Genomic DNA, 72,089 nt, shown 5'->3' with positions numbered 1-72,089 from the left:
TTCAGTCAGTTATCATTAATACTTTTGCATTGGACAATGCATTTCAGCCAGGTTCTCAAAGCATTTTATAAACTTTAATATAGTCACACAACAACTGCAGGAAGTAAGTACTATATCCCCATTTTTCACAAAAGAAACTAAAGCACGTATAAGTTAAATGACTTGCCCAAGGTATCACAAACAGTGAGTAGCAGTACCAAAAATAGATTGCAGACCTCTTGACTCCTGAGTGCCATGCTCAGACTACTAGACCCTGCTCCCTTGCTATTTTTCATCCTGCAGCCATTGACCAGCCTATTCTGTTTAAATTGCTGCTGCTCAGTTGGTGATCTAATCAGGATGGCAGTCAGTTCTGCTGAACTCATGGTTCCTGCAGGGCTCATCTCTGCAGGAGTTGCAACATAAGGCACACTTATAATGGATGCTTGAATGGAAAATAAAGGTAAGCTATTTGTTTGAAACGTACGTCTTATTTATTGCATGTTTATATGTTGGCATAAGAGGCCTCTTAAGTGGTTGCCAGAGATCCAAGACTCAGACCGATATATATGTTCATATGCTTAGCTAAGAAAGTTCTAACTGATGGCTATTAGTGTCTCTTATGTATTCCCTTAAAATGAGAGAACTACGAAGGAAAACTGAAAAGTTCAGATATTACATGCATACACAAAAGGGAGCACAATATAGTTATAATAAACAGAAGTGTTCCTGTTTGCATATGTAAACAATGATAAATCATGGGTATTTCAATCACATTTTTCAAATATTTGAGGGTTGAATTTTCTTTACCAGCTGTGTGCTTCAGATACACTTATCAAGATGATTTTAAAATGCATGCATGCGAAAAAAAGCAAGCTGCATGGTGACTGAATGTCCACACACTAACAAACACACTTCAATTTACAACTGAACATTAAAAAGCCATTTCCCAAACAGTCTGAGGAATTACACCACCATGTACAACTCATATTATGAGAAAAGGAGCAGGCACGTTTCACCTTTTATGTCTGTTTAAGTGGCCTACGAGAACTAAGTTTAGAAGTGTGAGCAACAAGGGTGATGTCGTGGTGAAAGTCTGCTATAGACCACCAGACCAGGGAGATGAGGTGGACGAGGCTTTCTTTCAGCAACTAACAGAAGTTACTAGATCACAGCCCCTGGTTCTCATGAGGGACTTCAATCACCCCGATATCTGCTGGGAGAGCAATACAGAAGTTCACAGACAATCCAGGAAGTTTTTGGAAAGTGTAGGGGACAATTTCCTGGTGTAAGTGCTGGAGGAATCAACTAGGGACAGAGCTCTTCTTGACCTGCTGCTCACAAACAGGGAAGAATTAGTAGGTGAAGCAAAAGTGGATTGGAACCTCGGAGGCAGTGACCATGAGATGGTCGAGTTCAGGATCCTGACACAAGGAAGGAGAGCAGCAGAATACGAACCCTGGATTTCAGAAAAGCAGACTTTGACTCCCTCAGGGAACTGATAGGCAGGATCCCCTGGGAGAATAACATCAGGGGGAAAGGAGTCCAGCAGAGTTGGCTGTATTTTAAAGAATCCTTATTGAGGTTGCAGGAACAAACCATCCCGACGTGTAGAAAGAATAGTAAATATGACAGGCAACCAGCTTGGCTTAACAGTGAAATCCTTGCTGATCTTAAACACAAAAAAGAAGCTTACAAGTGGAAGCTTGGACAAATGGAGTATAAAAATATGCTCAGGCATGCAAGAGTGAAATCAGGAAGGCCAAATCACACTTGAGTTGCAGCTAACAATGGATGTTAAGAGTAACAAAAAGGGTTTCTTCAGGTATGTTAGCAAAAAGGTGGTGGTCAAGGAGAGTGAGGGCCCCTTACTGTCCCCTGCTCCCTGTCCACTGATTGACCCCTGGGACCTCCTGCCCCTTATCCAACCCCCCGGCCCCGGCCCACTTACCATGCTGCTCAGAGCAGAATATCTGGCAGCTGCGCCGCCCGACTGGAGCCAGCCACTCCGCCCGTGCTGCCCTGCAGGAGTGCACAGCCCTGCCGGCCAGAGCGCTGGCGGTGTGGTGGCGTGGCTGCGGGAGAGGGGGGAACAGCAAGGAAGGGGCAGGGGGCTGGCATCCCCAGCCAGGAGCTCAGGGGGCAGGCAGAACGGTCCCACGAGCTATAGTTTGCCCGCTTCTGGAAAATAAGGTGGATAAGAAAGCTGGCTAGATCATCGGGCTCAATGGGTAGTGATAAATGGCTCCATGTCTAGTTGGTAGCCGGTATCAAGCGGAGTGCCCCAAGGGTTAGTCCTGTTCAATATCTTAATTCATGATCTGGAGGATGGCGTGGATTGCACCCTCAGCAAGTTTGCAAAGGACACTAAACTGGGAGGAGTGGTAGATATGCTGGAGGGTAGAGATAGGATACAGAGGGACTTAAACAAATTAGAGAATTGGGACAAAAGAAACCTGATGAGGTTCAACAAGGACAGGTGCAGAGTTCTGAACTTAGGATGGAAGAATCCCATGCACTGCTACAGACTAGGGGCCGAGTGGCTAGGCAGCAGTTCTGCAGAAAAGGACCTAGTGGTTACAGTGGACAAGAAGTTAGATATGAGTCAATAGTGTTCCCTTGTTGCCAAGAAGGCTAACGGCATTTTGGGCTGTATAAATAGAAACATTGCCAGCGGACCGAGGGATGTGATCATTCCTCTCTATTCGGCATTGTTGAGGCCCGTCTGGAATACTGTGTCCAGTTTTGGGCCCCTCACTACAAGAAGGATGTGGAAAAATTGGAAAGAGTCCAAAGGGAGCAACAAAAATAATTAGGGGGCTGAAGCACATGACTTATGAGGAGAGGCTGAGGGAACTGGGATTGTTTAGTCTGCAGAAGAGAAGAATGAGGGGGATTTGATAGCTGCTTTCAACTACCTGAAAGGAGGTTCCAAAGAGGATGGATCTAGACTGTTCTCAGTGGTACCAGATGACAGAACAAGGAGTAATGGTCTCAAGTTGCAGTGAGGGAGGTTTAGGTTGGACATTAGGAAAAACTTTTTCACTAGGAGGGTGGTGAAGCACTGGAATGGGCTACCTAAGGAGGTGGCAGAATCTCGTTCCTTAGAGGTTTTTAAGGTCAGGCTTGAAAAAGCCCTGGCTGGGATGATTTAGTTTGGGGATTGGTCCTGTTTTGAGCATGGGGTTGGACTAGATGACCTCCTGAGGTCCTTTCCAACCATGATATTCTATGATTCTATGAAAGGTTGAAAACATTGGGTTTGTTTAGTCTGGAGAAGAGAAGGCAGTGTGAAAAAGCTGAAAAAGAGGAGAGTGATAAATTGTTAATCACTGAGGACAGTGTAAGAAGTTACAGCAGGAGAGATTTAGGTTAGACATTAGGAAAAACTTCCTAACTGTAAGGGTAGTTAAGCACAGTAACAAGTTACCTTAGGAGGTTGTGGAATCGCTATCAATGGAAGTTTTTAAGAACAGGTTAGAGAAACACCTGTCAAGAATGGTCTAGAGTAGATAATACTTAACCCTGTGTTAGACCAGGACACTTGAATAGATGACCTTCCAGGCCTACATTTCTATGATTCTACTCTACAGACCACAGCGAGAAATATGAGCCCCTAACCAGCTAGCTTGATATCACGTGTAATTTGGATAAAATACTTGCTTTGAATAGGGTGACCACCAATGTTTCAAGAAAAAAAGAAACTATATTTAAAAAAAAATACAGGATGAAGCTTTTTAAACAGACACTATTCCACAGTCTTCTATATAGAGTACAGAACCCAAAGACACACATTTGTATCATGATGTTTGACCTTAAAGATGGATAAGTGAAAACATACTTTTTATCTGATCAAATGCTTCATAGTATCTCTTTATTGGATGCATATTGTGGGATATTGTGTGTCACATGAGCAAGGGGAAATGCTCATTAATGGATGCTGACGGTCAGCACAACTAATGCTTCAGCAAAACTATAGATCTTGGGTAGTTTCAGTGGTGTTGCTCCTATACTGCAAGGTACCTTCTCTCATTAGGACACTCCTGGTGGGGATGGAAGCTCCAATACATCTGGCTGCCACAAGGGGATCCCAAGTGAGTTGGAACAACTCTACTGCCTGAAGCCTATGTGCTGCAGGGACTCCTGATGGGGAAAAGGGAGCAGATACAGAGCAAAAAATACAAGCCTGTGAGGGGCTGTTGCAAATAAGACTCACAGAAACAGGACTTGGGGCTCCCTACACATAGTCTCAGCTGTAGTCACAGACCTTCCGTGTGGGGGGGGAGGGGGGCGTTTAGAGTGGGGAGAAGAGAAACAGGTCTATAGGTAGTGGGTAGAATAGGGTCTGAATTTTATTGCATTGGTTGGAATTTATGTATGTTTTGATTAGAGGTGGTTGGAAACTGGAATTTCTGTTTCATGAGAAATTCTATAATTTAAAAAATATATATAAATTGGAGTAAAATGTCAAATCACAACATTTCCCAAGAAATTAATTAATTAGTTTTTAATTGTTTGGATCAATCAAAATATTCTCTTTCAATTTAAACTTTTTTAATTTTCTATTTTGCATTTCATTTTAAATAAAATAGTGAAATTAAAATTGAAATAAAGTTATTCAGAAACAAAAAAATTGAAATGTTCTGATAATGTCATAATGGACCATTTAAAATAATCAAATGTTTGTTTCAAGATTATTTTTATTTTCTTAAACGAAATTTTGTTGAAACTGACACATTCCCATGGAATGTTTTGCTTTTAACCAATCGACTTTTCAGATAGAAAAATGTTGCATCACAAAACTTTTGACAAAGTCTAAATTTTGATAGTCTAAATATATTATTATTTTACTTATAAAAGGGCACAGAAATTATGCCAATATGCCATGGAGTGAGATGGTTGCCCTTAGTTTATGTTAGTGGACGCTGATTTGTTAACAAAATGGAAGCTCAGAGAAAAGAGAAAAGGAGCCACATTGATTCCCCATTTACAGATTCATAGTTTCCGAGGCCATAAAGGACCATTGTCATCATCTAGGCTGACCTCCTGTGTAGCACAGCCATAGAATTTACCACAAATAATTCCTAAAGCATAACTTTTAGAAAAAGATCCAGTTTTGATTTAAAAATTGGAGAATCCATCACAATCCTTGGTAAGATGTTCCAATGATTAATTACTCTTACCCATAAAATTTACACCTTATTTTCAGTCTGAATATGTCCAGCCATTGAATCATGTCAGACCTTTCCCTTCCAGATTGAAGAGCTCGTTATGAAATATTTGTTCCCCATGTGGCTACCTATAGAATGTTATCAATTCACCCCTCAGTCTTCTCTTTGTTAAGATAAATCAATTGTGCTCCTTGAGTCCATCACTATAAGACATGTTTTCTTATCCTTTAATCTTTCTCATTGCTCTTCTCTGAATCCTTTCCAATTTACCAACATCTTTCTTGGATTGTAGGCACCAGAACTGGACACAGTATTCCAGCAATGATTTCACCAGTGAGAAATACAGAGGTAAAACAACCTGTCTACTCCTCCACATCCCAGGATCACATTAGATCTTTATGCATCCCAGGATCACATTAGATCTTTTGGCCCAGCTGCACATGGGAAGTTCATGTTCAGCTGATTATCCACCATAACTCTCCAATCTTTTTCAGTCACTTTTTCCCAGGATAGAGTCCCCTAGCCTGTGTACACTCTATATTTAGACATGTTAAATACATATAATTTGCTTGTGCCCAATTTACCAAGCAATTTAGATTGTTCTGTATCAGTGACCTGTCCTGTTCATTATATACCACTCTCTCAATTTTTGTGTTATCTGCAAACTTCATCAGTGATGGTTTTATGTTTACTTCCAAGACACGGTTAAAGATGGTAAACAGCCTACGGTGAAGAATCTATCCCAATTGGAAACATACCCACTCAATGATGATTCCCCATTTACAGTTATATTTTGAAATCTATCAGATAGCCAAGTCAAATCACCTTATAGACTCTGTCCTAGTGACAAACACCACAGAAGTTGTCTCATATTTTGCTCTGGGTTCCACAGCTAAAGATTCTGTGGTACTGGACCAGTTGTGCTGATGGAGCACAGATGACATTGCAGGGAGACCCACCCAGACCAGCAGCACAGAGCTGATTTTGCAGCAAAGCTAGACCAGACCAGCGGCATCCTCACAGGGCTGTATTTGAAGCACCCCAGCCCACAAGAAGCAGAGCTGATAGAGAACTGCATCAGGTAGCCCCAGTGGGCTGGATCTCTGTGGACTGGAGCAGACCAATGGAAGAGAGTCATTCTCCTTGACACTACCTGACAACAACTATTTTGACTTCTGGCTGGCTTTTTAGGTGGGTGGGGGGAGGGAGGGAGGGATGCAGTGGGACTAAGTTCTGGATCTCCATAAGTTAGACCAGTGGTGGGCAGCCTGCAGCCCATCAGGCTCATGTGCTGGCAGCCCCCAAGACAGTTTGTTTACATTGACCATGTACAGCCCCCATTGGCTGCAGTTCACCGTTCCCAGCCAATGGGAGCTACAGGAAGCGGGGGCCAGCACATCCCTGTGCTCTGTACTGCTTCCCGCAGCTCCCATTTTCTGTGAATGGTGAACCGCGGCCACTGGGCAGCTGTGTCTGCGGATAGTCAATGTGAACAAAACAGTCTTGCGGCTTGCCAGCGGATTAGCTGATGGGCCGTGTACAGCCCGTGGGCCACAGGTTGCCCACCACTGAGTTAGACTACTATTTGTAACTGTGAGGTTGACTAAAAAGTCATGATGTAATGATTTTGGTTGCTCAATTTCTTGTGTGTAAATATATTGTTACCCCTTTTGAGTGGGTAACCAAAATTTTTGGGATCTTCCAGTTGTTCCACTTAGGAGGAGAAACAGATGAAGGAGTCAGGTATCTTTGATACAAACTTACTCAATTACAGAGAAACAAATACAAAGTCCTTGGTTCTTCAGTTTCCAATGGAAAAAAGTAAACAGAAGGGTCTCAGGCCATACAGGGAGGATGAGTGTCTAGGGTAGCTGGAAATGGTCACCCATTATAATAAGTTTAAAAGCTTTTTCTGCAGCTTTGTTTCTAAGATGACATCGTTTAGCATATGCAATTTTGTTGTAGCTCTGTTGGTCCTGGGATATTAGAGAAAAATGGTGAAGTAATATATTTTATTGGGCCAACTTCTGCTGGGGAGGAAGACAAGTTTTCATGGCTACACTGACCTGAAGAGGAATTCCATGTAAACTAAAAAGCTTGGCTCCCTCAACAGAAGAAACTGGTTGAATAAAACATATTAACTCATGCATAATACTTCAATGAAGATAATTATACTCAGTAACTTTAGCTCAGAGGAAATTTTTCTACACCAAAGATTTATAAACACTCAAGGAAACAAAGTGTTGCTCATGGATTCCAGAAGAAACAAAGAAACTAATGTATCTTATGAAGCTGAAATGCTGTATTAAGACTAGCCAACCTACCCTGAAGGAAACAAGTACCTGTTACAAGCACTGATGTAAACAGAGATGACACCAAAGGAGGGTGGAGGAGCCCTAGGTTTCAGTCAAGATATTTATGGTATTGCATCAACTGATTATACTTAATGACCAGAGAATTCCAACATAAGCAGACATGCTTATACATCCATTGTGTATATTGAGACTAAAATACAAACATTACCTCACACCAAGAACTAGCCATATCTGAGTTAAGTAAAGCAAAGAAAGGGTGGGGAGGGGTTATAGTGGACCACAAGCTAAATATGAGTCAGTAATGTGATGCTGTTTCCAAAAAAGCAAACATGATTTTGGGATGCATTAACAGGTGTGTTCTGAGCAAGACATGAGAAGTCATTCTTCCACTCTACTCTGTGCTGGTTAGGCCTCAACTGGAGTATTGTGTCCAGTTCTGGGCATTTCAAGAAAGATGTGGAGAAATTGGAGAGGGTCCAGAGAAGAGCAACAAGAATGATTAAAGGTCTTGAGAACATGACCTATGAAGGAAGGCTGAAAGAATTGGGTTTGTTTAGTTTGGAAAAGAAGACTGAGAGGCAACATGATAGCAGTTTTCAGGTATCTAAAAGGGTGTCATAAGGAGGAGGGAGACAACTTAGTCTCTAAGGGTAGAACAAGAAGCAATGGGCTTAAACTGCAGCAAGAGAGGTTTAGGTTGGACATTAGGAAAAAGTTCCTAACTGTCAGGGTGGTTAAACACTGGAATAAATTGCCTAGTGAGGTTGCGGAATCTCCATCTCTGGAGATATTTAAGAGTAGGTTAGATAAATGTCTATCCAGGATGGTCTAGACAGTATTTGGTCCTGCCATGAGGGCAGGGGGCTAGACTTGATGACCTCTCGAGGTCCCTTCCAGTCCTAGAATCTATGAATCTATGAAAACCCTTTCAGTTTAAGAGACTAAGATGACAACTGGTTATTTGCTAGAATGACTTGCCAACAATAGCCACCTGGGAAAATTGCTTGGTGTTCAGACTTATCTGTAGCCAAATAGTCTCATTTTACTGTTTTTATTAAATATGTTTAGCTTTGTGTTATACATTTTAGTCAGTTTTGAACAGATGGGATTAAATCCTGGCCCCATCTAAATCAAGGGAGTTTTGCCATTGACTTCAATCTCTCAGTTGAAATTCTTAAAGCTCATCACACTGGTTATCTGCCCAAGCCACCATCCAGCATCAGCATTTCTATTTCATTTTAAAAAATGTTTATTGTCTGCATCTACATATATGCATTTTCCATTTTTCCACATTTAGATGTCCATGTAACATTAGAGCTGTCACCAGAACGTTGAATCATTGCTTTGCTGCAGTAGTCATGTTATGTTACTATCTTCTAAAGTGCTATAGATGCAATTTTGATTTGTTGCTGTTCTGTGGTACTTGTTTAATAAGTGTCAGCCAGAATTACAGTGCCCAGAACACACAAAATTTAACTATCACTTACAATAAATCAGTATTCTGGTATTTCATTAAATCGTCATTTAACTAGAGCTGGGTTCAGTTCTTTGGACAACTAGTTTATTTGCTCAAAAATGCAGTTTTGGTCAACCAGAAACTATTCACAGATTTGATACAAATTTGCCAAATAGTTTTGGCCAAAAACTGTTTAGGGTCTTAGATGCCATTCACAAAATGGCATCAGCAGGTGGTCACCTTCTAATTTTTAACCCATTGATTGGGGCACTCAGTTGGGCGGTGGGAGACCCACTTTAATTCCCCCTTTGCCTTTTATAGAGAATGTACTTGCTCGTGTGTCTCCCCTGCTATAGACACACTCTCTGGCTCATTGATTCAATTGTGCTAGTTGCCTGTGAATTGCCCCTATGAACACAAGCATGAGAATGACTTTGATCAAGGGGTTAGGGCACTTACCTACAATGTAGGAGACCCAAGTTCAAGTCCCTGCTCCAATGATTAGTCAATTATGTATACAAAAGTTGAATAGCTTCAATAGGAAAGATTGAGAAAACCCAGTACCCAAATATTCTACAGCCCAGTGACTAGGGTTTTCTCCTGCAATGTGGGAGACAAGTTGAAATCACTTTTCCACGTCAGGCAGAAGTGGGAATAGAACCATATCCCACAACTTTTGAGAATATGCTAACCACTGGGACAAAAGTTACAATTGACCCCTCCCCAGTCATTTTGAAATGTAGAGTCCTTCTTTGCTTTTGTCAAAATGCCTGAAATCAAAATAAAATTTTCAAGTTGGTCACAATTGAATGTTTTTTTTCAATATTAAACATTTTGATTTTTTCCCATTTGCTTGACACAAGTTCATAAATAGTTTCAAGTTGATCAAAACTGCATTTTAAGTGAATAAATCATTCAACAGAAACTTTTTGACCAGATCTAGTCATGAGATTTCTACATATCCACTGAATTCAGTGGTCCAAATTCTGAAATACTTTTACTCAGGCAGTTTTCTCTGACTTAATCCATGCCTTATTACTGTGCTCAAAAGGAGGTGGTTCTGATCCTCCAAATTTTTAAAGCAGTTTATAAGTTTCTCCCTTTCATTTTGCACATATGGTTTAGTTGATGGCTGTGGTATATCTGTAGGTGATCAAAGGTACACCTATCTTTCACCTTCATTCTATCAACCATTAGCATGTATAAATGATCTAGGGGATAATAGCACATTTGATAGCTATGTTTGATAGGGCAAAGAAGAACCAATGCTTGAACGCCAATAGTCTTCCACAGAAATATCCAAAAATAAAACCATTCTTCTATCAGTAGCATTAATCTCATGTAATATTCTGCCACTGAGATAAAATGAACAAAGGCTTTCCAAGCACAGCACTGCTGCCTCTGAGATTCAGATACAGATGTAATCAACACCTGGAAAACAAATGCTGGAGGTGATAGTTCCTGCCTCTCAGAGCAACAACTGACATTTCCTTTATATGAAAAAAAAAAGGTGTCTAAGTATCTGTCATGTCTAAAAACCTGTGCATTCAGTCCCCGAGTTCCATTGAAAGAGAAAAAGAAAAGGGTAACACAGGTGTACTTTGTAACATTATTGTTAGTGATCCCTAGGAAAAATGCACAGAACATATTGCAAGAAAGAAACTGCCCTCAAACCAAATTCCATACTGTATGATACCTATTACAGGTAGAGTTCAAAGTCTGACCTCAGGAGGTTGAAACAAATGGCTACACACATGCTGTAACTAAAGGAGAGTACACTAAGCTTGTGTGTTGTTGGAGAGCAAGGATGTCCACACTAAACTTTTGCTCCTGTTTTAAGTTGGTCTAATATCACAATCATATTAGTTAAGGGCACTCTACTAATGTTTCTTCCAGAACATGGCCAAGTGATAGTGTAAACAATTAATACAGTATTTGTGCAGTGTCTAGACTAGCTTGCATTAGCTCCCTCAGGTTAAACAATTATCAATTACCTTGAGAGAAACAAGAGTAAAAACTCGAATATAGGCAAACTTGAGAGGGATTTAGTAAGCTATGCAATGGTGTAAAAGCCCTTTTTTAATAAAATGCACAGATCTTCATTAGCCCAAAATGTTTTCTATCTAAACCAAGAATAGTGTCCAAATCCCAATTCCTAAATGCAAGTTGCATTTCTTAGTTGTTTGTCTGAAGAGATGACTAGCCAGCTAAGGTGGTTGCTATCTAGCAACCCCCAGTTTCTAAAAACTTCTACAGCTTTACAACCATTTAAATACAATTATTGGGATCGCCTTATAAGATAACTCCTTGCCTCAAAACAGGTAGTCCATTTCATCACCTGAACAGCAAATAAAGTATATTCTGTTCTACCTTTTTTTGCCTCTTATTGAAACACATGCAGGTACTGTATATGAGTAGATCATCTGTACCCCACTAATGTGTCTTTTCTCTTGGCACAGGTCTTCTCTCACCACTTTGTTCTGGCTTCAGTGATGACAAAAAAAAAATCTTTAAAACTGTATCCTCCACCTGCCACTGAACCCACTCTTCAAGCACACAAGCTGGTTCTGATATACTTCAAACTGGGTGTGTCACTTTATTTTTCCAAGCAGCAAAGAATCCTGTGGCACCTTATAGACTAACAGACGTTTTGCAGCATGAGCTTTCGTGGGTGGATCCACTGCTTGCATCCGAAGAAGTGGGTATTCACCCACGAAAGCTCATGCTGCAAAACGTCTGTTAATCTATAAGGTGCCACAGGATTCTTTGCTGCTTCTACAGAACCAGACTAACACGGCTACCGCTCTGATACTTTATTTTTCCATTTGTTTAAGCCATACCTTTTCTTCATACTGCATTAATCCAGTACAGAAAACTAGCAACATTGCCATCATATTTTGCTGATCATTAAGAAGAGGTATTAAATTTCAGTCAGGGTTTTCCTATGTAAACAGCTAGGACAAAACCAGAAAGTGAAATTCTGAACTTTAGATGGTTTGTATAAAGTTCAACTTAGATGCAGAAATACATTTCATTTGTTTCATAAAATTAAAAATTTGACAGACTAGGTTTCTTAAACCTAGAACAGAGAAGGAAGCCATTTTCTTGTCCCATGAGAATTTGAAATTTTGGAATATTTCCTGTCCTGAATTCAGAAAAAGAAGCAGCAAAATCTTTGATTTACAAGATCCCAAAATTTTTGGCTTGTGAAAATCAAGTTTGAATTAATTTTGATTTTGAGACTTCTTTTCCTCCAAATATTTACTATAATGTGACAATTTCAAAAAAAAAAAATATTTCAACCTCCTCCTCAGAAAATATTGAAATGAGATGTTAATAATTCTGAAATTTTTCCATTTTTTGATATGACAGGTTTCTCAAAATCCACTCTTTCCTACAGTTTCAACAAATACGGTAGCATTTTCTTACTTTAAAAAAAAAAGTTTCATAAAAAAATTCCTGACTCCCAACTCTACTCAAAACTACCTCATTTTGCTGAAACCTTTTATTTTAACCAGTTTCCAAACTGGGATGGTTCAGATGACATGGAACCCACACCTGAAGAAACACCTCTGGTTTAGGTTTTGAAAAGCCAAAACCTGACAAAGGAAATGTTGCCAAACCAAAATAGATCCTCCTCAGTCAATCTGAATAAGCAAATGAAGACAATGGCTATCTTTTGAAGCCGCTAATTATCTAGGCTCATGCTGCCAATTCTCTACTAGAAATCCCATAAGAAGTGTCAGAAACAAACCTTTTAATTACTGATTAACTTCCATCAGGCAATTTTAGGCAAAACCTATGTAACAGGTATATGGAAGTATGAGTAGCAGCAATATTTCTTTACAGCAATAGACTACCTAAGTGATTTCCCTTCCTAATGGTGGGTTCGTCTCTCTCCCTTCCCAAGTATTTCCAGCTCCCCTGAAAATGAAACAACTGAAATGAAACATGCTGTAAAACTGCAGAATGCCATGTCCTGGCTTAATAGCTCTGTCGACACTACCAGTGATACCACCACAGTTTCTGTGACATTATAGTTAGCCCTCTTGAAGTTGCTGAAGCTCTGGAAAATCTTGGGCATTTCCCACCAAAAGCAGTTTTAGAAGCAATATTTATTTTCCTTAGTTGAGCCAGTTACTTTAAAAAAAAACATTCTTAACTGCTTGCTTAAGAAAGAACCTTTTAAAAATAAATTTTATTTTGGTGCACAGCGGAACCTGAAGATTTCATTATTAGTCCCAGCATTGTGGTAGCATCTAGCAGCCACAATCAATGAACACCCCACTGAGCTTAGCACTGTACACATAAAGAGTGAAAGTGCCATTCCTATTCTAAAGAACTTACAGTCTCTATAGAGAAGACAGACCAAGAATGAAAGAAAGGATGTATTAACCCCATTTTATAGATAAATAATGGATGCACAGAGATTTACTTGTCCAAGCTCACACAAGAAGCCTGTGGAAAAACTGGGACTGAGCCAAGTATCACAAGTTCCAGTCCACTGCCTTAACATAAGACCAGCCTTCATCTCAAGAATTTTGTAAAAAATTAATACACATTTAAGAATTATACTTAGACTATAAACACTATATTTTTTGGGTTTTGTACAGTGCCTAGCACAATGGGGCACTACTCCTGAGTAGGCCGTCTGGATGTCACTGCAGTCAAAGAATTAAAACTGAATAACACAAAGAAGAGTGCAGTGGGGGGGGGAGGCGGGAGAAGGGGCAGACTACCTGACTTAAAGTAACTTTTCCTCTTGCCTTCATGATTCAGTAACGTGATGAGGTTTGCCTCCATCTGAAAATGCTTGAAATTGTCAACTGCTCATATTTGAGAGCTATGTGTTAGTTCTCCTTCACAGACTGCTGCTATTGGATGCAATCCCTCTGCTATAAATTATTTTTCACTTCAGAATTACTTCTATGGCAAAAGCTGGTAGGTATTTTTAGTTCAATGCTACTTTATTTTTAAAATATCATTTCAAAATGGCAATGAGACAATCCATGGCTAAAATTAAGGTGGAATATTTGTGACTAATCCCACATTTGTTGTCAATTACTACATAACAATTCACATCCAGTTTGGTTTCATTGCTTAATTAAAGTGCTTTATGCTCTCAGCAAGCACAGAAATGGAGTAGAATTTTTCCTAATATACTTAATAGAGAGGTTTTTTTCAGAACCTAATGAATATTTCATTTCAAATTTCTTACCAAGTAAAGTTTCTAATGAATACTTTTCACTTCAGATTTAAATGGCTAGAGTCATAGGCCAGATGCTGCCACTCTCACTCATAGGAGTAGCAGCTTACTCCACATTTAGTACATTCATTTCAGTGGTGCTACTGATTGAGGAAGGTACTACTAAATGTGAGTGAAGGTGCAGAACATAGCACACAGATAGTGGTTACATCTATTGGTTATGTTGCCTTCTTAGTTTTATGAGGGTCTATATACCCCTGGAGACTTGTCTTGATAGCTATCTTTAAACACAGGCACCACCTGCCTTTGAAGGATCCTGTCATCATGCTGTAGGTCAGACTTAATTGTGACAGCCCGTGAGGGTGTGGAATTCACCATCTATCTGCCTCAGACTTTTTTTTTTTTTTTTTTCAAATGAGGAAGAAAACACAAAAAACATCTACTGGAGAAACTTCTTCAGCTGAGCTGTTTTAATCACTGTCAACTGTTCAATCTAATCCTGCTCTAATTGAACTCAATGAGACTTTTGCCATGGACTTCACTGAGGGCAGGATCAGACCCCTAACTATGATGATTATCTATCATTTGTATCATGCCAGTGCCTTGAACCCATATTGAGGATCAAATCCCCTTGTATTCGATAAAATACAAGCAAGTAAAAAGAGCTAGTACCTGCCCTAGAGAGTTCACAATTTAAGACTCTAAAAGGTGCAACACATAGAAGAAACAAAAGGGAAGGATTGGGCATACCGAATAACAGTAAAACAAGCAGGTACCACATAGTAATTTCTACCCTCAGTTTATCACCTGTTTAGCTATTGTGAGATGCCAGTGTTTTGTAGGCATTATGCCAGAGACAAGCCATGAGAATTGGAGGGATTTAAAAGGAAGTCAAGGTGTATATATTTCCATCCCCACATATATCCTAGTACTGATGTCAGTTTGTTATGGTCCTTCAGGTTCTCATTAGGTTTTCAGTGTTCATGTTATGCTCTGTTTTCATTAATATTCTTTATTATTTTATGTGCCAAGTGAGTTAGAAGAACTGTGTGAATTCTTGCCTTAGAAATAAAAGTCTTAGTTTTTTTAAGATAACACTTGAGTTTGGCCTTGCCATATTTTTCTCTATGACATGAAGTTGCTCCAGCCGAATAAGTGTAACCAAAATATGCTGAAAGCACATCATGAAAACATCAATGGAAAACTTTTAGTTAAAAGTAATTTATTACCTAAATACATCTCCAGTGTTACTTTGGAAACTCATACCAGAACTAAGTGTATATATAGGATGGCATATTGATTTGAAATCTTGCAGATAGCGAAAGTGGCCTAAAATGGCTCAAGTAATGATTTTGTGTTAAAAGGCTTACTGACATTAAAATACTTCTTGTGATATATAGGATAGATCACAATCCAACGTTTGAGCAGGATAAGGACAAAATCCTGCCCCTTACCAGCAAAAAACTAATTCAGGGGGATAAAATATGTGCCATACCTCATCCAAAATAATCATCTTCCTGCGGCAAGGCAGGATGACACAAGTTGGGTGGCTGCACCATGCAAGTGGGTGCATGCTACTGCTCCTTTGCATGCTAGCCATGCTGCAGATGGCAATATATACCCTTGGCAGCTGGGCGTTTGATCAGGCCCCTTTTGCTTTCAAATTTTCCCCCTGCCCCCACTGCCACCATGAATAGGACTATGATGCATTAACAAGCACACAAGCCAGTCCTTTTCCTCAGGGATCTCTTAGGGTACCAGATCAGCGGGCAGCAATCGATCCAACGGGGATTGATTTATCATGTCTGGTCTAGACGTGATAAATCAACCCCCGAGCACTCTCCCGTTGGCTCCTGTACTCCAGCGCCACGAGAGGTGCAGGCAGAGTCAATGGAGGAACGGCAGCAGTCGATCTAAGTACGTTGACTTCAGCTACGTTATTCATGTAGCTGAAGTTGTGTAACTTAGATACATTTCCCCCTCCCCCAGGGCTTAAGGACAAGGTTATAAGAATCTTGCACTCGCTGTTCCTGTGTGTTCTCTCACATACATACACATTCCCATCTACATCCACTCCCCCTCAAAGTGTACACATGAAATCCAAAAATATTCCAGAAATTGTGTCCTTCCAGAGACAGGTTGTTATCCTCTCTTCCTTGTAAACGAGGAGTGTGACCACCTTTTTGATCTTTCTTAGGATGGATAACAACCAGTACTTAGGCAACAACTATTCAGAAAGTTCCACATACCCAACCCTCAATGAGTCTCTGGTAGTTTCTGAGCTCATCTTGCCACAGAGAAGAAAATCTGATTTCCCACTTTATTTCCATTCCATATGGAAGCCAGTCAGCAGAAGTGATAGCATCATCATAATTTATTGGCACTGAAATACACTCCACATTATACAACACAAATACATACAAACCTCCCACGACCTTACCCCAGAAGCTCACAATCTAAATCAGTTCCTTTGAATTAAGTACATCTCACTGCTGCGATACCTAGTCTCAAAGGTTATACTTTGCTTCCCAATAACTTGGGTATTTCACTTAGAGTTGGACACAACAAACCTACATGCATTTAAACATGGCAACCACCATTCTGAAGTGGGAGAATCACACACTACATTCCTGAATTTCCTCACCGCTGAATTCAACCAGTTTTCACTGTGTTCATGCCTCTCCTCCTCCCAAGCAAGAAACTCATCACATCAAGCTACAAAGCCTGCCCTTTGAAATGGGCAGCTCTGTATATCTAATTTGGATTAGTCATGCATTCATTCCAAACTAAAAGCAATGTTTATGCTTTTTATTCATTATGCTTTGGCTCTTCAGCAAGTTCCATATTCATTAACACAAGTTGGCAGATAGGAATTAAGGCTGGTGTGGGATTTATTCAAGAAACAGACGCAGAATGGGCATGAGGGAAAATTTCTTTCTTATAAGTACCACGCACACCTTCTCATGTGGATTTGAGAGGCATTTTATTTGCATAAACAGCTGTCTTCTTACCTCATTTTTGCAGCAACAAACAACACCATGCAAGAAAGATGCCATAACAGATCCTACTCTTATTCTTCAGACCACTCCCCCTCTTCTCTTTGCAGCTGGCTCTCTCCACAACTTCATATAAAAACCCAAGGATTATGTTATTTTCCATTCTAATCAGCGTTGCAGGGATGAGATATTAGGACTTGACTGTCTAAAAATATTTGGAGGCGACTAGTTGCGGTTTAGTCATTTCAGTAAGGTTTGCTTTCGTTTCTGGCCAAACATTTTTCATCCAGAAATCAGGGAGGTTGCTAAGGAGGAGAAGAGTGAAAACAACTACCCAATTAAACCACCGAATTTTGAAAAGGTCAAAATAGTACAGGATACTACTGTAGTTCACAGAAGAAGTGAAGCATTTAAATGCCAGTACTCCAACCTGGTAACAAAACTGCAAAAGAGGAAAAAGAGAGGCATGATAGCTTCATGATGGTGAAAGACAATGATAATGGAGATTTAAAATTCTCTGTTTAAAAAATACCCAAAACAGTTTCACCCTTATTTTTGTGACTGTTTTCAGATGCTGCGTATAAAGAGTGCTATTAAACATAAATCATATACCATTGCATTTAGTTCTGTAATACTCCAAATATACTGCAGTGAGATAACTATTTATACCATATAGCAGTAAATGTATACCTTTCCAGTGCTGTCTACTCTATTATTTCTACATTTTAAAACAGCTTCCAGGTATTACATTTTGAATATGACTATATTAGTGCACTGTGAGACCAGCATTTAGAGAAATTCTTCCCCCTTTGTTGCCCTTCTCAGTCCACATCTTATCCCTGAGAACTGTAGTGAATTTCCTAGTTGGGAACAGTTTATTTTTCTCCCTAACATGCATCAGTGGAAATGTAGTCAGTCACTTTGTTCTCTCTTTTTAAAAATTGTTTCTCTGCGATGGTTACTATTTATCCTATAGCATGCTGTTTTACCAAATCAGAACCACCACGAGAAACTGGGTATCACATTGATAACTGATAGGAAGCATTGCCTCCTGGAGGGCTGACTCAGTGAAGATGGGGACACTCAGATTATCAAACAGTAATAAAAGGATTTTGAAAATCACTGGAAAGTATTTCAAGGTAGAGGGAGTGGGAAAAGGAAGAATGAAGTCACGAGAAGGCAGCACAGGATAAAAGAGGTAAAGAGAAGAGAGAAAATGAATGGAAGATTAAGAAGTGCATCTCCAACTTCTCCCCCTGCTTTCTCTTACCATCCCTTCCATATAGCACCCTCCTTCTCTATGTTTCACAGCGATTTGTCTTCTATTCTTTTCTCCCTCCCTCCCACCAGCCTCATGTATTTTACTCTAGCTGAGAAAGTGTGCCTCACCACTGTACATTTCCTTACATCACAGTAGCTAACAGAGTTAGCATTAATCTTCATCAAAAGTATTGCTACAAATCTCACTTTAATATAAAATTCTCAAATGTTCCAGTAAAATCCTTTTTCTTGCAGCAGGTCTCTCTCATAATCCCATATCAATGATGAGTGTAGGCAGTGACAAACAGCAAATTGTGTCTAACACTGCAGTCAATCTGAATCCCTCTCTCTATCTCTCTGGAATAAAAATGAGAGAATTCACTGCTGAGAACCCTATAAAATTTGCTTTGTCCCTTCAAATAAGAAACAGAACAAAAGCTTTCAAGGGGGGAAAAAAACCACCCAATCATACTTTGATCCAGAAGCCATGAGACAATAGTACTGTCAGCATAACATTAGCCTAACAGCCTTTAGTAGGAAGTCGGTAGCTAGAATTTTGAGAACACTAGTTCGCTATTTTCTTCCTTTTCATTTTGTGGGGAGGGGTTTCACTTGTTAGTCAATATCATATATTTTAGAAGACTCCCAGGATGTTTTGCATTTACCTTAAATTGTACACTAAGAGGTAAACTCTCAATAACCCCTGTTCTTTGCATGGGCAGAACCTGTCCGAGTAAGATATATGTTCTGTAAGGAATGTTCATATATGAACAGTTGCTAAGTAGCATTAGGACAAAACAGTTCATGTAACTATGGTCTCATGCTATTTATACTCTGTGCTTTAGTAACATCTGGAATGTTATTTTGTATAGTTAGTGTAGATGCCTTTTGTATTTTGAAAAATAGATATGAAACTAAGGAAAAGGGAGTATGATGTATTAAATCTTCTTGTTGTTGTAAACAAATACACTATAAATATAAATTGAATTAATTTTATACATTGGAACAGACAGAAAATGTAAGCTGCAATTGCTGCAGGGCTGTTACCTTTCCTTACTAATTTTCTCTTCACATTTGTTCAGAATTTACTCTCCTTTTTGGAGACAAATGCTTAAGATTAAATTGTAAAGTGTCTGAGTCCCATTGATTTTCAGTGCTTTTAAAAAGTTTAGCTTGAATCTTGTCTTAGGAGGCCACAAGGGGAATTGAATTTTATAGTCTCACTCAAATTCTCAACTATGCAGGTCACAAAAAATCACAATATAGTTTGAAGTGACTAGTCTTTGCTCAGGAGGGAACCAGGACTGGGATAGGCAGCAATGCTAAAGGTCCAACTGGAAATATATTTCATAGAATTGTAGTTTTGAAAGGACTCTCAAAGAGTCATCAAGTCCAGCCCCCAGTGCTGAGGCAGGACCAAGTAAACCTAGACCATCCCTAACAGACTTTTGTCCAATTTATTATTAAAAACCACCAATGATGGGGATTCCACAACCTCCCTGGGAAGCCTGTTCCAGAGTTTAGCTACATTTAAAGTTAGAAAGTTGTTCCTAATACGTAACCTAAATCTTCCTTGCTGCAGATTAGGCCAATTACTTCTTGTCCAGTGGACATGGAGAACAATTGAGCACAACTTCTTTATACCAGCCCTTAACATATTTGAAAACTATTATCAGGTCACACCTCAGTCTTCTGTTCTCAAGACTAAATAGACCTAGGGGTTTTTTGTTTGTTTGTTTGTTTTTAAATCCTTTCCTCATAGGTCAGGTTTTCTAAATCTTTTACCTTTTTTTTTTTTGGTGTTGCCCTTCTCTGGGCTCTCTCCAATCTGTCCCTATCTTTCCTAAAGTGTGGTGCCCGGAATTGGACACAGTGCTGCCGTTGAGTCTCACCAGTGCCAAGTAGAGTGAGACAATTACCTCCTATATATTATATATTGCATTCATGTTGACTACACCACAGGCTTATATTAGTCTTTTTCACAACTGCATCACACTGTTGACTCATATTCAATTGGAGCTCTACTATAACCCTCAGATCCTTTTTTAGCATTACTTCTCCCTAGCCCAGTGATGGGCACCCTGCAGCCCCTGTGGAAATCCACTATATACCTCCTCCAACCATAGATAACTGATCTCCAAGTACAGTCTTTCAACAAATTGTGCACCCATTTTACAGTAATTTCATGGAGAACACATTTCTCTAGTTTGCTTATGAGAATGTCAAATGGGACTATGTCAAAAGCCTTACTAAAAGTCAAGCTATACCATGTATAGTATTTCCCCCCTTCTACTAGACTACTAACACTGTCAAAGAAGCAAATTAGGTTAATTTCTTCTTGACAATTCTATGTTGGCTATTCCTCATTACCTTATTATCTTCTAGGTCAGTGGTTCCCAAACTTGTTCCGCTGCTTGTGCGGGGAAAGCCGAGCCGCCACTTCTAGCAGCTCCCATTGGCCCAGAGCAGCGAACCGCGGCCATTGGGAGCTGCAATCGGCCAAACCTGCAGATGCAGCAGGTACCCAAACCGGCCCGGCCCGCCAGGGGCTTTCCCTGCACAAGCAGCAGAACAAGTTTGAGAACCACTGCTCTAGGTGCTTACAAATTCATTGTTTAATAATTTGTTCCAGTGTCTTTTCAGGTATTAAAGTTATGCTGACTGTTCTATAATTCACAGGGTCCTCTTTGTTCCTCTTTTTAGAGATAGGTACTATGTTTGTCCTCACCTATCCTCTATGTATGCTCAAAGAGAACGGCTAATGGTTTTGAGATTTCTAGTTCCTCAGTAACCTAGGTTGAATTTCATCAGCGGCTGCTCACTTGAAAGCATCTAACTTATCTAAATACTTTTAACTTGTTGTTTCCCTACTTTAGCTTGCATTCTTTCCCTCTTAACATTAATTTTGTTAAGTACCTGATTACCATTAACCATTTTAGTGAACACTAAAGGGAAATAGGCATTAAACACCTCTGCCTTCTTGATATGGTCAGTTATTAGCTTTCCTTCCCCACTAAGTTGAGGACCTACATCTTCCTTTGTCTTTCACTTGGTCCTAAATTATTTAAAGAACCTCTTCTTATGGTCTTTTATGTTTCTTGCTAGGTGTAACTCATTTTGTGCCTTAGCCTTTTAATTTTGTCTCTACATGCTTGTGCTATTCTTTTGTACTCCTGCTTAACAATTCCTCCATGTTTCCATTTTTGAAGGATTATTTTTTGATTTTTCAGATCATGCAAGAGCTCCTGATGGAGCCATATTTCTGTTCTCCAAACTATTCCAATGTGAGGAAAGATAGGTTGTTGTGCATTTAATATTGTCTCCTTAAAACAAAACAAAAACAAAATCCTGCCAGCTCTTCTGAACATTTTTATAGATTTTCTTCCCATGGGAACTTACCTACTAGTTCTGTGAGTTTGCAGAACTGTGTCAAAGGGATTATACAGCACCTGTATTTTACACCTGAATCTAAGAAGAGCTTTCTTGTTCATCACTTTAATAACCACTAAACTCACACACTTCTTAAAACAAATACATATATCCCTATTAAGGATAATTTTTGTAAAGTCCTCTTCTGGGGAATGATACCTTAAGTGTCTACTTAAAAAAAAAAGTTATTTCTGAGAAGTAAGAGAACAAAGTATCTGAAATTGTATCTACCCTGAGGTTTGAAATTAATGACACTTTTGGTATGAAATAGTTTTTTTAAAAAACAGAACATCCCAGTTTGACCTGACCCTCTTCTCTCACATGCTCTCTTTCTCTCTCTAGGATCTACATTTCTTTCTAAAGAACTGAGGTTAAATAATACAACAGGGCCATAAACTCTCATCCATTTTTTTTGAAGTGGAGGGGAACAACTGTGTACAAATACTGGGCATACCTTCAGGCATTCAAAATACATCAGTCAGGTCCCAGAAATCATGGGATTTATTTTTTTTAAATCTCATGATTTTTAAATCCATAAATTTTGGATCCTTTTTCTTTGCTTTCTGGTATCTGAGTCTTTCGGTTGCTCTCTATGTTTTCAAGCTTTGCAACCATGATGGCTAAAAACTTATTTTTAAAGGAAAGCTGAGAATCTCATGTAATCTCTTGATTCCAGGGGCTGGGGTTTTAAGAAGTACACCTGGCATTGTGAGAAACTTGGAATTCCAGACTCCACTAGCATTTTCTACTTCCAGTCCCAATGTGGGAGCCTCAGGCTCAGCACATCTGGCAAACCATGCCCCCAAATCCTCACATTACTACAGATCAATGACTCCCTTGAGTGAAGTAGTTAAGATGGCCTAACCCACTGGTCCCCAACCTTTTCGTCTGGCGGGCGCCAGATGAAGGACCGTGGCGGCGGTGGAGCATCTGCCGAAATGCCGCCGAATTTCAGCGGCATTTCGGCGGCGACGCCAATCGCTGATGTCGCTTGTCGTCAGCAAGCGGCGTCATCGAGAGGCATCGCCAGCAAAATGCTGCAGAAATTTGGTGGCATTTCGGCGTATGCTCGACTGCCGGACAGGACGCGGGCACATTTAGATGCCCCCACAGGCACCATGGCGCCCGTGGGCACCGCGTTGGGGACCCCTGACCTAACCCATGATGTAGATGGTGCTCCATTGATGGAAGAATTCTTCTGTGGGCCTAGCTACTGCCTCCTGGAGAATGGATTAACTACAGCAATGGATCCCCTCCTGTCACTGTAGTGAGTAGCTACACTAAAGTGCTACAGCAGTGAGCTGCAGCTGTGTCATTGTAAGGGTTTAGGTGTAGACATAGCCTTACACTCAATTGTGCATTGTTTCAAACTAGATTATAAGCAGCTTGGGAAAGGGATATGCTTTCTTCTGTTCTTATAAAGCGCCTAGCACTAGGGTGCCCATTCCTGATTTGCACCTTTGGTCACACATCAATACAAGTTAATAAATTATTATACATCATGTGTTAGTGACAGAATAATGTTGTCCTTATTCTGTGAGTTTCCATATGTTTGCATTTTTGTTGCAGCCCAATATTAGATTAACAATTAATCACAGTTTTAATTACACTGTTGAACAATACCAATTGAAATTTAACAAACTATTTTTGGACATTCTTCTACATTTTCAAATATATTGATTTAAATCACTACACAGAATACAAAGCGTACAATGGTCACTTTATATTATTTTATTACAAATATTTTCACTGTAAAAGCGATAAACAAATTGTATTTTTCAATTCACCTCATACAAGTCCTGTATTGCAATCTCTTTATGGTGAAAGTGCAACTTACAAGTGTAGATTTTGTTTTGTTACATAACTGTACTCAAAAACAGAACAATGCAAAACTTTAGTGCCTACAAGTCCACTCAGTTCTACTTCTCGTTTAGCCAATCACTAAGAGAAACAAGTTTTTTTACATTTATGAGAAATAATGCAGCCCTCTTCTTATTTACAATGTGATCTGAAAGTGAGAACAGGTGTTCACCTGGCACTTTTGTAGCTGGCATTGCAAGGTATTTATATGCCAGATATGCTAAACATTCATACGCCTCTTCATGCTTCACCTACCATTCCAGAGGACATGTTGCTGATGATGCTCGTTAAAAAATAATGTGTTAATTAAATTTTGACTGAACTCCATTGGAGGAGAATAGTATGTCTCCTGCTCTGTTTTACCCGCATTCTGCCATATATCTCATATTATAGCAGTCTCGGATGATGATCCAGCACATGTTATTCATTTTATCAACACTTTCACTGCAGATCTGACAAAACACCAAGAAGGTACCAATGTGAGATTTCTAAAGATAGCTACAAGGTTTAAGTATCTGAAGTGACTTCCAAAATCTGAGAGGGATGGGGTGTGGAGCATGCTTTCAGAAATCTTAAAAGAGCAATACTCCGATGCAGAAACTACAGAACTCAAACCATCAAAAAAGAAAATCAACCTTCTGCTGGTGGTCTGTGACTCAGATAATGAAAATGCGTTGGTCTTCACTGCTTTGGATCATTATCAGGCAGAACCCATTATCACCATGGACACATGTTGCCTGGAATTGTAGTTGAAGATGAAGGGACATATGAATCTCCTGTCACATAAATATCTTGCAACGCGGGCTACAACAGTGCCATGCAAACATCTCTTCTCACTTTCAGGTGACATTGTAAACAAGAAATTGGCAGCATTATCTCTTGCAAATGTAAACAAGCTTGTTTGTCTTAGTGACTGGCTGAACAAGAAGTAGGACTGAGTGGACTTGTCAGCTCTAAAGTTTTACATTGTTTTGGTTTTGAATACATTGATTTTTTTGTACATAATTATACATTTGTAAGTTCAACTTTCATGATAAAGATTGCATTACAGTACTTGTATCAGGTGAATTGAAAAAATACTATTTCTTTTATTTTTACAGCATATTTGTAATAAAAAATATAAAGGGAGCACTGTACACTTTGTATTCCATGTTGCAATTGAAATCAATATATTTGAAAACAGAAAACATCCAAAAATATTTAAATGGTATTCTATTATTGTTTAACAGTGCAAATAATTGTGCAATTAATGATTAATTTTTAATCGCACAATTAATCATGATTATTTTTTTAATTGCTTGACAGCCTAGTTGTTTACTGTTTGTAGTAGTTCCTTTTTCCAGGTCTACTTCCTATAGCTATGACTCAGATTGGTTTGCTAAACTAATAATTCTATTTCTTTGTCCTGTTATTTCAGCGTATAGTTCCTTTCAATAACATTTTTACCCTTTCACAAAACTAAACCAATCAGAAAGCAAAAGTATCCTGGGCTGAGACACACTCTTGTACTGTTGTCTTGACAATAAGAATTTCATCTGTCAGATAGAAACCATTTGTAAGGCAAAGATATATTGTCACGAAATACAGAGAAAACCAAAAAATCAGTAAGAGAACCAAGGAAAAAAGGACTACAGTGTATCAGGTGGGTTTATATTATAATGATTTCTGAACTGTCATCCATAAACACAAAATCTATTTTTTCTTGGAAAAAGGAAATTGATATTAAGGGCTGATAAGAACAAAAGATTCAAGACTCCAGGGGAAGCTGCAGTCAGTCTGTTGTAAACACACACTATAAACTATTACATGCTGATCATCAAATAACAACAAATACAGGACTGGAAAGGTCCTCAAAAGGTCATCTAGTCCATCCCTCCACGCTGAGGGAGGACCTAGACAAACGTGTGTCTACCCTGTTCTGAAAAACCTCCAATGACAAAGATTCCACAGCCTCCCTTGGTTAACTTAATTTATTTTAATTTTTCTTAATATCTAAAATCAATCTCCATGACTGCAGATTAAGCAGATTACTTCTTATCCTACTGTGGTGGACTTGGAGAACAATTGATCACCATCCTTTTTATAACATCCTTTAATGTGGTTCACTCATTGCTGGGGTGCCTCCTTGTGGCCAGGTCTGGGGATTAGCTCTCATCCAGTCTGTCACCTCTTTCCATTGGTCATTTGTACTACAATCTCTTTTTTGTTCTGGGCTTGGGTTGCTCCCTCTTTGTGACTCAGCCCTTGGTCAAGTCACTATTTAGTCGTCCCTTCCCATGGTGTCAAAGTCCCACCAGACAAGCTGTCCCTATGTCATGTCAGGCAATCTTCCAGTCCATGTCCAAGTCCAGTGCCACTTCCCGAGTGGCTGAAAGGGGAACCCAAGTCCACCCACTACTCTGGGTTCTAGCTTAGTGAGCCTGTGCCTAGCAACCATAGTCTACTCTGTCTCGGACACTGTTCCTGTTACCTCTCTTCTCTATCTCCTGGTCCATCTCTGAGTTTACATGCCTGAGCTTCCTCTGATCCCCATGGCTACTTTCTCCCCCTTGGCTTCTTGCCAGACTCTGTAGTCCAAGGCAGGATCCTGGTGCACACTCTTCCCCCAAAGCTTTTCCTTATCCTTAGCTAACTTCCTTTCTCTCTGAGAAGTGACCACAGAACTCCTCCCAACACCCCTGCTCCACTCTCAACTTCTCACCTTTATACAAGCCCACCCTGCCCCTTTCTCAGCTGGGCTTCATCTTCAGTTAGGCTTTCCCAAAAAACAAAAAAACAAAATGAGCAACACATAGTAAAAGGTGACCCAGAATTGTGAAGCAATATTTTCTTACCTAAGGATCAGAGCCCTAGTCACCATTGCCTTGAATCTTATTTACACCAAATCAGAGAGTTTGTGTTTTACACCCATTTTGCACTGCTACAAGTGACTATACAAAATGCATGATAATAGTAAATTGGGTCCTCTATTATCAGGTATCAGAGACAAAGAGAGAGATAATTTCCCTGTCTGGCCAGAAATTATGTAAAATCTGTCTGTGGAATGGAGCTAAACAATTATTTCTAAAGGAAATCTAAATACATTATTTTCTGACACATACAGTTTTCCCTACTTTCAGTTTACCTCTTCATTTCCTATGTACCTATTTTAAGTGCACTCACTTTTATGGATTCTTTGTGCTGTCTATCACAGATTTAATAAAAACATCCATTATTGAAAGCATTTCACACTACATGATAAAGGCATACAGACATCTTCAGGAAGAAAAAAAAACCCAACAGATATTGCAGGGAATATTTTAAGACCCTTATGCTGCCAGCACCATGCATATGCTTAATGTTGAACACATGAATAGTCCTATTACAGTCACTCGGACTACTAAAAGCCTTCTCGAGAAGTATGTGTTCAGCATTTGCAGGATCAGGGCATATGTCCCTGAACATTCTTCCTTACTCTACACAACATTCAGTTTCCCTTTTAATAGTATGGGGAAACATTTTTAAGAACAAAGAAATGCTGGAAAACAATTAAAAAAATTCTCTCAGAAAAAGCTTGCCTCAGTTGGAGTTACTGCAAGAAACAGCTTGATTGTTTCTATGAAAAAAAAAAGTACCAATTCTGGGAGATAGGACTGGATTTCAGGGCTCTCGAGTTTATAATTGAAGAAAAGAAACCTTTAAAATTGTATTTAAAAACGTGCTTTATGAAGCCTAAAATAGTCAGTAAGGAAACAACTGAGCAACCAAGGATACACCAGTGAAAAATCTGAAACATTCCAGTTTAGAAAATGGGTGAAACGAGGGGAGTGGTATGGGGGGGGGGAATAATGAAAAAGGTTTGAGAGCAAGATCGTTAAATTGGAAGTCGCAGCACCTCAGCTCATGCCAACCAGAGCTCTCAGTAAGAACTGGGCCAAGGGAATACTGTAACTGGTTACTTATTAGAGACTGAAGTGGGAATAAAAGAGTTAGACAAAAAAAAAATAAAGTGAAGCAAATGGAGGGGGGAAAAAATACCTGACAAGTAGCCAAGCAAAGTCAGGGAAAGCAAGGCTGTACCAGGGGAGCTGATGTGGAACCAAGCATGAAACCCAAAAGGAGACACACACACAGACTTTAAAGAACAAGAAATCCAGCTTCATGGGAATACGTAGACCAGTAGAAATACCACATGACAAACTGCCTAAGGAGAAAGTGCACATACTTAAAGAGATGCTGATGCTTTTGGAGACAAAAGTTGGGGGTGGGGGAGGGAAGAGATAGAAAGTTCTGATTTTGAATCCCTGAAGGGAACATTAAGCTTAAAAATCTAGTCAGGCACAGTAAGGCAGAGCCTATTTGTACATTCTGTGGTTGGAACAAATATTCAGCACTGAAACAGATTACAACTGTTAATAGTTTTAAAGTTAATCCTTTATAGAAATCCTTTATAAGTAGATGGAATGAGCTAAGTTGTTACTTTTAGGATTCCCATACAGTATGAAATAAACTTTTCCCCAATGCTGTCCTGTCTCCCTGATGAAAGGACTGGCTAACCTAAAGCAACCTTCCCACAGTGCCACAATTTTACTTGCAGGATTTTTTTTTTAATTATTATTATTATAATATGTTTTCTGACTGTTGTGTTGGGAGCCTCTAGGTCTTCTGCAATTGCAGGTTCTTAGGTGACCTGCTTTTCTTCAGGTTACCTCAGAACACACAAATGGATGGTCCTCCCACCAAATGGAAAGAAAAGATGTGAGGTATCTCTGAAGTGGAGAGCCAGGAAAGGTCACTGTCTCTATGACTCCTGGTACTAGGTGTGTTCCCCTAGTGTGCTCTAAAACACACTTCCTCACCCATTACAAAAATCCATTCAGGGTCTACACATTACAGTGTACTTTTGTGCCCACCTCCCCAACCACTGCAATATCTGAATGCCTTACAATCCTAAACATTTATTCTCATGAGGTAGTGAAGTGCTATTATCCTAATTTTGTAGTTGTAGAACTGAGGCACAGAGAGAGAGCCTAGATGTCTTACCCAAAGTCATGGAAGAAGCCTGTGATAGAGCAAAGAACTGAACCTGGGTCTCCCACATCCTAAGGTACACCCTGACTACTGGACAATCCTTCCTCCCAGATTGCTAAATGAGGGTGAAGGGAGATGTCAAGTACAGTTTTTTTGTCTCTAACTCTGGAGATACATTTTAAAACAGGCACTTGTAGAGAAGAAAGTGTTGGGTAATCACTCATTGCCACAAATTATATCTGTTGCCTTTTAAAAAACAAAAACACCCAACCTAACCTAACACCACACATTGCCTGCACTCTACCTGATTGTGCAGCTCCGGGAAGCTTAGCACTACTTTGGACAGTTATGTAAAGCTCTTCACAGATTAAGTTAAAAATAGAGTTTCACCTCTTCCTTGGCTTCTCTTCCCCCCGTAAATGAGGTCTGGTTTCTTGTCTCTGGTTCAGGCCCGCTTTGTCATTATTCTGAAAGTCTGTTCAATTGAAGTAAAGGAGTAAAAGGTATTAAGAGTAAAACTAATAGAGCTTTCCAGGTTTGCTTTAGGCTATGGGTCATTCCAGACTTTGGAGTAGCCTGGGATCTAGAAAATAGAAGGGTGGCTAAAACCACCTTAACCCTACTCCTTTCAGCACCATCCAAGACATGCATAGAGAATATGGTCTTTGACTTCTAATCCCAGCTCTTCCAAAAGGGAGAGATTGCACAAGGCCAGTTACCTCATCCATAAAATGATGAGATTAATACTTAGCTATCTTCTAATATACAAGTATGAGGGCATGCTCAATAATAAGAGTTATGAAGTACACCACCAGTCAGTGAAAGAATTATTTCTTCCTTGCACCTTCCAGTGAACACTGTCCATAGCCAAAGGGCAAGTAGTACGATAAGTGGGACTGGAGAAAGAGGGTCAGGTTACAGGAGGAACCTAGTTTGCTGTGAGCTCAAGAACACAAGCAGGTGGCTAAGCTACTACCAAATACATGCCTCTCAGCATGAAATGCAAGCCTCTATTCCTACTTAATTATGATCTCTCTTCTCCCCGTCTGCTGCATCACTGATTGCTAAGGAAACAGTGGGGATGGGGGCAGCAGTGGCTGTTGCACCATTCTCCAGCCCTCCAGAATGCCTAAGACCGTGGTCTGCATGGCATGTAGGAAGCTCTGAGTGGCTGGAACATACTTTGTGTAAATGGAATGTTCAGAAATTTTAGCTGCATAATTAATAATCTCTATGTAATGTACCAATTGTGATTTTCAAAGTCTTACAATTCAAAGCCACTCTGGATGGATTTTGATGAGGACTGCAAAACACAAACTTTCTGACTTCAGGACTAACCCCTCTACCTTGTTTCAAATTTTTACTGCTAACTCTAAAGGCACTAAAGGGTTACAAAAAATTGCAAAAGCTATCTATTTTTCCCTAATTTATTTCTTATAAATGGTTCGAGCATTTTTGCTGAAACTCTGCCAAAACAGTTAAACTGAGATCGAAAGCAAGCATGGGAAAATTTGACCTGAAGGTTAAAATTTGGCAAAGTTATAAGCAACTGAAAACAGAGGCTGTTTAGCAAAAGTGTTTGTCAACCGTAAGTCTAAGCTTCACTATCAACTCTGCTTATAATGAGGAAGATTCAGACTTGAAAGACAAGATTGCACAAATACCCGTGACTGCCTCTCCTGACATTTACTTATTTCAGAATGTAAAAAAAAGAAAAAAAATTACAAGAAGCATTCAAACACACAATTTTATAAATAGAATTATTGTCTGATATTGTGAAGGGCCATTGTCTACAACTCCAAACCTATTCAAAAAATCACTCCCAACATGGATATAAACTTATCAGGTCTGGCTGTAGTGGTAAGGGCCTTTCACTATTCTAACTAGCATATTTTTTATTTTTTATTTTTAATTCTGAATCCATTTTTATTTATGTAACATCTCCCCAATATCTCACACACACAAAAAGGAAAAACATAATAGGGACTGAGCACCTTGAAGGGAGGCAGTAGCTGTATCCAGTTACCAAACAGTCACATTAGGGCTGCAGCTGCTTGGCTCTCTCTAATTTTTAACAGGCAGTGCCAGAAGGGGATGATGGGGAAAAAGTTGCTATAAAAGAGGGTGATCCTGCACTAAGGAGAATTAATAAGGCAAATGGAGAATTTCCCTCAGCAACACAATCTGTGTTTTTTTAACCCAACTTTTCTCATTAACTGTGCAAATGACAGAGGAAATTCTTTGTCTCTGCGAAGTTATCACATCACTGCAGGCCTCAATGATTGTTACTACCATAAGCAATAGTGTACTATCAAGAGAAATGTTCGGTTTTTTTGTGATTAGGATGTACTGACTCAGAACATGCTGGATACTGTTTATATACATCTGTCATGTTACCACTCTCTTGCTGGTGTTCTGTTTCTCTAGTGTTTGTCTATCATCATTCGTTATCACTTGAACAGTTTACACTTGGCTCCATTTTTCAAATTATCTCTGCAACCAGAAGGCCTGTAGGCGTCTTTATTTTTATTTATTTATTTTAATCATACACTTTAAAACTTGGTTTTAGTGCACAAGTTAGTACCCTTCACTGAACCAGCATAAATTCACCCTAGGAGGGCTAATAAAACTGACTTGTTTTCACAAATGGGCCAGTTCAGCACCCAGTGTTCAGCATTCTATACTCTATGTGCTCCATAGTGTTTATAAACATGTGCAATGAAAGCTCAGAGTTCTCAAAAGTTTAAGAAAAAAAAAAAGAGGCCCAACTTTTAAGTCTTCACTCAGCTTTTATTCTTCATTTTCTCAGCCAGCATCTGATTCAGACCTAGGGAACTTGGCCCTGAGTGAGGAAATCCACAACTAGCCACCTTAAATGACTTCATCCCACACCAGTATCACTAGCCCTGTGGTCTCTGAGCACAAGAGCTCTAATTGTGCCTGAATCATGTATAAATGTACAGGATGGAAGGGTGTGCAATGAACTATATTTTCCCTCATCCTTCTGCTGCAGGAGCTGGTCACACTCTCACTCTGGTTATATCTATAGTTGGAGCTAGGGGTGTGATTCCCAGCTTGCATAGCCATAAGCTGGCTCTCATTGGAGTTAGAATACAACAAACGCAAGGGTTGCATGGGTAGTGGCAAGGAAAGGCATGGGCTAGCCTCCCCAAGCAGAAACCTACCCACACCCTGTGGGTACATCTTAGGGGTGGCTAGCTCTTGCTGCTGCAGCTCCAATATGATTTTTAATTTGCTGGCTACTTGAGTTGAGTAAGTTTGACCTGTATAAGACAAGCCATAGACCTTCCCCAAAATATTCCTTTTTGAACTAGAATTGCCATTGTAGGTCCAAAATATGGGGGAGGCAATACAAGCAGTAGATACCCCTCCGTATATGTCCTGAATCGGATAATCAGAAAGGGATGTAGAAAGCCATATTCTGTTAAAGAAAAGAAAATTAAGAGTGCAGTATGTTTAAGTTGTAATATTTTGATTCCAAAATGTTTCTGTAAACTACATTCAATGTCTAGAAATTACTATAGGTATTAATTTACTTATTTAAATTTATTTTTTCCTGTTACTTTAATTCACTAAGAAAACTCCTTTTTAAACTTTATAGTAGTCAAAGCAATAAATCAGAGCAGCCATTTCTTTCCAAGTTTTTTTTGAGAGTCTGATTACCATAAGGATTTCTTCATGACCTCATTGGGATAGCAGCCAACAGGTAAAATGATCATTATATTTTGTGTAAGAGCAAACCCATTCAAGGGCAGGTAAATAATCTATTGTGTACTGAAGAGTTGATGCCACATTCCATCTTATTACTGTTTATTTTTGATTTAGCACCAGCAGCCTTGTGCCAGACAAAGATAAAGGCTGTTCCTGCCCCCAAAGAACTTGCAGTTCAAATTCCTGACCCTGCAAGTACATATTCACATGCTAAGCTTTAATAAGCACGTGAACAGTTCCACTGAAGTCAGTGGGACTCTCTCACACCCTTAAAGTTAAGTATGTGCATAAGTATAATGCAGGATTGGGGCCAAAAAGATGTAGAAAAGACAAGATAAACCAGGAAATCCAAAGGGGTGAAATAAAATAGCTATGCAAACAGTACCAAGAGATCTAGGAGTCAAAACTTATTTTTCCTTATGAAATGATCATATGTCGTCACTGAAAGACAAAGAAAAGCTGCTATTTCCAGTTCTTGGAATATTATTCAGAGATGCACAAAACTTTAAGTAGCGAGATCAATAAAGGGGAGCATCATGGTGACGTGCTTCTCCAGCACACCCGCTTGTGCTCTGTCACAGCCCTGCAGGCACTTTGGGCACAGTGCCCCTTTCACACTTTGCACAGAGTGCCCTGTTTCAGACGAGTAGATTAATTCATTCCCTCTTTTCATAATCTGATTTATTTACTCATATATTTAGCTGCTCAAGTTCACACTCACTCTGGGTCCATGTAAGAGTCCCAGTCAGTCTCCCGCCCTGTTCAGCAGGTCCCAATCTACCTCCCAGACCCCTGACAGTCCTTCTGTCTCTCTCCTTAAGAGAGGAGCCTCCTAGCTCTCCTCCAGGGGATCTGGAGTTGTACTTTAGGCCAGCTGTAGAACCTCAAGAAACTTCTCCTCCAGCTGGCCCTCCCCAAGTCAAGTCCTTCCACCTTGAAGCTGGGAGGGTTCAGCAGACAGATCTTCCCAGACTTCTGTTTTCTCCCTTCTTACTCCGGGCCTTGCAGAAGCCTTCTTACTCCCTGCAGCGTCTACAGGCATCTGCCTTGTTATGAAGGAGGAGTCTGCATTTATTCTGGCCCCTTCTCTCGACTCATTCCTGTTGGCTGGGTGAGAGGGGAGCTCTGCTCCACCTCTCTGCAAGGCTCCAGGTCCCAGGCTCTTAAAGATTCAGTGACAGGATTCATTCTGAGTGCCACTTAGTCCCAGAACCACTTTCCTCTCTCCCCATATCTGTGTATCTGTTCACCGCAAATTCTTAAAGGGCCACACCACATGACAGAGATGTGCTGGATGCTGGACACAACTACCCTTAAAGGGGCAGGTCACCCTGACACAGGGAGGCAGTCAGTAGTCAAACTCCCGACCCAATGCCTTGAATAAGTGAAGGCCCTTAGAGTAGGAATGGAAAAATGGAATGCTCGCACAAAATGAGACTTCTTAACCAGTACACCAGCCTCCAAGCATTAAGAGCTGTGGTTTCAATGCAGGTTCAGACCCTAACTGGCAAACACTTATGGTGCATGCTTAACTTGCCTTCCATAGACTCACTCACATGCTTGAGTTAAGCACATGTCAGTGTTTGTAGGATTGGGGCCGTAGTTTTCTTTTTTGGTTTTGTTTTACACACACTGTACAGTGGACTAGATGATTTGATTATACTTACAGAAAATGACAGGCTTTTTTTTTAAAATGGAGAACATTAGTTCTTTGGAAATGACACCGATCATACAATAACTCACATTACTGCTACTGCATTATGCCCTGTAAATTAGGTCAGGATTATGTTCACTACTGTGCCAAATCTGATCTTCATATTTAGAAGAGGATTTGAAAAATGAGAACCAAACTTATACCAGCATCTTCTATTTTGACAAATATACTTTTCAGTTCTTTTCCAACATTGCTAAGAAACTCAGGTAAACTGGACAGTGAAGGAATTTTCATTTTTTTATAGAAATGGGTCTGGATGAAAATATCAAAACACAGTGTGTTCAGATGTGGAGATTTCAAGCCTAGAACGACATACTAAGGCTGACATACCTTTATAAGGGACCATAGCAAACCCTAGATCCAAGTATCTTCAATCTTCAGGGAAGTTTGGAGCTAGATTCATATCCAAACATCATACCTGAAACCTATTTCTTATTATTGGAAATAGTCAGAAGCATGCTACTGGTTATCAAAATAAATGTTTACATTACAGTTTAAATTGGTTGGGGTGTGGAGGAGTCAAAGGAGAGGTTGCTGGAGGGTCAGATTTGATCTTAAGATTCACACTCCACTTTCACTTCTTAAGGAATCCCTTTGGATATCATCAAGAGTCTACAGGAATTTAAAGTTCTTGAAGCCAGGGGATTAAGTCTGGGTGCTCACAGTTTAACTGATATAAATTATATTTATCTGATTTAGTGGTAGTTATATGAGAAACTACTGAGCCTCCTCCTCTTTCTTAGTTATGACACATATTTTGGATCTACTTGCTCTGGTGAAGGATTTCATTATAAACACACCTACAACTCCTAACAAAGCAAATAGTTAAGATACTTACCCAGGAAAATTACAATAGCAAAAGAAATCCAGAAGTACATACACCTAAGAGATAAAACTGTGATAGCAAACTGATGAGAGAGTAAAGAAACCATTATTAGCATTGCTCAAACAGGAGTGTGGTGATGGGAGGAGGGAAAGAATGATAGGATATAGTATAACCACCTGTACACCTACTTATTGTTGCCAGTTGAAAATTCGCATTTCTGGAGGGCATAGTACTATACCCACCTTTGCCCCAAATTTCAGACCTAGCAATTTGATATTCATCAATGTTCATCATGATCTACTTTACGATTCTCATCTAATCCCAATGGCAAACGTGGTTACTTAACTAAGTACAGTATTTTTGCTTCTAATGTTTTTTTCTTGCCCCTCTCCATTCTCAAACCTGCTTCCAGAGCATACAGAAACATACCAGACACCTACATCATGTTTAATAATGAAAATCCTTTATAGCAGGCAGTAACTAACTTGTGCTGCTTCAAGAATACCTAAAAGCTTCTTTAAATTGTAACCAGATACAACAGGAGAGGCACAAAACTATAGATTGGTTTGCATCTATGCTAAAGACTATAACCAATGCCATGGTTCTCATTCGAGCTGGGAATGCAAACTATAAATGCAGCCCCTTTTCCTGTTTGTGAATTATCCCCAAAGAGCTTTAGTCTCTTGGAGTTGTGTGTGTTTGGGTTTTTTTTAATCATTCATAATTTCATAAACAGCTTGTGAGAACATAATTTTGCAATAAGTGAAATTCAGTCCCTGGCAGAAGACTAGCACACGACCTGACCCTGAAACCACAAAGAGGGCTTTAAGTGTCGAATAAACTCTGCAGTGGTCCTCACCCTCATGTTTGCTTCAAGTATCCATTAGTCACAATGTGATTGATCACTCAAGTTATATGACAATGTTTCTGTTACCTAACCAGATGACTCCCAAGCCTACACAGAGCTTTCAACCTGGACTTCCTGAAAGTGACGAGTGTGAATATATTTGCATCGTGAATACAAAGTTGCACAAGAAAACATGACATTCTTACAAACAGATTTGTCTGACTACTAGCAGATATCAAAGAAATAGGTCACAAAAAATATAAAGGAAATGCTGTTTTATTTGAATGCATTTTCAGAACATGCATTTTTGTAGTATTGGTTCTGCTCTACTCTGATAAAAAAAAACCATGAAAAAACTTCAAATAGACAGCATAATATGGCCCCTGGTTCAGCAAGGTACTTAAGCATGTTCCTATCTTTAAGCATGACTGGTTCAAGTGAAAATCAGTCATGCAGCATGATCAGCAAAGTCAATGGAACGTCTCATACTTAAGTTAGGCAATTGCAGAATTGGGGCCTAAATGAGCAGTTGGTAAATTACCTGACAAAAAATATTGTATGACTTGACTTTGGCTATAAATGCAGCTTTAGCTCTCAGTTATACCAAGTTAAATATGGACTAATTCTTATTTCAGTGGGTCTGCTGCAAATTTACACCAGTGTAACAGAGCAGAATGTGGCTTTATATTACTGGAGGTCAAGAGGTATGGTAAGAAATATGAAACGTGGCTGAAATAAGCTGATTTGAAAGCCTCTATAAATGTTACCCAACATTCTTGTGAGACACAGAAACCTAAATTACACCCTCAAAGTTGTTCAGCATCTGCAACTGAGTTTCTGCAGCATAAAGATGCTTGTAGAAATGGAATTTGAAAAGACCGGCAATATGGATTTCCCTATGCATTATATACAGATCAGTATATGAGGTACAAGTCTCCCTAAGAAAGATAATCATCTTATAATATTTAGTTGGTTAACTAAACCAACAGTTATTGTGTTTTTAAGTATCATGACTTATCAATAAGATCCCCAGTTTGATTAATTCTAGCCTGATCCTAGTGCTACCAAAAAGATTTTTTAAAATCAATTAAAACTAAAGAGCTTACCCAGATTGATGCATCTGTGGCCCCTGGAAGCTTAACCTTGAAGTTGTGTCCTATTCAATGAATGGTTGAAGAGTGTCTTTTATAATTAAATTTCCAGATAGTGACTTTAGTATTAACATAGTAAGTAGAAGACTAATTGAGGAGGTTTTATATATAGACAGGCTGACTTGCCTTGAGTTTTTAACTTTTACCAGGGAATTCATTCAGAATGCCATAGACTGCATTTCATACAGTATGTAACTGAGAATGAATATATACATTATATCCATTCCTTAGAAATATATTCAGTATCCATCACATGAGCATTGGACACCTTGCAATATTAAAAATAGAGCTTTACTTTCTCAAGGGGAGCTTGTACCTCACCTTCTTACCAGTAATGGCCCAAAGCTTTGTGCTCAATCCATGAATATCTTGGGCCTATCTTGCAGGTGGCTAAAAACAGCTCTGCAAAGCACACCCCAGTTATCAAAACTGAATTAAATTCAACCAGAGGAGATAGCGCATGTATTCCCTCCTGCTCTAGCACTGTTCTCTTGGAATATGACATACATCAGTTCAATATAATTTGCTTTTATCTGTGAAGTCATCGAAAAACACCTCATAAATCAATATAGTAATTTTGAGCCAAATCCTGGGACTTGAGACTGATCTCACACCAATTTTACACTGGTGTAATGCCATTGACTTCAATAGTGCTAGGCTGATTCTTACCCATGTGACAGAAGGAAGACTGCTGTTGATGGTACCCAATTCATCTATTCAGGAGAAATATACGGTTAGGCAAATAAGGAATTATCCTCCCCACAAGCTTTAGTTCAATACTTCTGTTGTGGGGTTAGCCCCTCTGCCATGAAGAAACTGTCACCACTTTCCCATAGAAAAATGGAATCTCTCCCAAAATTACTAAAATACTAACTAAAGATGCTACTTAAAAAATTACAACTAGAAACATACAGTCCCCAAGTTTCTAGATATCCAATATGAAATTAGTGATTGGGAAAAACAAACCATTAATTTATTGCAGTTTAAGATTCAGTTACATACTTCATAGACTTTACTTCTAGACTTCTATGGTCTAGAACTGGCTAAACTCACAGAAGATTATGTAGTTATTGTGGTATAGTAGATACAAGGCCAAGGGTCTTAATTAGGTAAATAGTGTGCTTGTCTCACAACAGCTGTAATGTTTGAAATATGTGATTTCTTTATGGAATGCTATTGTTTCAATAGAAGCAAGAGTAATAAGGCCAATAAGATCCTAAATATATTGTTCTTGTTCCATTTGTGTGGGATTAGATTTTTCTCTCACTCCTGCCTTATGTTCCACAGTTGTTTGCAGTGTTCTCTCATTTATCCTGGAACAAACATGGCTTCAAGGTGGGCGATTCTCATCCAGAGCACTAAATGCAGCACCACCAACTATATGGATGACATCAGACAATCACTACACTCTTGAATGAGCCCACACTGAAAACTGGTAAAAGACAAAAAATACCCTATTGCTGTGAGTAAACAATTTTTACAAAACTATCACTCTATATCTGACCTCTCAGTTCTCATCCTCAGGGAAACCTGCACATCACCTTCAAAAGATGACCCTGACAGTTTAAATTCATAAAAATTATGGTCTTAAGACACTGGATTTATGGCTTATTACAACAATCTGTAACCCACTAGCCTCCTGTTTTTGTCCTATGTCTGCAGGGGTGTCAACAAGCCACTTCCCCTTGAATAGTCCCTTAGTAGGTGTGTTGACTTCTTCTGCTAAACAATCTGTTCCACCTAGTATTTAGCTGTGACACTCCCAGACCTGAAAAGGAGCTGTGTGTAGCTTGAAAGCTTGTTTCTTTCACAAACAGAAACTGGTCCAGTAAAAGATATTATCTCACCCACCTTGTTGCTCTTATGTTCAATAGACCATACGTCATAACTTCCCCCAAACCAAACAGAATCAATAATATTTTCTCTTTGCGCTACTACATGCAGCTCTGAGAATGCTGAGAAATAAAATGGGAGTAATATACTCTGAAATATCTATGGAAGAAAACCAATAAGTATCATTATTCTAATTAGCTGGTGAAGTAGTTAGTTTTTCTCCTGCTATAATTTTCTGAAATGGGTATTCTCTCCTTAACAAATACACAGCTATTGATAGAGACATATGGAATACTAGCTCTACAAAAAAGGGTAGTGATTTATAATTAATTAAAACATACCATCAAAGGTATCTCTTATGGCACAAGAACATCTTTGCTGTATGGGAGCCAGAACTAGAGTTTTGTTTCAAAGTTCTCTCACAGGACTGTACTTTTATACCATCAGGGGTATCCCTGATGGTATGTATTAATTTATATTGGCAGCAAGCTTTGGAAGACAGCCATTAACCAGTTTTGCAAGTACAGAGTGTGCAGCTACAGATGTTGTAGCAGCAGGTCTGGAAAATCAGGAACCTGGGAGGGCGGAAAAAAAAAAAAGATATGGACTTGATCTTTTTAGTCTTTATCTATAAATTTCTAAAATACACCCATCACACTACTCCCTGGATGAATATATAGTCTTAAAACTATATGAATACAGATTATTGTTATTAAACATTAAACTAAATCACTCCATAAATTAAACGAAAATTGCATAGAACTAGAATGCTAAATCATTCCAGATTCTGGTATTTACAAACTTCATTGGTAACTTTGTTTCTTTATTTAAAAGAAAAAAAATAGCATGCAGAAAAATCCCAGCATTAAAATTATGAAATCAAGTACTCAGAAACAAGAAGCACAACTTGGCTTATTTAGTAAATCTCAATAAGAGAGACTGCCCTTGGGAAATGGCATTGTTTCATAATTACATTGTTGGTAATGGTACTAGGTTCCGTGTATGTTCTCTTCTGAATATATGTTGTAAAATAAGACACCTTGTTTAAATTTAAGAAAATGCTTCATTCTGCATACTTGTCCCAGATGTATTCTGTTTTTAGGCATATTAGCTGTGGTCCAGGCACATCACCTTTTTTGCCCCCCACTTTTTTTTTTGTTGTTGGTTGGAGAACGCAAAATAGAAGTATCTCTGAACATGCAGCAGAGCATCAGACAGGGCCATTGAAAAGATGTTGGGGATGAGGACCTAGGATTTCTTGAAGAGATATCCTAATAAATACATTTTTTACCTCTGGCACTTACTACCGAATGATACCAGGGGAGTCAGCATTACCATAATATTTTAATGCAAAGGTGAAAAATATGATGTATACAATGGCATGATCTGGAGTAAGAAAAAATGAATTAGAGTCAGGGATGGATACAAAACAAAAGAATGATGAAATGAAAACTCTACCAGACATAGATATAAGATTAAATGTTTATGGGATCCTACACTGAGGAGTGACCTTATTTAGGAATCTTGTGTAGGGGCCTCTCCCAGTTACTGACCAATTATCCATAAAATCCATCTGTTCCTGACCCGAATTAAAGTCAAAGATATAATTTAGACAAAAATAACTTGTTAGACTGAATAAACTGAGTCTTGATATCCCAAATTTGAAAATTAATTAATTTCAATTGTTCATACTCCACCCTAACCCAACTGAAACCAATTCCAATAAAAGCAGCAAAGAGTCCTGTGGCACCTTATAGACTAACAGATGGATTGGAGCATGAGCTTTCATGGGTGAATACCCACTTCGTCGGATGCAATTCCAATAAGAAATTATGTTAACTCATTATTATTAATGCATATCTTTAAATTAACCCACTGAATTACCAGTCACATACTTTACCTTTTGGCAACTGGACTGTGAGTTTCAATGGTAGGGGCCAAATGTGTTTTGGAGTTATTACCCCCATCAGGTAGTGGCACAGGAAATAATGTGACCTTGCAGTCTGGGAGTTATTAGTTTAAGTAGAGTAATTGCATCGATATGTACAGTGCCATGTGTAAGAAAAATGAAGCATAATGAAAATGAAGTCAAACAAGATAAAAATTTATTTTTGCAATCTTGCTCACGCAGACATAACTCTCAAAATATAATGGATTAACATTACCATTTTAAATGGAGTTTTGCATGTCATGCTTTTTATTACTCTGGCCAACTTTCCCTCCTCCTACTCCCACACAGGCAAAAGTTACAGAAGGTCTTTAGAAGTTTAAACCAATATTAAATTCATTATTAGTCTCAAATTTGGAAGCTTTAATGTTAGAATTAATAGCTATCAATCCCACGGAGAAACAGTTCCTTTTAAAAGACTGCCAGCTCCATTCAGGGAATACTTAAATTGTGTTCTAGCTAATAATTTAACAGTTCAAAACCAGAACTTTGAAATGAATTATGATTTTAGAGCACGCTAAGGACGTTTAAAAAGGTCTCCAAAGTACAAACAATATACTTAGTGGTTGTTTAACACATTTCAAGATCATGCAATTATAGATGGAAGCTTCAGGTGGTTTAATTCTTAAAAGGTGAACAATAAGCTTTTATTTAATCATAAAAAATTAAAGCAAGAAGAAGAACAACTAGTTTAGATCCCAACTCACTGAGGGAACATACATGTAAACTTACACTACAAACACATTTACATTTTAAAACAGAATGCTGTGGGGGCCAGACTACATCTGCAGGAATGCAAGATGGCTCAATGATCCACTGCTTGGGGCCAGGCACAACTGCTGCAACTACACTCCCTGATTGTTTGTCTAGCACTGTTGCCAGCACTAGAGTGTCCAAGTGGAAAAGCACCACTGTTCCTCCCCATTGAGCAAGGGAGCTGGGCCAGTGCAGAGGAGCACATATGCTGCACAATGTAAAAAGAGTGGTAGTGCACAAGTCCAGAACTTCTGGTGAAATTCTAGTAGAGTCAGCCAGAATGCCCTTGGGGAGGCTCACTGTTGTATGGCCTATGTGTCCCTAAAGAGGGTTGTGGCTTCAAAGCTCCATTTAGGCCTGTATTTCAAAATATGATCCTCTTTTGTTTGCTTGCCAAGTCCTGTGATCTCAGTTCTGTGTTTCTCCTACAACAGATGGTCATAGAATCATAGGAATTAAAGATGAAAAACGCCTATTTGGAAATTTTGTCCATCCTCTACCAGTGCCAGATTGTTTCCTACAACAGAGTCAGACTGGCTGGGTCACAGGCCAAAATAATACTCTACCAGGATAGACACCAATAGGCATGCAAGAGTGTAATCTGCAGAGTGCGTTTTAATGGGTTGTAATCCTGGTAGCACATGAGGTATCATGCCTTGAAAGGTGCACAGACCTTCTAGATCAGGCAAAAGACCAGAAAATTTACCAGAAAAGGAAGGATGCCTAGAGCATCCTAGGCTATGCCACATTTGCCCTACAAATGTAGCATTAGGGACTGGAAGCATTGTGGAAACTTGATGGATGAGCATGAGGAGTAGAGAAGGCTCAGTACACTATGAACTCATAGGAGTTTACACTATTGCCAACTCTTGCAATGTTATGTGTTTCCGAATAGTTGGTATTTTTCTTGAAGTCCCAATTCTTGGAATCATGTGATTACATGAGAATTTCCACTTCTTTTTTAAGTTTCCAACTCTCATGGTAGTGGAGACAAGCTGGAAAATGTTAACTGAGTGCGTGCTAAAGTCTCTAAAACCCAAAGGTCAGTAGACAGAATCCCCAAATGTATTAGATAAATAAATAGGTATCCATCACATAAGTTAAGCTGATTTCATGATTTCGGGTCCTGACTCATGAATTTTGAGTTGATAATACTACGCTTGGGTGAGCTGAGGTGTTTGAAACTGAGTGGGGCTGGAGTAGGCAAGGCAAGGGGAATCCTGTAGTCAGAGGCTGAGTGAGAAAGGAAGCTGGGGTGAGGAGATGGCATTGGGGCAGCTAAAAGTTGCCCTCCTAAGTCTTCAGTGTTTTTAGGACTGAAACTAGGAATTGGGATATTTGGGAAGTCAAGGCCTCCAGGTTCTAGGGAAAGATAAGGGAGATGCAGGTCCCCTCAGAAAGTTGCTTAAGCATTTAGCTGCCTGGTGTTAGCAATCCAAACCAGATATGACAGTGGGACCCTGCAGCACTAGATCCGATGTAAGTCTTTGAATCCACCCCCAGCCCCTCCAAAAATGTCAGGGGCATGTGGGGATGGATCAAGTTTTCTAGTGTTATTTGTGTGTGAGCATTCAATTTGGTTCACATAGGTGATCACATACCTATCACATATTTTTGTTGCCCATGGGGTTATTTTAAGAGGTAATTTATTTAGTTATTTTTGGTGGTTGTAGAACACTGGCTGAGAAGGGTTGGCAGGTGAAAGATTGAATTTCCCAGGGAAGGACTGCATCCCCACTCTTTGCTGGGTTTTGGTCAGAACACACTAATTGGATAAGTTTCAGAGTGAAACAGGGGAAAATGTAACATGCTAATTGAAAGCTAATTATGGTTAGCTAGCAGTTGGCCACTAGACATTCTGAGCCAGATAAAAGGAGAAAGTGGGTAAGCAATAAGAAGTGTTTTCCTCACAGGCTAATAGGAACTAAAGTTTTCAGACTATACTTAGGCTTGGCAGAATTTGATTCTTATCTTTATCATTCCAATGGATAAGGTTGATTGTTAAGCATTTTTTCCAATTTTTATGTATTTAAAGTTTCATAGTTGAGGTAAATTATGGGGGAGGGGAGTGTCAGACAATAACAATTAAGTGACAGATTCTGAGATTCATAATGTTAAAGCTTTATAAGTGTTAAAACAAACTGACAATATTACCTCAAAGTATATTAAGTAATGATCCTTAAAAATGTAATAAGTTCTCAAGCAGCTGTTTTCTTACTTTTCCTTTTGCATGCGTACAGTCAAATTGATGCTTGACATTTACCAATAAAAAAAATCAAATCCTAACAAGCCTAGATATACTGTAAAAACTGCAGATGAATGCACTCTGAATTTGTTTGGATTGGCTTATTTCACATGGGAAGTTTAGCTGTAGAATAGGGCAGTCGTTAATAAAGCAGAGTGAATGTGATGGGCTTTCTGCATTTCTTCTTACATTTAGTAAACCATACTGAACACTACCTTTGAAAATCATTTTTATCATCATCTCTCAGCATTTGCTAATGTGAGGTGCTACTCTTTCCTTCTCCCTTTCACTACATAGTCATCTGAACTAAAGAGCTGACACTTATCACCTGCCACCCATGGCAGCAAAAGACCATGCCTTATATTCATCTCTGCTATCTAGGGTATTGATAACTAGGTTCATTTTTGCTATCCCTATTGAACTGAGATATGGGTTTGTTTGTCAAACAACATTTTGTATTACTATGGGTACGCTGAGCACTGTGTTCTGGAAACTTAAAACCAGAATTGAGCAAATAAAGGAAAAAGTCTTCCATGAATATTTATTCATTTCTGTTTGACCATGCTTATAGCCTTTTTGTGTTTGTCCTCCTGCAAACAAACCCACCCCAATGCCAGTATGCTGGATTTAGGAGATAACCAAGCAAAGTGGGGAGTCCCCACCTTAATAAGAGAAGTGAAGAGCAGAATCCACTGTGTTCAGCACTTGCATGCTAGACAGGAGCAATAGAAAAGAGTAAGATACATTACTATAGCTACACAATTTCTTGAGATACTTGATTAATTTTGAACAAATTATAAATACGACCCACTCACAAACTTTTAACAAATAGATTAAGGTGAGGTTTGAGAAAAATAGTCTCAATTATTTATTCAGCTCTAATTAGTATATTTAAGTTCTATTTTTTAAATGTTGTACTGTAATATCACCCTGAAATTTATTAAGCTTTGTGATTCTGGAATTTTTCTTGGGAGAGGGGAAACATTCTTGGCTTTGCCAGAAAAAAAAAATATTTCCAGTGATCATTCAAGTTCTATCAGCTGAGCAGGGCTGAAACACTGAGGATTTCATATTTTGTCTTCTGAACAACTATGGGCCTCAACTAGTTCAATAATACTTGAAGTCTTGTATTGAAGGCTATCAGGGGAACCTATTCAGTGTGAGCAAATCAGAGTAGAAGATGCCAGCTACATTTATATGCAAGATTCAGAGCAAATATCACAAAGTGTACTCTGAAGCCAGGAATAAAGCATCCAATGTTAGTTCAGGACTAGCCACTTATTTTATTTCAAGGTCAGATATTTCTTTCCTCCTTTTTAAGCTTTGTGACAGGAGAGTGAATTTTTCATGACTTGAGGTGCTCAAGGAATGCAAGCCAAGAGGAACTATAAAAAAGTATTGCTGCATCTAACTGGGGCAAAGTGCCTGGAGGAGTACTGCAGGGCTCACGGCCAGTGATGGACCCTGTTTTGTTTTACATCTTTATAAATGGCCTGGAGAAATATGGAAAAATGCATTTGTTCAACTTACAGACACCACAAAGGAGGGGGTTGTAAACAAACAGGAAAATTCAAGCAAGTGGAAGGAATGCAAGAACAACAAAAACATATCCCCTAAAGAGTAGTATGCATATGCTTACTGCAAATTTGGGCAAGATGTAGCTTTAAGATAATTTGTATAGAATAGAATAGAGGTAACTAGAAAACAGCAGCTCTGTGTCTGGGCGATGATAGCAAACAAAACATTAGAAATGAGGTTGAAATGTTGGCAAAACAAGGCAATGCTATCTTGGGCTACATACACTGAAATATGACTTGAAGAAAACAAGGAGGGGACAGTCCCTGTGTGTTTCACTGGAGTGAACCTATAAAGAACAGAGAAGGTAGTTCAGAGTACCATTGTCTTGTTTTGCCAATAGAGGAAACAGCAGAAACAAAGATTTAGGCTTGGTAACAGGAAAAATCTGAACAATAAGATCAGTTATTCTGTGGAATAGGCTTAGGCACACGCAGGGAGACAGACTGGGTAAAGCAATGATGACAGAGGTAGACTTATAGAAGTAAGACTGATAGCACTAGGAAGAGTGAGTGGGTTTTTGTGAACTGTGTTGATTGGCCCACTGAGCCGCTAGGGGGCAGTGGGGAGCTATGGCCTCACTGGCCGGCCTGGGTCACGCTTCTGTCACTGGGGAATTAGCGGCGGGAAGAGCGCTGGCCAGAGTCTGTAGCGCGCCCCTCAGGCAGGGGAGCGCCGGCAAAAGGCTGTAGCACTGTCTGGATTCTGTTCCCGAGGCGGGTCGGCCGGGTAGGGGAACGCAGGCCCACCCTACACCACTGCATTCCAGCCCAGGGCCCCGACAGTGGCAGGGCGAGGGTCCCGCCACCAGGTCAGCGGGGTCCTTCCGCAAAATACACTCACCACAGTGCAGTTCTATCCCTGGGCTACTTCCTACCCGGTTGCTTGTACGAGTCCCTCTGGTCGCTCCAGTTCGTCCAGGCAGTCAGCTGCTGGCAGCTCCAGTTCCCCCTCTGGCTCAGGCTACTCCTGTTCCTCCTGGTACTCGGCTGCTGGCAGCTCCAGTTCCCCCTCCACCTCAGGCTCCTCCAGTCCCTCCGGGTACTCGGCTGCTGGCAGTCCTAGTAGCCCCAGTCCTTCCTCCAGGTCAAGTTTCCTCTGGTCCAGGGCCTCCCCTGGCATGGCAGCAGGGCCTGAAGGGAGCAGCCCGCAGTCTGTATCTGCCTCCCTCCCTGGTGCTGCCCTGACTGAGCTAAGGGCCCGACCCTTTGTACTTCCTGTTCCACTCCTCCCCTTCCAGGGTGTGGAGTAAGCTTGGTCTGGCCCCGCCCACTCAGGCTGAGAGAGCAGCTCTTTACCCTCAGGTTTGGAAGGAAGCCACCCTGGCTCCCTACAGTTTTGTTTTTAATCTTTGGGTTTGTGTTTAGTGAAACTTGTGATGGTATGAGGTACCAGTTTGATTGCACTGGAAAAGCGAGCTCTGTATAACCACAGTTAAGTTCAAGCATAAGTAACACTTAGCAGAGCCCTCTGTATAGCACCCTGACAACGTGTCTCAGTCAGGATCTAGAGGGAAAAGATTCCTCTCGTGTCCATTCAGTTATTGGCATCTTTGCTAATGCTGACAGCAAAAAGTACTTGACTAATTATGGTGCTTCTGTGATACGAACACCACTTCGCAAAGACTTGGATTGACAAAGTCACTGTTTACAAGCTTCATATCAGTGTTAATGGCGGTAACTTTTGTCCAATTTTCATTCTAGGTTGGATTGAACTGGTGATAAAAAGACCTGAAGATATTGCCATTTTCCTGTTCCATCCAAGAGCACAAGAACCACTCTTAAGTTTAGCAGGCCATTATTTAAAGTTACCATCTGGGAACAATATAAGATATGACCAAAGCAGTCATTAAAGACAGCAGCTTCACACAGTACCACATATGCCTTCTTCCAGCAGATGTATCTGTGGAAATGCAATTGTGAAGAAAATGGTTTAAAATGTACTGAGCCCATCTAATTATAATTAGCTTTGCACATGTAGAAATCTAAATATGATACATATGGCTCTGAATCTCTACTCCTACGTGCATGCCCATGATAGTATTCAACCTTCACAGAATGTGTGTGTGATGAAAATGTGGAGCATCTGTCAGATGCTCCATAATTTAGTTAAATGAAACTTCTTCAGATCAGGTCCATGAAGACAGAAGCAGTGCAAATTCTCTTACAAAGTTTGGCTAATCTACTTGAATCCTGACATGTAACTTTTTATGTGATGCTTCAATTGACTGATAGTTACCAATTAGGCACAAGGGAAGCAACTGTATGTTGGGGCTTAGCAATCCAGCACAAGGTCTGCAACTTGTAGATTGGAGGGAGCAACAGGGCAAGTCCCACTACTAGGTGAGTGGGCAAGACTGTCAAAGCTTCCAGAGCTCCCACCACTACCCTCTATTTGTATTTCATATTAATCTCCCTCATGCAAGTTAGTTTACAAACAAACACTTTCATTTTGAAGTAAATAATTAATAAATAAATAAATAAATCAAACACGAAGTAAAGCTGACTAGAACAGAGACTTAACTAAAGGAATAAAGTCTGTATAGTACAAAATGCACATATGAATTAGAAACACTACTCGGCTAGATACTGTTTCTCTGTACAATGGAAGGCCCTCTGAATGAAATAATTCTTAACCATAAACATTTAACATATATAACTAACCCTTACTCCAGTTGTTACTGGAAACTTGGAGCCAGTTATTCCTGAGTAAAATCACTTGCGTAAATACATTGAATTCAGATTCTGAATAAATGCATGAATTTAACTGAAATATAGAGTAAAATTTCACCCTTAATAACTAGTTATAAAAATGACAGAAACATATAATCAGAGGAAAAGAATTCAAGAATTTTGAGGATTGGCAAAAGTGAAATACTCGAACAAAGTATGCTGTTTTGTCTGGTTCTGCTCACTTTCTGCATGTTTGGATTGGATCAGGGTAGATATAAATTAGCGCTATCAGAATACAAGTAGAGGGGACATGCAATCACCTCTAGAATACTTACCCAGACAAAAGGCAACATTATGATACTTTCAATGGACAACAGATCAGGTAATATGTAGTGTAATAGGAAATCTTAAGTTTCTCCTAATGTAGATTCAAAAGTGCAGCTGTATTTTGCAAAGTAACTATTTTTTGTTTTTCAAGATACAGCTGCACTTTGAAAAACAAAAAATAGTTACTTTGCAAAATGTAGATTTTTCCCAAATAAATGAATCATCAGTTGCTTTTTATCCCAATAGTTGTAATAACAATGTTGTGCTTAAAACACCCACAGAACTGATGTGATATTAGAGTGGATGTCCTTTTCACAATCAATATTCCCTTTGGAGGGCATGATACTGAACTAACTGTAAAAATGTTGTAACACATTTTATTTACATGCTAAGAGACTGTTCTTGTAATATTGTGAATAAAGATTAATCAGGATATTCAAAGTTATAATTTCCACAGCAAACATAGCTCATTAGCCTGCCCAGAGAGGTACAATTCTACTGCTGTATGTGAGGATAATGTATATGCATATGAGGAAGGTAAGTTCTTGGGCACAGGGACTGTGTCTATGTGTTTGTACAGTGGCCAGCACTAGTCTTAATTGAGGCCTTCAGGCAGAAATGTAATACTACTGATAATCTACTATTAATAATCGAGGACCTGAGTCAGTGCCTATTGAAATTAACAAGAGTCTATTACCTTCGATGGCCATCAGATAAGGTCCTTGTCACAATAAGTCAAGAAAAGTAAGAGTTAAGATTCTATCAACAATGTTAACTCAGACATATTGCATAAACTGCATGTTCGATAAACAGCGATAGTTATACATTTAATCAAACAAGTAGCATGTATGTGCTAAGTAGCCGAGTTAACACTGCTGCTAGAATCTCAATTTTTTGCATTTCAGGTATTTGTGACTAACTCTGCAGCCTTCATTTTGCTTTAATAGTTAATTGCATTTGATTAAATGTTTCTTTTTAAAAGGCCTAGGTAGATGAAAAAGGAAGAGAAAAAAAATCCATATCTGTTCAGTTGGAAGTTACAGCTTTACAAGCAGATTTTATTAGCTCTTAAACTAAACAGTCCACATTTAGTGAGCTACATGCATATGTCAAAAGGACAAGTCCAGCCTTACAAAAACTGTCAGGCACAGTGCTTACTATACATGATTTGTCCCATTAAAATCAATGGGATTTTCCCCAGGGGTAAGCACTGCTGACAGCATAAGTGCTGGCAAGATCAGGCCTATCCATGTTTACTTATGTAATGTAACTGTGGCATGGAAGGAGATTTTCCATTGTAGACTTTGAGGTACATTGTTAGGAAATTCCATGTCATCCACATATAAAAGACACCTCAACACCACCATGTTATCTTCCCCTAACTGAATAATATAGATCTTAACAGGACTGTGTAACAGAAACCTGTGGAACACTACATGAGAGAGTTGCAAATGTATATGAGCATTTACCCAAATGTTCCCTCTGGGTTCCCTTAAGAAAGATTTGGAATTCCATCCATCCCTGTTAGAGTTCACAATAGAGCTGGATATTTTTTTTTCAAATAGTAAATTCACTCAAATGCATTTTGAGGTACCAAAACTGTTTGCAAGATTTGGGTCAAATTCAGCAAATAATTTTGCCCTGCAGAGTTTGAACCAAACCATTTTGAAACAAAACATTTTTACTTTGTTTCAAAACAATGTTTTGTTTCAAAATCCAGCTATATTAAACAAAAAGATAAAGAGATGTAGGATAAAATCCTGGCCCCACTGGAATCAATAGGATGTCTATTATTGACTTCAGTGGGGTCAGGATTTCATCCTTGATCTTCATCACCAGAAGGAGATCAACCAACATATTAAGTGCAGTCATTATACTATACCCAGGCCTATAATCAACCAATACCCTGAAAAACCTCCAGGAAAGTCCAGTTAGATTGGTATTGAACTTGTAAGTTTACCACACCTCAGTTTTCCTCTTCTTTATTAGCTGCTTGAGCTCTACAGTTTGTTTGCTCATTTGATCCTTATTCTCAAAATTTGTTCCTGAGAAATGCTTGGTTCTAATGACATGGGATGGGGCTTAAGGGACCCACAAAGTTCCATGAATTGTCATATACATATATTAAATCATTACAATATCAACCTAACTAATAGATCTGGTTCATTCATTGAAATAAATTATCAACTGAAGGTAGTTTTCTTTTAATAACTAACTGTGCTTACTACTCCTCATTGATTAGTCACCAAAGCCCTTGTTTTTGCTTCTTGACTGGATGATGAATGCTGTTCATGAGATACTTGCAATCACATACAAATATGGATATTCATATAAAGAACAAAAATTTGTGCTAACATATTCATTAGCACTAACAAATTCATTAGCACAAATGTTAGCAAATAATTTTTTTAAATGGGCATTAATCATGTTCAAACTGACCAGCTTTCCAAAGTTCTAGCAGATGTTCATGTGTACTGTTTTCAAGGATTTAATATCTAAATGTTACTAAGATGTAGATATTGATCATTCACACAGTATTTTTGACATCACTATATTTACAAGTATTTACACCGACTACAACTTTCCTTCATATCTCTCTCTCTCTCTCTCTCTCTCTCATTACCACTTCCTGAATCTAAGGAATTGCCATGAACATTTTCTAATTAAAACATATTTGAAACACATCATCAAAGATCAACAACCTATCCTGAAAGATGATCCCTCACTCTCACAGATCTTGGGAGACAGGCCAGTCCTTGCTTACAGACAGCCTCCCAACCTGAAGCAAATACCAGCAACTGCACACCAAACAACATAAACACTAACCCAGGAACCTATCCTTGCAACAAAGACCGATGCCAACTCTGTCCACATATCTATTCAACACCATCTATATGACACCATCATAGGACCTAATCACATCAGCCACTCCATCAGGGGCTCGTTCACCTGCACATCTATCAACGTGATATATGCCATCATGTAACAGCAATGCCATATACATTGGCCAAACCGAACAATCTCTATGCAAAAGAATAAATGGACACAAATCTGACACCAGGAATCATAACATTAAAAAACCAGTGAGAGAACACTTCAACCTCTCTGACCACTCAGTGACAGACTTGAGAGTGGCAATTTTGCAACAAAAAAACTTCAAAAACAGACTCTAAAGAGAGACTGCTGAACTTGAATTAATATGCAAATTAGAGACAATTAACTTGGGTTTAAACAGAGACTGGGAATGGTTAGGTCATTACAGTATTTCCCCATCTTAAGTTCTCCTCACACCTTCTATGGGTCATCTCGATTATCACTTCAAAGGTTTCCCCTCCCCCGCTGATGATAGCTCATCTCAGTTGATTGGCCTCTTACAGTTGGCACGGCTACTTCCACCTTTTCATGTTCTCTGTATGTATAAATATCGTCTGTCTGTGTGTTCCATTCTATGCATCCGAAGAAGTGGGCTGTAGCCCACGAAACCTTATGCTCAAATAAATTTGTTAGTCTCTAAGGTGCCACAAGTACTCCTGTTCTTTTTGCTGGCAATTTAGTAGTTGTAGGGGCACCAAGCCTAACTTTTTAAGAGACTTTTAAAAGTCAATCATACCATCATTGATTGGCAGTTCAATGGCATATCAGCATCAATGTCTCAATACAAAGCCACTGTTCATATATGAAACTCAGTACCTTATCATTAATTTTTAGAAGATGTATCTTAAGTACCATGTGTACAAAAGGTTAGCTCATATTTTGCAACTGCAATTTTGGCTGCTGGAAATAGCTGCACCGAATTTCTTAAAGAAAGGTCAGAAAAGAGCAATAAAGCTATGAAGAAAAAGATTCATTTTTTTATTAATGAACAGGAACTACCATCCCGACTTAGGAAAATATCGATGACTCACAAGGTAATAGGAATCCTGAAACTCAGGGATGCAGCCTGAATAAATGAGAATATTATCTAGTGGGAGTGGAAAAATAAACAATATTAAGTAGCTTCAGGAATGCTTTAAGTTGCTAAACTGTAGATTTGTACAGTCTACACAGAGCATAAAGAAAAAAAAAGTCTTACTTTGGTTGTTTAAGTTCTCATTTGAACATCAAATTGTGCTGTAGGCAATAAGGGTGTGCTGTTTAAAGAAAAGAAGGCAAGCTTAACTAATTTAAACCAACCCCCAACATAAAACCATTCCAGCGTTCTTATGTGGATCATAAAGAAATGTGAGAATGTTAGAGTAATTGTAAATTTAAGTAACATTTATGGTCCCTCTCAGAACTAACCCCAGATTTTATACTAATTAAAATATGTAAGAATAAACCTGTGTTCTGATCACCTCAGCACAATAATCTAGCCTGTTCTGTCTGTTCATATACCTAGCTGATAAGTGTAGAATAACCATTGGCTGCGATTTTCTGCCTCCTCCCTCTAATCCCTTTCTTCAAGGATTTAGTGAATTGAGTAGCTTTTCAACCTCTGCCTTCAATTACAGTTTCAAGTAGCAGCAGGCAAACACCTCAAAGACTTGAAGTAGTAACCTTTCATTTTAAATGTTCATTAAAATAAGGCTAATAATGCAGAACCACAGGGCAGTTGAATCTTTATGAAAGTCCATGGGCTGCAGGTTGCTCACCACTGCTGTAGCATGTCAGGGTAATCCGCTGGGCTCCCGCTTCCCACAGCTCCCATTGGCCAGGAACGGCGAACTGCGACTACTGGGAGCTGCCAGCAGCTGTGCCTGCGGATGGTCAATGTAAACAAACTGTCTCACAGCCCGCCAGTGCATTACCGCAGGTTGCCCACCACTGTGCTACAGCATACCTGGCCAAGCCAAAAGACAATATTCAGTATTACAGTAGTGACATTGAAGGACCTTATTCATCACTTAGAAATGTAGCACGTAACTCAGATTTTTGTATATTGAGAAGCGTGCCTATGAAATGATGATGCTAGCTCCTTATGTTCTCTTCTGGAATATCACACACAGATAGTATTTATGTGGAAGAGGGGAGAGAAGAAGACAGGTGGGGGAAATGAACCCAATAAGATGAGATTGCCTTTCTGAGACAATGTAAGTTGAGCTGTGTGAAATTTCAGATAAATATTTGATAGTTTTAAAAAGGGTAAACAGGATGACCTGAGTAATTATAGGCCTGTCAGCCTGATATTGATCCCAGGAAAGATAATGGAGCCACTGATATGGGACTTGACTAAAAGAATTAAAGGAAGGTAACATAATTAATGCCAATCAACATGAGTTTTTGGGCAATAGATCCTGTCTAACTTGACTTTTTTTTTTTTTTATAAGATTACAAGTTTAGTTGATAAATGTACTTCAAGGCATTTCATTTGGTACTGTGTGACATTTTGATTAAAAAACTAGAGCATAAAATTAACATAGGACACAATAAATGGATTTTAAACTGTCTGATATGTCTCAAAATGTAACTGTAAATGGGGAATTATCATTGAGCAGGTGTTTCCAGTTAACATTTTTGTCAATGATCTGAAAGAAAAACAAAATCATTGATAAAGTTTGCAGATGACAGAAAAACTGAGGGTATGGGGGATTGGTCAATAATTAAAAAGGACAGGTCACTGGATTGCGTGATAAAACATATTGTTTGCTTGCGCCCAGTTTAATACAGCTAAACATAATTCTGTACATCTAGAAACAAAGAATGTAAGCTGTACTCACAGGATGGCTGATTCTATGGTGGGAAGCAGTGACTCAAAGAAAATTGGGGTGCCCTAGTGGATAATGAGCTGAACGTGAGCCCCTAATGTGACGCTGTGGCCAAAAGAGCTAATGTGATCCTGGGATGTATAAACAAGGAAATCTTGCGTAGGAGTAGAGAGTTTATTTTACTTCTGTATTTAGCTCTGATGCCCCAGTGCTGGAATACTGTGTTCAGTTCTGGTACCCACAATTCAAGAAGAAGGTTGATAAATTGGAGAGGGGTCAGAGAAGAGCCACAATAATGATTAAAGGATTAGAAAACACAGCTTATAGTGGTAGACTCAAGGAGCTCAATCTAGTTAGCTTAATAAAGAGAAGGTTAAGGGATAACTTGACTACAGTATCAACACGGAGAACAAATATTTAATAATGGGCTCTTCAGTCTAGCAGAGAAAGGTATAACATGATCCAACATCTGAAAAATGAAGCTAGACAAATTCAGACTGGAAATGAGGTGTTAATTTTTTAAACAGGAAGCATAAGTAATCATAGGAACAATTTACAGTCATGGTGGATTTTCCATCATTGACAATTTTTGAATCAAGATAGGATTTTTTTTTCTAAAGGATATGCTCTAGGAATTATTTTGGGGAAGTTCTCTGGCTTGTGTTATGCAGGAGGTCAAACTATATTATCAAACTTGTCCCTTTTGGCCTTGGAATGTAAGAATCTTTTTGCTCTGCCACAGCACTTTAACTCCTCTATATGGGCTTCACTGTCTAGAGATCCGCACCCTCCCATCCTTTATCCAACCACCAAGAAGTCTTTTTAAGCCTCTTCATGGGTCCTTTCACTTCCTTTTGCAGAAGTTCGTCCCATGCTCTTGGACCGAAGGACCTAAAGCTCCTGTACCTTTCCTTCTCTATAGGCACACCCACAGTAAGTCTCACACCTTCCCCCAGTTTCTTACTTATCTGTTTATAACTCTTCCCAGATTCCTTCCCTAAGAGATGTACCACTCCTTTCAGTCTTGACTCCCACCTACACCTTCCAGAAGCCCCTCGTCTGTGCTAAAACCAGGGTCAGAGCTGTGGCAAGCCTATAACCTGCCTTAAAAGACCAGCAAATGTCTTGCTGATGAGTGGAACTGGGTTTATAGCTATGCAGAGGAAGAGAGCCAGATTCCGAGTGGTCTAGTCCATGAGAGATCAAAATCCCCAATCACCAGTCTGACATGGGCCCTATGTTTCCTAGAGCTATCATTTTGTTGCGCTTTTCTTTGATCTTGTGACACATGTAAAGTGTCCAGACTGGTCTATTTGGTACCATAATTCACCTTCCATATCTCTAAGACTACTTATAAAATAAATAAATACTTAAATATCTAACTGATGAAGTGCCCCTCAAGATAAATGCATTATGCATTATTTCACAATCAGTGCAGTTGGTGGTTATATAGGAGACTACCATAAAGCAAGCCTCATATGTTTCTTCCTTTAGGTGAGCCTTTTAAAAGTTTTTCTCTAATGGTTTACTTGGCTCCTGTGTACTTATGAATATTTCATTACAATATAGCATATTAAATCTATTTTGGCTGTGGTCTTTAAAATATGCTAATTATAAATACAGTGCAAACAGGGTAGGGGAAGAGGAAACCCTTTAAGGAGACTCCGATGTTCCCAGATATTTTATATTGCTGCCCAGTGTATATAATATCTGGCTGCTTTGCAAGGAATTGTAATGGTGCTCGTCACTGTAATTTTAACTCTTTCAGATGGCAGGTGATCTTTGTTTGCCAAACCATGATTACTTTTACTGCAGTATCAGGGTTTTCTATCACTAAAGAAGACTGTTGTTATTAATTCATGCTTTCTCTTTATCTATATTCAGACAACACAGTTTCAAGAGCTGGTTGGGAAATGATTATTTTCCCTCCAATAAGTTTCAACACGAACTATTTGTTGTTGAACATGTTCAAATTTTTATTTTTTAAAAAAAGCCCCAAAACACAAAAAAGAACACCTTTAAATTGCTGTAACCAGAAGTTTTCGGTTTGACAAAATTTAATTTTTTCTCAGTTTTTCAAATGACCAGTTTTTCAGTGAAAACATCCATCAACATTTTAGTGAAGCATGAGAGTTCACCCCCCACACTTTCAGGGAAATGGCCTTTTAATTAAAAGGCCATTTTTGGTCAAAAATGTTTCAGTGGAAAATTTTCCAAATTCATTAAGAGTTTCCATGGGGTCCTGGATTAGCTTCTTAAATCTGTTTCAAAATATTTAATAAATCAATGTAGGATTGTTAGTCTTGACTGCCATAGTGGTAGAAAGTCCTGTTAGCATCAAACTTGGTTTGATGAGCTCTTATGAAAACAACAAATAAAAATAACTGGTCCACAAAGCACATTAAGTACCTTACAGACCAAATGAACACCTGGAAAAATCAGCATGAAAACTGGGGGGGGGGGGGAAGAGAGAGATGAGGTCTCCTTTACTAGGAGAGGGCTCCAACTTCTTCAGCATCTTCCACCCTGAGATGGTCCACCATCACTTCTCATTGATTTGAGAATGTTAAACTTCAAAACAAGCACAAGTGAGCATGGTTGTTAATGCCAGTCCTGACTGGAGCTGTGTAAAAAACCAACCAACCCACCCAACTCCCCTGGCCACCCCACATCACACACTCACATTGAGATGCAGAGGTTCACACAAACATTTTCTGTTTTCAAGCATCATGAGTTCACACAGTTTAAAGACCAAACCAACCAACCCCAAATATCAAGTGGAAGCTTAACAGAAAGTCAAATTCCACTTGGTTTTATGACAAAATTATAAGAAACCATAAATCACTCCTTGGTTCACTTCAATAGTGAAACCAATGGAAACTTTCAGTGGACCTTTTTCATTCTCAATTTTTTAACAATACCCTAAACAATGTGAGTTGTGTGTCTGGATTTAGGTCTGAATACCTTATACACCTTTAATCATTTCATGTGTCTGGACGAATCTGGTGAGAACTATTTTAGTCAAGTCCCACTCAATTCAAATCAGAATAGAAATCACATCACATTTGCCCCTTAAGTATATTAAGCAAACCTAAATTAGTTAACATTGTATTAAACATTTTCACTGTTCCCTGAACAATTCATATCTAGAAGAGAAATAATTTGTATAACAGATTATTACCTAGTTTTGATTAAACAAACAGACTGTTGCCACAATAAAGGTATTTATTTATGATTAACCAAAAATTTGGATTGTAAGTGCTTCAGGGCAGGGATCATTTTGTACCTACTGTGTTCTGACCTCAATAAAAAAGCAAATTTACTAAGATATTTTTTTCAAGTTCAAGTAATACTAAAAGATAAAATAAGGGGAAATGATGAAGTATTTTGAACATTCTTGTATCTTAAACCACTGACATACATGAGTTTAACAGCAACTATCAGCACTATATAGAAGTGCAATGGTGTGCAACGGAAGTGAAAAACCGCACAGGGAGTCTTAGATAAGCAGAATATAATCACCAGAAGTGGAATTTGATCATGAAACTGAGGTTACTATCCCATCCCTTGTGGAGAGTTTCAAACTAACTGATATAGCTTCTTAAATTATTGAATCTGAACCTACAAATGTTGCATAGGGCATCAACAAGTCTCTGCCATGCCAGTCTATCCTGGGCCACTCTTTGCATGGTCCTCCCCATGGCTGTTTTATCTCCAACAAGTGTAAATAAAACAGACCTTTTTCTACTAATTAACTCAGTTAAATCACAGTTCTAATGATGACCCTGTTTGTCAAACAGAGGGCTATGTTTTAATTAGAATCTTAGAATTTCAGTACTTATAAATGTCAATCTATACAGACATAGAAGACCTATCTTCAATAGTCACACAGCAATTAGATACCACGGTGATACTCTAGGTGCCATATAAAAGCCCAAAGTAGTTTAGATACACAGGCAGAGTCAAATAAGCAGTTCAAAATAAATGCAGGAGAAATGAATCTGAGAAAGGATCAGTTTGACATGATGAGAAATATTCAAGCTTTAAGAATCTAACAATGCAGGGAAAGTGTTCAGCTGTTTAAAGGACTTAGCACTCAAAGCAAAGCCCAAATCATGTTTCTCAATAACAAGTAAGGCATGAAAGAAGTAATGTGCCCAGTATGGAGTCTGACGAATAAGGTTTCTGATCTGCTGTTATTAAGAACTACAGTACTATTTAACACACTAGGATTTAAATTAAAATAGAATCTGCAAAAGGGATTACTATTCCACAGCTCCTTCCACAGATTCTTAATGGCAGTTCTACCTAGACTTCCAATTTCAGTGCAGGATAAAAGAACCTTAAAAGCAACTTGATGGATATTATAGTCAATTCAGCTGCAGTCTTGTCTTTTAGATTTCCAGCCTTTTCAATATGATTGGAGACAAATAATGTGGACTTCAATACCCAGCATATTAATGAAGCACTGAACCCATACAGCCCACATTGGCTTCTTCTTGGATGCAGTGAGAGTAACTAAGGTCAAATTGCTAGTCTTAATCATTATACATTTTATAGCTCCCTGTGTGAATATAGGACCTTACAACAGATGAAATGTGTCAGATATAACACTATATAACAATTCCTATCCTAAGTAGCTTGCAATCTAATGGCACATGCATGTGCTGTATATAACAATGCCATCTAGAGAAGAGACTGATGTGAGCTTTTTATAGCAGGAAAGCAGGCTTTCAGTGTTGTTCTGGGAAGGCGAAGGGGGAGGCATGAGGCACATTATATGGAGGATTGCCTCCCAGTTAGTGAGAAACATGAAACCTAGCAGATGATAGTGTAGTGGGCAAAGCATACAAAGACAGATTAAGAAGAGAAGCTTCAGTGGAGAGTACGGAGTGAGTTGGTGTGTAAGAGACAATGAGAGTAAATATAAAGTCATAGAGAGCTTTGAAAGTGAAGTGAAGTCAGGGTGCAGAGAAGCTGTGCAAGAGCAGGTTGAGATGCTGTTACATGCTGGAGATCTTGGCATCTTTGCAGAGCGACAACCGATGCCTACCAGTATATCTAGGGCTGTCTCTGCCAATGATGTCATTAGAATGCTGTCACTGTTGAATGTGAAGTGATAGGGAAGCTCATGTTCAATCCATCTGATAACCTGGAGATATTCTCTGTGGCTTGATGGAAGGAGTCACTCTACCCCACCCCACAAAACTGGAGCTAAACCAGAATAGCCAGCAGTCCTCTAGCGATACTGGAGAGAAGGGAGACAAGTCCAGGATAATATAAGGTTAGGGAGCCAGACCAGTTGGGGTCAGAGGGAATATTCTATGTGCAGGAAGAGGGACGGTGGTAAGACTGCAGTTTACAACACTGAAGTCTCTATCTAATGATACATTAATAATCTCATCAAAACTATAATAAGAATTAGGCATTTCCTTCCAGAAGTTCAAGAGTCATGACTTGGAGATTTTAATATTCAGAATTCTGTGGGACAGAAAAATTAATGAAAATAAGACAATAGAGATTGGAAACCGAATATATAAAATCCTGGCACTAAACCAAAATCAAGTTATTTACAGATCAATCACAACTAAAAATATTATCAGTTTGGGAAACTATAGTGATGTTGGTTTTCACTCATTCTCATTTATTCCTTGTTAAAGAAATTGTTGATATAGGAGAGCGTTAGATTTGAGAACAGAAAAAAGCTGATTTACTTCTTTTTCCCCCTTTATCTTCTTGGAAATTTATCATGCAGATTTTTTTCCACAATGTGAAACTTTGTCAAAGTATTTAACAGGTTTAAAAGCAACTAATTTGGCTCTTGTTAAATCAGGTAGGAAGAAAAGCTTCTATTTCCCTGATGAAATATGCATTGTTATACCGTGGTCAAAGTTAAAGGGAAGGCTTTGAGTAAGGCTAGACCTTCCTTAAAGTTTTTGGATTTGGTAGATAATAAAAGGAAGTAGGAAAGCTTAGGCTTAGAGCATTATTAGAAGATCTAAGAAATCCTGCTGGCTAAACTTCGGTAGCACTATTAATAAAGATGCTTCTGTAGGTAAGATCTGGAAAAAGATTAAAAGGATCAATGGATGAAAGGAAGGTTTTATACTGTACCTAATTCAAAGGTGAAACATATTCAGAAAGCTAACGTAAAAGGAAGACATTTTTCTAATATTAACAGTGGTAACACTAAAGCTGATTTTCTCCCAGTCAGAAAACGTTTGTTATTTTATATTTAATTTTATTCTTAAAGCTCAGTAGGAGGATCATTTGTATTATGTCAGATGCGCAGTTACATTTAAAGAGATTTTCCCTGATTTCCAAGTTTCTTCTCCAGTTATGGATAATTTGGTTTGCAAGTATTTTAAATATACACAGCATAAATCCATAGATGTAATTTTCAAATTAATTTAAAATACCAAGCCTATTGGTGCTTACTAGCCAGTGACGGGACAGCTTCAGTGTTTTAGGCCTAAGCACGAACTGTTCAGATTAAAGTCTACAGTTTTCAAGTAAACGAAGTCTGAGAGATCTGAACCATATTTTAGTGTTACAGGTTCCATCCAATTCATTAGCATCTCCATTTGCTTGAAAACATATTAATACTATGCCTAAAGAATCAAAAAGGAAAAAGTGTTCCCTGCCATTCCATTGGTTAGGCAACTTCTGCTTTTCTGTAATTGTGTTCATTTGGTTACCTCATCCTTCAGTCCTTCCCCACCCAATTTCTCTGCTTTGTCCTCTAGTTATATTCAGACTGTCATGTAGTTTGTAAGCTTCTTTGTTACATGTTACAGTGCCTAACACCATGGAGCCCTGAATCTCGACTGCAGTTCCTTGGCATTACTGTAATACAAACAGTAAGAACAAGTGTCCTAACTGGTCTGTTTCTAGAGCACTTCTTTTATGTTTCGTTTGTTATGAGGTGCAAGAACTCCTATGGTATTTGCGGAGTGGTGTAATGAACATAAGTAGATGGCAAGTGGGCCAGTCTTGTGTCCAAAGTATAAAATCTTACCAGGTAGAAACTAGGCAAGACCCACAATGGAAGACAGGCATACTGAGTAAGGTAGTGGATCATGCAAACCACAGGCCAGTGGCTGTTGCTCAGTTGAATTAATATTTGTATTCTACAAAAACGCTCTAAATAATACCCCCCTCATTCATTAAAAAAGGGAAATGTTAGCATCCCTGCTATTGCAGGCCTAAAATTACTACCCATCCCGCTTAAAAACAAAATTGCAGCCAAGAAAAGAGCTCTCTCTTCTTTTGAGAGTATCAACAGCAATACCAACAAAACAATAATCTGCCAAAACAGTCATCCTGTGAAGCAAAAGGAGAGTCATTGACAGCACAGCTGCTCATCTTTGCCTTCCCCGATTCCCTACTGCCTGATATCACAGAGAAGATCAAAGAGGTGAAGTGCATGGGAGTAGGATGCCTCCTCCTGATATAAGAGGCTAAGGAGATAAAAGATTGAAAAATACTGCTTCTCAAATGAAGTTAACACTTTCTCCATACTCATAGAGAACAGAAGTGAGAAAGGGAGAGATGTGAGAGAAAAACATACTCGCCTTTCTGCTCTCAAGGGTTAAAAGATCATTTTGGATTAAAGGTTTTTAAACTCAGTTATCTGGATTCACCATCAAAAGGAGTCCATCAAATATTGGGTCCAAAGCATAAAGTTTAAGACCCTGAATGAATAGAATCATTCTGAATGGCAACTGATATTATAGGCTCCCTCAAACCATATCATCCTGAGCAATGATAATTGTTATAAAAGAAAATCAATTCACCTTATGCTTGAGTGCTTACATGTAGCATACTGACTATTTTAACATTTTCAGCACATAATTTTGGAACTCTCTTGTGACAGCTAATACACATCTAGTACTTCAAAAGCCACCACAACAAAAACTCTGCAAAGGGGAAGTTCATCCCTGTGTCAAGAGCCAACACAAGACCTACTTAAACCACCATAATAAAGCTCAAGCAGAATGTAAGAGGTGGATAGGTCTTGTGTTGGTTGAGGGTGAATATGTTTCTTTATGCTAAACAATCCATATCCTGAGGCAGTCTTGTTTTCTTTCTCCTGTTCACCATTTCAACAGAAAAACTGGCCCTGGTTATTAAAAAAAAAAAAGATAACATGGAAGTGTTGTAGACTTACCATCCTTGAGTACCCCTTTGTCGCATGTTTCAACAACTCTGCCTTGCTGTCTTTCTCAAGAGTTCTGTGATCTGCTGATGATGTGGCCTTCAAGCCATGTCACACTATAGTTCCACCCTTTATGGGAGTTTCAATGTCACAAACAAATAATGTCTGACAAAATAATGGTAGTCAGCACAATATCATTGACCTCTCCTGGTCTTCAATCTCACACTTCTTTCAGAGCAGTAGCTCCCCAGCGCTTCTCCCTAGACTCCCTTAGCAAAACTCAGACACCAGATAAAAATATAAACTAAGCAACTTCCACCCATCTTAGGTTCTCCCACGTTCTCTGCTCTCCTACAGAAGACTGACCCACAAAGTGCTGTCTCTGGACTCTTGTTCCTTTTTCAAGGCCCACCACAGAAATTAATTCCACTCCTGTAGCTTTCCCACCCTTCTCCCTCTGCCTGGCTCCTGTCAGGGCCCTTCCATACAAAGGGAATTCCAAACCATTTCTCTACTAGGTCTTCTTCTCCCAACTGCTTTAAACTTCTTCCTTTTAACAAGTGGGACTAATAGGGCTCTCAGGCTCTAGTAACCCCAATGAAACATGCACTAATACTCTTCAGAGTATACAATCAACAGAGATGATAGATATCTAAGAATGGTATCCACAAAAGTTAACATGCTAAGCAGGGAGCCATTTAAACTAACCAATGAGACATGCTGTTGAGAGGGGTGTGTCCTAAGCCCCCGCTTTCTCACAGAGTTCAACAAGCTAAATCTGAGCTGTGGGGAGGTATCTGTTGCTGCTTGTGAGCCACAACCAGAAACCTCTGTCCTGGGCTCAGGCACTTAAGCTGTTTCTTGCAAGAATAAGATAGGAACTTGCATAACTCCACACAAAACAGCTGGCAGAGTAGGGGAGGCTCTCCCTTCTAACTCTAACCCAGTGGTTAAGATACTCAGCTGGTATATGGGAGACCTCATTTGAATTTCCCCTCTCTGGCTGATGTAGAGAAGTGATCCGAACAAAGTTTCCCCACCTGTCAGGGGAGTGCCCTACCTACTGGAATATCAAGTGATTCTCACTCTTTCTCTGGCTCAATTAAAGTGGAAGATTCAACAAGAGAGACTGAGGGCATATCTACACTATAAAATTGACCCATATCAGAATATCCCACTGTCATATAGTTTGAGCACTCACATGATAGGCAGGGAATCCCTGTTCAAGTCACTTCTTGTCAGGCAGGGGGAAAACTGAGGGGGGGTCTTCCCCATCTTGAATGACTACCCAAGTCATTGTGCTAAAGGCCTTGTGAGGAGTTAGGCAGGCTCAGAGAAAGCCTGGCAAATCAAGCCTAGTAGGTAATATAGGCACCCTAAACTCCTGCAGGTGAGTTTAGGTGTGAGATAGGCATTTGAATGCCCACCTGAGGCAGCAGCGTCCATACCCACAAGCAGAAATTTAGGTGCCCAGGGAATTTTTATAGCAAAAATTTAGGCTCCAAGTAAGTTAAATGCCTAGAGGATTACAAAGTAGCCAAGGGTAAGTTTGTGGATTGTAATGATGCCTAAAACTGAGACTTAGCCACCTGAGTCCTTTGTGCAACTGGACCAAGAACTTTATCACAATCATTCTTACTGGAGTATTCCTGTCAATTGCAATGGAAGTACATTTCATGAGTAAAAGTCTGCAGAGTTAAACTGCCAGGGTGAAATCCTGGCACTACTAAAGTCACTGGCAACACCCTCTTTAACTTCAATGACACCCTAGATCATTAAGTAGGAGGGAAATACAAGATACTTGTATTATGAATAAAGGCAGGAAGAGATTCTGCTAGTGTTGAATACAAACACCACCACGATTTAATGAAAATTTCAGCTAATTATTTAAACAAGATGGGAGTTAGTTGTGACCTTACAATCAGGTGGACTAGAAAAAAAAATGAATATTGTCCTAAAAATCCCATTTTTATACTAATAGCTCCAAGTACTAATCCCCAGGATACACACGTGCACGCACACACACACACAATTACCTAAAACATCTCTCTACTTTCAGGGGCGGCTCTAGACATTTCGCCGCCCCAAGCAGGGCGGCATGCCGTGGGAGGCGCTCTGCCGGTCGCTGGTCCTGCAGCTCCGGTGGACCTCCCACAGGCGTGCCTGCGGAGGGTCCGCTGGTCCCACAGCTCCACCAAAGCCGCGCGGGACCAGCGGACCCTCTGCAGGCACGCCTGCGGAAGATCCACCGGAGCCGCCTGCCGCCCTCCCGGCGACCGGCAGAACGCCCCCCGCGGCATGCCGCCCCAAGCACGCGCTTGGTGTGCTGGGGTCTGGAGCTGCCCCTGTCCACTTTCATACAATATGGGAATGTATCCAAATAAAACTATTATACATTTATTTGCAACCCCATTTAAATTTGTCCAAGTAAACAAAAATATGATATTGGAGAAGTCTTTTTCTTAACATTCCTTAATGTAATTACTGTCCAAATACCAGGAGCAGTACATTTTACTATTTGGTTCTGCTGCTGCATTATGTACCATGAGAGATATATAATTCAGTGTTCTGTGTGGTCTGGCATACCTGCAGTTTTTAAAGCAAAGGTAGCATAGCCCCCCCCCTCCTCCCACCCAAAAAAAAAAGCATTTCTGGATTCCTCTTTATCACCCATTTGCCATTAATGACTTTAATCTCTTTTCAAGAACCGACAGGCTCATGCATATCCAAATCAGGAAAAAATAAGAGATATTCCTCTAGGTATACTAGAAAATGTACGAACAACCCATCTGAATTAGGCATTCCCAAACCCATTAATCTGGAACAGCTTGCCCATTTGTTCCATGCCTTTATAATTAATGAATAGATTACCTCTTCTGTTACTTTACTGAAATAACCAAAACTGACAGATTCTTTAATTAATGAAGCTAATTTAAGAGGATTAGTCTTCAAAAAAAATCTTATCCTGTGATTCTGCAACAACTTGAACAAATTTATCCTCAGATTTGTCATGAGCAACTCTCCAAGATTTAGCCCTAGGTACAAGATTATCACATATTTGAGACAAAGGTGTTAGTTCTCCCATGAGTTCTTTTAGCATTTTTTTCCCCTTTGAACTAATGAATGAGCAAATGGCACCTTTCTCTCACTTACACCAAAATTCCTAGTCATCAGATTCTACAGGTGTGTGAGATGTAGCATTTGTATTTTTCATTTAGGTATTTACATTTTGCAGTTTACTAAGGCAGCCAAGATAACCTAATAGACCTCTAGTTCTTTAATGCTGTTCACACAGCAAATACAGGGAATGAGAAAATGGGAGAAGAAAAGGGTAAGAGATAGGGAACAGAAAGGAGAGGAAGTGAAGGATCCTCCTCTTTCTTCTCATAAGAGCCATGAATATCTATGGTGCTGTAGAAATAATTAATAAGCACTCTCATTGCCACTCTCTTTTGATTATCACTTAATCTCTTTGTCACATTTTCCCAATTTGTAAGTGATAATTACCACCCTAACATGGGTGTTGAGGATTGACTAATCAGCTAATGTTTGTAAAGAACAGAGAAGATGGAAAATGCTATGTATCTTCTAAGTATCCTTAATATTTTGATTTCAGCGATTACATTCACAAAATGTTAGAGCTTTCCATAAAACAAGTTTGAAGCTCTGATTTTCAATGGTTCAGTCAATTACAGTTTCTCTGTTTTCACTAGAGGCCTGCAAATCAAAAACAAACAGATAACCTCTTGTTTTGTCCCATGTAAAAATTTGTAATGGTATTGTGCGCTCTTCAGCTTGAGCTGTGCACTTTTATAGACATTTTCAGTGTTTGAAATATTTTTAAGGCTAGATGTAACAGATTTAATATTTTGAGGTTTTGATAATATTGAGGTGGAGTTGTGGTATATTTTAACCACCCTCTTTACATGTGACATAACTCACTTCACTCCAATTTACATATATCACTGAGCACACTTACATATACAATCAGTCTTGCGGAAGTTCATTCACCCAGATAAACATTTTTCTCTCTCTTTATTGTGATAAAGGATATTTGAGTAGATTTTGTGATTCTTTGGCTTATTAATATTCATGACAATTTTGCTAGACTTAATTTTTACACATATACCTACACATAGCCCAGTTGTGCAACCACTGGGAGATACACTGCTTACCACCATACACTACACCCAACGGTAAGGCTTTGATGTAGCAAAGCAGTTAAGCCTGTTTGCAGGATAGGGACCCTACTAAAAACATACAAAGTTGTCACTTGTCCTTATGATGATAGAGTGGGGAATAAGAGTTGTGGGGAGGGGGGCAGGAGTAAATAAGGGCATCTGCACTTATTGCTGGAATGACCTGTCTGGATCCTCCACTCCCCAGGGCACACACAAGGGACAACAGACTGTGAAGCTACCACTTGCCCCTGTGTATGTAGGCTGAGACTAGGCAGAGAAGAATGGAGCTTTGGCTAGGTGACCAGATGTCCCAATTGTATAGGGACAGTCCTGATATTCAGGGCTTTTTCTTATGTAGGTGCCTATTACCCCCCATGCCCTGTCCCAATTTTTCACACTTTCTATCCGGTCACCCTAGCATTGCCTCTGCCCACAAGGTGTCAGCCAGCAGTGCTGAGTCAGAGTGAGTGAGGGGTAATATGCTGACTCCCAGAACGGGCTGTAGCAAATTGTTACTGGGAGGGTTGAGAATGAACAATAATGAGGAAGTCAGGGATTGTGTGACTGTCAGAGCATCTGAGACTCAGTTGCACTTTGTTCACTGCACTGTTCCTGGAGTGGGGCAGCTAGATGCCACCCCAAATGGCAGGATGTAAAGTCCCAATCTAGCCCTTAAAAAAACTATTTAGTTGTTACTCTCTATGGGCTAATTAATCAGAAGACTTTTTCTCTAAGGCCTGGTCTACACTAGGACTTTCAAGGAGTGCGGGAACTGTGGGATAGCTTCCCACAGTGCACCGCTTCCAAAGTCGAAGCTGGCCCCGTGAATGTGGACTCAGAAGTTCGAATTTGTGTATTTAGTATGGATACACAAATTCGACTTATTAAGGTCGAATCCACAAATTCGACTTAAGTAGATTCGAAATAGTCCTGTAGTGTAGACAAGCCCTAAGTGAACTCAAAGACCTGATTGAGGATAGGTACCTGGGAAATATCTTGACAGATGCAGTAGAGAGGTGGATTAGCAGCAACAGTCCATAGCAAGTAATAAAAAGGGATTTTGTAGTTACATATATAAATCAAAGATGTGCCAAAAATATTGAGAGATTCACTGGGACAGGAATTAAAGACTGTAAGCATTAACTTTGAACTCCTTGTCTTTTCTCAGTTAGTGTCACCACCTTAATGTTATTGAAACATTGTTTTCTAGATTGAATATTTACAATGTGAAAATTATGGCATTTTAGCTACAAGGGCCCTAATCACAAAAGCCAAATGTCAGATCATTATTTCTGCCATTTCATTGGGGATAATATGAGCCTTTACTTGAGATGCTGTTCAGAAAAGCTGAACACTGGCTTCCTAGTAGTAATAATTTGCATTTTATATAACTGAGTTAGTGTACTTTGTTTTTGTTTTCTTGAGACACTGAATTAAAGATCTTTATTTGCATAAAACGAAACATGTAGTGGTTGACATTGGAAGGGGAGGGGGGGAATTAACATGCAGTCAAAGTGCCAGCCTGTGAAATACCCCAGTTCCTTGGGCTTTGATACTGCTAACAGTTTGGATTGCTCTAAACCAGTAGGTGGTGATTATTCACCCTGTATACACACTGAATTTAGCCAGGTGGGGCTGTGTATGCATTCTTCTTCTAAGCAAAGATAGGGTTACCATGGTGAGCTACTTGGATTACTAGCCACTACCAGTGTTATATGGAATTGTTGTAAATGAAACAATATTCCTCACAGAAATGTATACCTGCTATTTTTATTCAGAGGCTCCTTTGGCTGGCTGAACCCATTAATCAAATCACTCCTTGGACCAAGCTATTGGCACTATTAGAATTCTACTTGTATTTACTTTCTTTGGTTTGAGGCAGCCAAATGAATACAAGTATAATAAACAATCTTTTTAAAGGGACTGGTGATTCTGGGTGCTAAACTGGAGCCATTAAGTTGCTTGCTTTTCAAGAAGGCTATGGGGAGGTGTACTGCTTAGCTCATTCAGAAAATCAGCCCAGTAGTGGTCTCCAGCTGGGTAGCCAAAAATTAAGGCAGCTAAAATCACAGGTCCCTTTTGAAAAGATTGGCCTTGGTTTTTATTTCACATGTATTTATTGAATTGTTGAAAAGACTTATCAGCCAATAACAGGGGAAAGAGGTTAACTAGAATTTCATTAGAATATGGAGGCAGTGGGAGAGATTGCTGAAGGGGAAAAATCCACAGAAATAATGAAGTGAGTCTGCAAGAGGATTTTTCTTCGCATAGGTGGGGTAAGGCAAGGGCAGCTATGTTAATCACTCTGCATTCAAGTGAAAACTTCTAAAACCCAGAGGGCTTATCTACATGGTGTGTAGTGTGCACTGGGGTGTAAATTCTAATGTTCACTAGCGTGTTGCACACAAACTGTCCATGTAGACTCTTGTCATAAAAAGACAGTAAAGGGTTAAGAAGTTCACCTAGCCTAGCTAACACCTGACCAGAGGAACCAATGGGGGGACAAAATGTTTCACCTAGGAAGGAGGGAGAGTCCTTTGTTCAGTCAGTCCATTAAGTTCTGTGCCGGAGTGAAAAAGATCAAGGAATCACCCAGGGTAGTGAGTATTAGAGAAGGAATGAATTAGCTTATGTTTATTTTCTTTTGTGACTTTGTCTTTTTGCATTAGAGGGATAATCAAATTGGGTTTTCTTTTTGTAACTCAGGTTTTGCCCAGGGGAACATCCTCTGTGTTTTGAATCTGTTGTCTGTGAGAGTAGCTTGTATGCTAATCTCTCAGAGGTATTTTTTTACCCCTTTTCCTTAATTAAAACTCTTCTTTTTAAGAACCTGATTGATTTTTTTCCTTGATTTAAGATCCAAGGGGTTTGGATCGGTGTTCACCAGGAAATTGGTGGAGAAGTCTCTCAAGGTTACCCAGGGAAGGGTTACAGTACTTGGGAAAGAGAGATTTTTGGGGGGGAAGACAGAGTTTCCCAAATGACTCATAAACAGCTGTTTTAAACAATTTGGGTGGTGGCAGCAACCAGATCTAAGATGGTAATTAAGCTTAGAGGTTCTCATGCAGGTCCCCACATCTGTACCCTAAAGTTCAGACTGGGGGTGAAACCTATGACAACTCTGCTGGTGCACTCTAACATTTTCCTTGTTTGCATTGCCATAGTCCCCTCTCTAACAGTACTACTTCAATGTGCACTAGGAAACTTTTGGTGCATTCCAGCAGGGTTGACATGGACAGTTCATGTATGACAGACTGGTACACACTATAATTTATACCCAGGTGTATGCACTAATGCACTGGGTAGACAAGCCAAAAGGCTCCAGGCTTGACAAGAGCTGAGGATAATTTTGTGGTGGGAGAATGGAAGGATCCAGAACATAGTATTGTGACAACATCAGGATTGTCAAAGATGGAGGTAAAAGTTGCCTTTCTTTCTCCGCTATAACTAGGCTTGGGGGGATTGAATTTTTATTGGTAAATGTCAATAAATGATGATTTCACCACACACAGACAAAGCAACAAGAAGGAAATATTTCCATCAAAAATCATTGAAGTTTACAGAGAGGCAAAAGTAAGAAAAATGCTGCTTGAAAACATAGTTTGATTGAAGGATAGTTACTTTGTATATTTTGACATGTGATGTTGATATTTTGAAACTCAACATCTAGTGTCTTTAATTATTTTCTGATTCCCCTATGGTTTCCCACAAGTGTGAAAATGTAAAACACTAAACAAAGCATTTTAAACAATTGTGAAAATGTAATTTGATGATTTAAAAAAATGCTTAAAAATAAACAGATGATATCCAACAAAATTATTTAAAAAAATAAAATTGAATTCTATTGAGCCCAGCTATCAATTATATTTTGGGTGGGAGTTTAAAAAGAAACTAAGCTAATGGCATCAATAGTACCCCAGCAACTTTGACTAAAAGGTTTGAGCAAAATAAAGAAATATTTGAGCAAAATTGTCTTCAATACTTCAACAATCATAATAATTACTGTAATGACTGCAGAAAAAAATAGAGTGTATTTTCCTGAGTCTTGGAGTACCACAGGATTAAAGGTGAGTTACACACAAATCGATTTTTGATGGTTCTTGTCCAGTAATTATCTTCAGTAATGGCCTGTGACTGTCAATAACATTTGTATCAATTGTCACTATGAACCACCTCTAAAGGATACCACTGCATGTATAAACTGACTCACATGTGACACTGGGACAGCAGGTGATATTCAAGGGGGAAAAAACAGCACAAAGAAGAACTAACCAAAGGTTTACATAATGGTACTTTGTGATGCTAGATAATCAAATTGGAACTGTCACAGAATCATTGGCCTTTTAAGGAGTAGATGGATCCAGCCACACCTGATAATGATTAGCTGCACTGTGGCTGCACTACCTGATGGGGACTACCTGGCCCTTTTGAAAGCTTTGGAAAAGCTCACAGGGACAGAAGAACTGGTGTGGTGTTTGGGTCAGAGGCGAGGACAGAGACAGGTGAAAGGACTCCAGGGAGAGCAGCCCTGAGAGTTAGTGCTCTATAAGAGAGTTGGAGGAACTGAATTGTGCCCAGGAGGAGCTTTTATTTGGATTTTATTACCCTGGAAGGGTGGACTCTTAGGTAACTCTGTTTAAATGGCTAAGTCACTTCAGAACAAGAAGATTGCTGAAGCTTTAAAGAACTGCTGTTAGCTTGTCTCTAGTAGCAAAGATATTGGGTGGGGATTCTTGGGCGGAAGTTCCCATGGGAAAACGTGGCAGGAGAAACTATGACAGCAAAAATCCATTCTGAGGGAAAAGCAATTATTTTAAAAATTGCAGCCAGCAAATGGCTTCTGCCAGCACATTCCTGTGACTTGGTTGACCCCCACTGACTTCATCAGACTTGATTGGGGCATCATGCCTATGTAGCAATAATTCTGCATAATACCAATCCTTCTGCATGAATCAAACCAGTTTTGAAAAATGTACCACTACAAATAATTTAAGGCGGGAATTTTCAAAAGAGCCTTAGAGAGTTAGGTGCCTAATTCTCTTAGGCTTCTTTGATAATCCCAGGCCAAATCTTTTGTCTAAACTGTAATTGTGCTCAGATACACAATTTGAGTTGGTATTACCATATATTAAAGATGATTCTTGTTCCATAATGCTCTGTTCTGGAGTCAACCATTGTGTTCCCTTACACTCCTCCAGTGACCTAAAGAAAGGTTACCAATCTTTTAAGACAGTAGCTCTTAAACTATCATCTGCAGATCACAGGAAGTCCGCAGAAAGCTCCTAAATTTTCTACAAGACAATTTCTGTAACTATAAGCCTTCAAACAGTGATACTTTCTGGTAATTGTAACTTAATGCAGGATGCTATTATGGTTTTCAGATGGTTTTTTGACCAACTAAACTCAAAACCCCAAACAAGTGTCTCTCTGCACTCTGAACACTAGGTTCATAACTTTTTCAGGTGACCTGGAGGTGAAAATTCATCAGTGATCAAACTTAGAAATGGGATAAATATATAGGACAGAACCAAACTAAAGTGTCATGGAAAGATTAAGGAAGTAAGTGCTGCAGCCAGTGAGGGGGAGACTCATTATTAAACAGCCTGACATTCAGCAATTGGAAATAAAGTATGTAATAAAACAACTACAGCATCATATCCAACTTAACAGATATCTGATTTACTTAGTATTTGGATGAGAACATTTACTTTTTTTGTATCATCATTTAAAATTACATACAAAAAGGTAACTGATGAGT

General features: G+C 39.2%; 1 long non-coding RNA gene across 3 annotated transcripts; it reads right to left on the bottom strand.

Annotated features, from left to right (window-relative positions):
• Positions 1-40,966: 40,966 nt before the first annotated feature.
• On the bottom strand, positions 40,967-62,852 carry LOC123354634. 3 transcript variants are annotated; one of them, XR_006574791.1, is made up of 4 exons: positions 62,163-62,852; positions 46,153-46,442; positions 44,397-44,446; positions 40,967-41,914 (listed from the first exon to the last, which is right to left on the bottom strand). It is a non-coding gene; the product is annotated as an uncharacterized LOC123354634 (long non-coding RNA). The 3 variants fall into 3 exon arrangements; XR_006574787.1 differs by lacking the exon at positions 44,397-44,446; XR_006574788.1 differs by lacking the exon at positions 44,397-44,446 and having other exon boundaries at positions 46,187-46,442.
• Between the last annotated feature and the right edge of the window lie 9,237 nt (positions 62,853-72,089).

Source organism: Mauremys mutica, chromosome 1 (assembly GCF_020497125.1).
Source record: "Mauremys mutica isolate MM-2020 ecotype Southern chromosome 1, ASM2049712v1, whole genome shotgun sequence".
NCBI lineage: Eukaryota > Metazoa > Chordata > Testudines > Geoemydidae > Mauremys > Mauremys mutica.
This window is presented reverse-complemented; position numbering and strand designations above follow the sequence as displayed.